Source organism: Armigeres subalbatus, chromosome 2 (genome assembly GCF_024139115.2).
Source record: "Armigeres subalbatus isolate Guangzhou_Male chromosome 2, GZ_Asu_2, whole genome shotgun sequence".
NCBI classification, from domain to species: Eukaryota; Metazoa; Arthropoda; class Insecta; order Diptera; family Culicidae; genus Armigeres; species Armigeres subalbatus.
Genome location: NC_085140.1, coordinates 165,380,185 through 165,441,132, shown reverse-complemented (window position 1 = coordinate 165,441,132; position 60,948 = coordinate 165,380,185). Strand labels below are relative to the sequence as shown.

Sequence of the window (60,948 nt, the reverse complement as noted above, 5' to 3'; positions counted from 1 at the left end):
TTCAATTTAAATCCCGTTTCTTTTTTACTTTTCTTGCGTTGAAGAAATGATGCCGCGGGCGCCTCATCCGAAATTCAAATGAACAATCGCTTATTTTTAGCGATTGATTGTTTATTCTCGCGAAGGATAAACAATTGAACAAATCAAGAAAATGCTAATACTGTAGTATAGAAGTTGCATAGTCACATCACTTTTCATGGTGAATCCCGATCTATGTTACTGATTACCCCACCCAACTAACACAACTTCCTTCCCGTGGTAATTGTGGAGATGCAGAGGTATTCTCGGTCTCTAGTAGCAACAATAACCACACACTAACATTCCCTCCCTTCCCCAACTGACTGTAAGGACTTGGCCGGCGCCGTTATTGATCAACATTTGAGAGCTGCTGAAACGTGCACTTCGAGAATAGATGATAAACCCCAACCACTATTCACTTGGATCGTAGTGCAATTTGCACCAGTTCTGATCAATCACGGAGTAGCAACCATTGATATGTACAGTCAGTCTAAGCTAAGCTAAGCTAAAGCTATTGTGGGAAATTAAAATTGTAAATATACTCGTAAAATTGAGAATGAACACAGCTTGCTGTTTTGACAGTACACTAGTTATTTCTAATGTAGAATGTACATTTAGCTTTGAGAGGAAAATGTTGTTTGGAAAGTTTGGTACACATTTAGTTTTGAGAGAAATATGTTATTTTGAGAGTTCGGCTCTTGTTAAAGCTCCTGCATAAGTGACACTTTTGCAATTGTGGATTCAACAGTCTTATACTTTCTACTGAAAATCACTAGCTCATTTTATCAATTTTACCAACGTTTCTTTTAATTTTACCAACGATTTTTTTTTTGTGTGTACTCATGCGAAAGCGGGCATAGAAAAACTTTCAATTAATACCTAAGGAAATGCTAATAAAATACTAAGTTGAGCGCAGCTAGCCCAGTTCTAGTTGAAAGAAGAGCCATTGAAAAAGAAGATGACTACTTTTAGCAACGTTCGGTGAGAACTCAATATGTTTATGAGTTTATGAGTATCCAGGTTTCCACGCTCGGTAATGGCGACTTGTTGGTGTGTAAAAATCAATCGGTCACTGTACTTTTTGACACTAGCCGGAGGAAAAACTCACTGGCGAAAAGGTCTTTTTTCCCTTCCCCTCACCCAGGAACGCCAGTGGGCTTTCCTCCAGCTAGTGCCAAACAGTACAGTGACCGATTGATTTTTACACACCGACAAGCCGCTATTACAGAGCGTGGAAAGCTGGATAAGTATTTTCGAATGGTTTTGCCATAACATATAAGGTTATTTTTTTACGTGAATGCTGAAGAAAATAATGATTATATTTTAAATGATCGTTTTCTCAATTTGTTCTGTTTTCATATGGGACTGATATGCGGTTATCCAGCTTTCCACGCTCGGTAATGGCGGCTTGTCGGTGTGCGAAAATCAATCGGTCGCTGTACTGTTTGTCACTAGCTGGAGGAAAACTCACTGCCGAAAAGGCCTTTTTTCCCCTCCCCTCACCCAGAAACGCCAGTGGGCTTTCCTCCAGCTAGTGTCAAACAGTACAGTGACCAATTGATTTTTGCACTCCGACAAGCCGCCATTACCGAGCGTGGAAAGCTGGATAGGGAGTATACTTCGAATGTGTATTTGTTATCGGCATCCATTGATATGCACATCATATTATGGTGAAACAAGTATGGAATACTACATAAACATTGACATATGAAATGAGTTTGAGAAGAACATGTCAGCGATGTGAAGTACACCAAACTTGATGCACGCACAGCTGAAAGTATGCTCTTTTCGGCAGAAATACACTCTTTTGCGGGAGAGTGGGACTACCCACAAAAGGTGTAAAATTTGATGCATAAAAAGGATAAGTTTTACACACTTTTCCTGTTTATATGCATAAATGTTAATCATTTGTGAATAAAGATAGTCATAATTGTGCATAATATTCATTCCTTTGTGTGTGTAGTCCCATTCTCCCACGAAAGAGCTTACTTTGAAGTCATAATTGAATACTTCATAGTCAAAAGAGCATACTTCAAAGTCTTTTGTGTGTAAACTTTTTAGCAGTGTGGTGTAAGCCGATTGAAAATATCCATATTCCGAAAAACATGAATCGAACGTGTATTTTTTTATCAGTGCGGTGTCAGTGTCACATGAAAAGGCCTATTAATTATTAAGTTTTAGTTACACTTTTGTCGACCTAATAGTACGTTCAGATTATGAGCTATATCACTTGATATAGCGAATCTTGACATGAGATGCCATATGCATTATTTACAGTGAAAACTAGATCTACAAACACTGATGTCAAGATGCTCTATATCAAGTGATATAGCTCATAATCTGAACGTAGTCTAATGACAAGTTGAACTAAAACGGCGGTTTACGAAGTTTACGAAGCAAAAAGAAAACGAAAGCAAATTGACACTTCTTGAAGAAATGCAGTAAAAAGAGTAAAAATTTTCAAGTGGAAGTTGCGGTGACTGTGAAGAAAATTTTGCAAATATTTTCATTACGATTGTGTACTAGAAATGTCATTAAATAGTAATTCAGTTCAACAATAACAGTTTGGACAAGAAAGCGTAAAGACTCAAGGACACAACATGGATAACGACAAAGAATCAGGAAAGCTTTCCAACGGTAAGTTTGTTGTGTTGATTCGAAGGCCAAAAGTGGTGAAGGTTATAAAACAAGAGATCCAAACACTATGTTTTGCAGATGCTGAGGACATTGAAAATATATTAAGCATAAGGAACTTGTCCATAAACAACGGTGATTATTGCATTTTGTAACATAGTATTACTTAACCAACCACAAATGCATTTACAGAGAACCAATTTAGTAAAAAGACAAACAACACTAAACGCCCGAGGCCCAGAGTTTTTTCCACAGAGCTGACAGACTGTCTGGCGCTAGATTGCGAGTTCGTCGGTACGGGAACGGACGGTAAAGAGCATATGCTAGCAAGGGTGTCGATAGTAAACGAAAGAGGAGAGGTGGTGCTGGACAGCTACGTGAAACCACAGAAAGCGGTTAAGGACTACCGAACAGAAATTAGCGGCATCCGACCGGAACTGATGGAGCTGGGGCAAGAGTTCAGTTCGGTCAGAGAAACTGTTAAGCTGCTAATTCACGGGCGAGTGCTCGTTGGCCATGCATTGAAGAACGACATGTTAGTGCTGAACCTGCGGCACCCGCGGAAGTAAGGATATTCTGATATGTCTATGGGAAATGTGATGCGAATCTTTGTTTACTTTTGCAGTATGACTAGAGATACGGCCCGATACAATCCCATTGCGCGAAAAATACGAGCTCTTGGCACGCCAAGTTTGAAGAATCTTGCCAGGCTTATATTGGGAGAGGAAATCCAGAACGGCATTCACGACTCGGTTCAGGATGCCACTGCCACGATGAAGATTTATCAGATTTTCAAAGATGAATGGGAGAAGTCGCAGAGAAAAACTGGACGCATTTGTAGATGACAGAAGCGAAGAACAAGGAGGAAAAAATGAATGAACCGTAATGTTATTGTTAATAGAATGTAGATTGATTTTGAATGTGAATTTATAGCCTGTTCAGATTACTTGCTTTATGCTCCAGCTTAAGAGTATCTTGATGTTAAAGTTCTCTCATCTTATTTTCATTTCATATGATATCATATTAAAATCTCGTAATCTGAATAGACTATTAGACTCTAATTTTTCGAGTTAAACTTAAAAGTGTTCAATAATTTAGTCGCTATGCTTTCCAATAAAACATTCATCGTGCAGAAGTTCCAAAATTATTAAACAATCACATTTAAGCTTAATTCGATAATTGTGACTATGTCTTAATTGTATATAAGTCCTATATTTAAGTACTAGAAACAGTAAAAAAATAAGAGCTTTGTCTATTATTGTATTGAATGATTCTATCACATCCACATATGGTCGGGGTTCAGCCAAATCGCACCAAGCGTCAATGAAAAATGACCCATTTTCTTGCACAAATTTTCGCGTAGCAGATTCAATTGATCACAACCCGTATCGGATATTCTTCCACCTTATAACTGTGGATATCCAACAACACATCTACGGATGAATTGATATAATTGCATTTCCGTTTTCATTCAACGAACAAAATATCATAAGTCAATCAAAAAGGCGCTTGGTGCGGTTTTGCTGAACCCCGGCCATATAGCATAGAATTAGTTATGCAATAATAATGTGTAATAGCTACCTACATGTTATTAGTGCCGATGTTGAGTTATATGCAGATTAACTGCCGTAATTGTTTGTTCTGTAAAACAGCTCGACGAGTACTACTCGCTAACACTTTAGTGATGAACTCTATAGATATTAGGAAAAATCACTTTTGCTTTTATTAATTAAAACGTTTTCTAAATATTGAAGCAAACTGAAAATAACCAATATCGCAAAATTGTAGGTTACTTAATCCATCCAACAGATATTAATTTTAAAATTTATTAATTATTAAGCTTACATCACTTCGTATAACATATCGTAATTTAAAAGAGTTTGTTTTATAATATAATACTAGTCTTCCACAGTTTCTTCTTCCATAGGTTCTTCATTCTCCGTTTTGTCGCCCTTTTTGTCCTTTTTGTTTTTCATAGTTTTGCGATAATCTGAAAATGTACAAAAAATAATGAGGTTGAAACAAATCAAATATAAATAATTTTACGGAATCACACTACCTACAATGACTTGCTAAAAATAGAGATATATAATTTAAAACTTAATTTAAACTTGATAAAAATAGAGATATTGGTGCCATAAGACGAGTGTGTAATTCGTCAAAAAATGAAAGGCCAAAATCTTCACCTTTTATTGATCGCCAGTACAATTATGTTTTTTTAATAGGTATGAATTCTGTTCAACATCCAAATCATGGCTAGGTGTCCAGGCCGGTTGAGGCATTTTGTAATGCTTAACGATAGTTTACACAACTTTTACTTATATCGAGGAAGTTCGAAAGGAATTTCACAATGATTTTTTTTTACTTCCCTTGTTATAAAAACATTATTGTCCTCACTATCCCGGTTTCCCTGACCTATAATATAGAGTATGTAAACCTACTGGCTGTGGTAAACCAACACAAAAAAGGTACTTGACCTTGCTTTTTGATAACACTATGAAAGTGCCTCATGAAAACCAAGCTGCAAGGCAGCAGTGTTCCAGTTGGATTGAATTACAATCCGTCATTTCATTTACAGTTAAAGTTATGGGCCAGCATTTTTTCAGCATCGCATCTTAATACGTGCTAGTGATGAACTTACTTTCCAGATCTTTTTTTAGCGGATCTACGAAGCTGTCGAATTCGATTTCTTCCAAGCCGGCCAAAACGTGATCCACGGTGAGGCATTTCTGTTTTTTCTTGTCGGCCACAGCCGTTGCTGCCGACGTCAGATACAGCACAAAGACGGATGTGGCGCGCGTCAGAGCCGTCCTCGACTCGGAGGAAATCTTCACATCGCACGGCAGGGCGTCCTTCATCAAACGGGTCACAACCGCGTTCGGCAGATTCAGATCTTCGATTCTTTCAACCATTGTTCGCAAGCTATCGATTAAGTATTTAACAGCACTTAAAATATTAATTTCAAGAACAATCTGCAGAACAAAAATCCGCGGGGAAAACGTAAACTCTGTGCGCGTTTCTCTTGAATTTTGACAGTTTATGTCGATCTGGGACTGGGAGATCTCAGATGTCGATAGGGTCGATAGGCCTTTTCATGTGACACTGTACGGATCGTTAAAAAATTACGTCCTTCGTTTTTCGGCATTTTAAACCCCCTCCCTCACTGTTGTCACAATCTGTCACAAATTAGTGATCCCCCTCCCCCCTGTACGTACAACAGACCAGTGCATGATGACGTAGGTTGACAGTTCACAGAGCTTTTTCACCGGGACTTAGCCTCTGGCGAAGCTTCCGATTAAATTATTTCGTCATTTTATTCGCATGGTGATGTCTTTTGCAATTGATTTCATGCTGAATGCAAAGTATCATTGAAATATTTGGATCACAGCAATTTTAAACTAAAAATATGAATTTTAATTTTCTCATGATTGATTTTTCTTCTAACACCTTGTAAACAAGCTCTGTGAACTGTCAAAATAAGTGAGGTTAAGTTAGAGTTTGCATTGGTCTACTGCACTAATAAAAATCCACACATTTTTATTGGCAAAAATCCGCAAAAATCTAAAGAAATTTACAAATAAATGTTATGTGTGCGTTAATAACCACCCGCTATAGAAGAATCCATGGTGCATATAAAGGTTATTAATTAATAATGGTTACAAGGCTCTCTTGGCAGTTTTAAGTTCTCCTAATTCCCGAGTGTACCAGAACGGATGAGAGCTATTCTTGTGTACTTTTTTGGGAACATGTCGGTCAATAACGTATGCCAAGATATGCGAGAAAGTCGACGCAGCATTTTCGACATTATCGGCAAGTATAGCGTCCCAAAGGCATATCAGATAGTACGTCGAAAATGCTTTGATGATCGGCCATGTTTCACGTCTGGCCGGAGCTCACACCGAATTCCACACTTTTCAGCCGGGTACCGTAACCGGATAAAATAAAAATCGAAACCGTTTAATTCTGCACATCTTCCGCCGTAACTGTGATCTGTGATATCGGATTATTTAAATGAAAACACTGCACTCGATACTTTATGAACCGCACCGGCCACCAAGGGACTATCTTTATTCAATCACGACTCTGATTCAACTGAACTCAATACGCTCTCTGTTACACACACTCTACACTGTTTGTCCACTCTCCACAGTAGGGTACGAACCCCAATAGTTCGTCGATGCCACACTCCCCCTTTACTTATTCTTAGATTCTATAGTTTCAATATAGTCTCGGAGGTACAATGGCGCTTTCGAAATTCGGCGAGGTCGTCGAACTGGTGACTTCTGAGATGAGTCGATTTCCTCAGCATTCACTGACTCTGGTTGGTCACAATTCCTAGTGATTTCTTTGAGATGTGAAGCGTTGCGATGAAATATCTTCTGAGTGTCCAATGATCGTAGTTCAACATCCGATCCTTCACGTCCAATGACTTGAATTGTTCTGGTCCGAAATTACTTGATAATTTATGGTCTTTTGACATTCTTTTAGCTACCACTCTATCTCCAACCTCCAGCGTGCTAGGTGTGGCTTTCCTTTTCTTGTCATTAATTTCCGCTTGGCGAAGCTTTCTCTCCCAATCTTTATCCTGGACACTTTCTGTCAGCTTACCCGTTGACTGTTGAACCGACGGCAGCTTATCTCTCATCACCCTTCCAAACATGAGAGCTGACGGTGCTATTCCTGTAGTACTGTGCGGAGTGGAGTTGTACATCAGCAGAAAACTCCTAAGATCCCACTTCCACCCATCTTTATTTGTCTCCTGGCTTATACGAAGTCGCTTCAGTATTGTATTGTTCATTCGCTCTACTTCTCCATTGGCCTGTGGCCAATACGGAGTAGTCTTCTGTTGCGTGATGCCAAACTCCTTGCAAAATGACTTGAAACATTCGCTTATAAATTGAGGTCCATTATCGGATCGCAATACTTCCGGAACTCCGAAACGAGTGAATGTTTCATATAAAGCTTCTGTTGTTAACTCAGCAGTTGTCTTTCGCATAATCATGACCTCTACGAATCGGCTGTAGTAGTCGATAATAACCAAAAGGTAGTGTCCGCTAGGCAGAGGTCCAAGGAAATCCACTGCCACATCTGTCCACGCTTTATCCGGCATTTTTGTTCTCAGCATCGGTTCCGGTGGCCCAACGGAAGATACTAAGGTGCAAGCATTACATTGTTTCACATATTTTTCACACTGGTCGTCCATTTTAGGCCACCAAGTCTTTTGCCTAAGCCTTCGCTTCATAGTACTCATTCCAGGATGACCCTCGTGTGCACAATTCAGAACCTGTTTTCGAAGCGTTTCCGGGATTACCAACCTATCACCTCTCATCACGACACCTTCAGCTCCATGCAGTTCCGATTTGAAAGGCTTATAGACTTTAATATTTTCGGTCCATAAGTCGGTGTTCATTGCATTTACCAACTCTTGCAGAATCAAATCCTTTTGCGTTTCTTCGATTACTTTCTGGAGGGTCACAGCTTCAGGAACAGTACTTTCCACCACTTGATGAATGTAGATTTCAGTTGGATCATCAAAGGTTCCACATCCGTAATAGACAAACGTGACAAAGCATCAGCCAGATTCATAACTCCTGGAACATGAATTACTTCATAATCGTACGACTGAAGACGCAGCACCCAGCGTTCTATTCTCGGGCACGGCTTAGAACGGGAACTGAACAAAACTTGAGAGCCTTGCAATTTGTGATCAGTTGGAATCTAGTACCCAGCAAATACAATTGAAACTTTTCGACCGCCCATACCAATGCCAGCGCTTCTCGTTCAGTCTGGAAATATTTCTTTTCCAGATATGTTAAAGCTTTGCTTGCAAATGAAATAATTCTTGTGACTCCAGCCCTATTCTCTTGGAGTAATACAGCACCGAGACCTTCCGGGCTAGCATCGGCAATGAGTTTTGTCTTGTCCTCTCTGCTGAAAAATCCCAAATAACCTACGTTGCAACCGGCTTCCTTGATATCGTCAAAAGCCTTCTGATGAACTTTATTCCACTGGAAACTGCTTCCTTGTCTCAAGAGTTGCCTGAGTGAATCCGTTTTAGAGGCTAGGTTTGGAATAAAACGACCAATATAGGTAATCAAACCTAAGAAACTCCTTAGCTCCGGAACATTTCTCGGTTCTCTAAAGTTCTTAATCGCCATTAACCTATGCTCTGTAGGACGAATTCCATTTCGGTCCAGCACATGCCCTAAGAAATCCAACTGCTCAACACCGTAAATGCACTTTTGCTCATTAAGAAGTACATTGTATTCATTCAGACGTTCTTGTAGAAGCGACAATCTCTTATCGTGTTCAGCTCGATTTGCTCCATAGACCATCACATCGTCAAGGTAAACCACTACACCGTCGAGACCAGCTAGTAATGATTCCATGGTTTTCTGGAATATCTCAGGTGCACAGCTAACGCCGAACATAAGTCTTTTAAATCTATTCAATGGCAGGGATTAACAAAGAAAAGAAGTAAAACATCATAATGGTTTTATTATTTTTATTTCAATTCAAAATCAAATTATGCCTTTATGTGTTCAATGCTGCAATAAATATCCAAATTAAATAAAGAAATTACCTGAACATTCCGTTCTTCGTGATAAATGTTGTGATTGTTCGAGATTTCTCCGAGATTTCCAGTTGATGATAAGCGTCCTTAACATCCAATTTGGAAAAGATCGTTGCTCCGCTCACTGAACCGAACAATTCGTCTATGGTAGGCAAAGGATGTGTCTCACGAACAATCGCCTGATTTGCACGATGCATGTCAATGCACAACCTGATCTCGCCAGAATCCTTCAGCACCGGTACCATACACTCACGTAAAAAACCTTCCGAAGTTTATTAGTTTACCTTATGAAAATTAGCCACAAGGAATCGGTTTGGAATTCATAAGGTAGCCTTATGAATCAGCATGAACTTCGGATGAACCAGGTTCATAATAAACATATATGTTTATGTTATGTTTGCCTTACTAATTTCATTAATCAACCTTATGAAATTTCATAAGCTTGATTTATGAAATTCTTACGATATCAATATAATTTTATCCACTTTTAAATATGATTTTTCCCAGTAAAAAATAAAATTATTTCGTGAATGTGTAATTATAAAGTTTCATTTTGGAAGTTTCAATAGATTCCCAACTTTATTAATATCACAAAATACAAATACATTTCAGTGTCCTATATAATATTCCAGGTCCAACTCAGGAACTAAATCAGTAAAAAAAACGTTGATTAGCAGGCCAATCTTCACTGGCAGTATCGGCCGAGGAATCTAGCTATCCATCTCCAATTCTTCCAAGATAAGTAAACCAGGTGCTATAAAAATAATTGGGATTTATTATTAATCAAAAAAATTACAATTAATATATTGGGATAATTTATTCGAGCATACTCACTTGTTTCCTTGTAAACTGCTCAAACCGCCTCGATAAAGCAGTGCAATGCATGTATTTAGCTGTCGTTCCAGAAGCACAGAAATCAGTAAAATCGTGTCCCATATTTGTGTCGATAGCGGGCATCTTTCACTGATTCAGGCGAGATTGTTAACTAGTAGAACCAGCACCGTCGCTTAAAGACCATGGTAGTATCTACATGTTCTTTACATAACTTCATTTCCGACAAGTTATTTTGAAGAGCAGTTTTTAGTGTCGTGACGGGCATCCTCGTTCCGTGCTTCATTTTCGCGAATAGCACCACTTTCGATGGCTCGACGCTCCAACCAACAGAGAGTGCTGGCTTATTGTCAGAGCGGAGGACTCATCCATGGATTCAGGACTCATGGTGAAGAAGGAATTGCGGAAGAAACCCAGAAAGTATAAAACTTAAAGAGTTCTTTTGATATGTGTCATCTTGTGCTACCATCCACCCGGAAGAAGTAAAGCAAGCATATCGTTGATGAAGTTGCGAAACTCGACAAAGGCAACTGCAAAAGAAAGGTCGCTGGAGAAGTGGAAGCTGGAATTCCACCCTCATGGAACAAGAGTCGGGTATGCGTTCGCTGGAAGCGGCAAATGACGTATTGTAGAACAATGAGGATGATGACGACGTTATTACTGCGTTATTATACCATTAGCCCACTTCCACGGACGTGTGAAAAAGTTTGGTGCCAATTATGCACACTTCTCCTATCGATCGAATGTTTCAATTCGAAGAGCTAGGAAACGCCCATCGAATTTCTTGGTGATAATGGTAAGAAAACGCGCCATGAGTGAGAGAATTCCTGTCCTGAAGAATGCTGTCCGACTGGTAAAAATCTTAGCTACTTTGCTCTATTGTGACTATTGTGTGTGATATACATTTTAAATGATTTACTGTAGTGTGTACAATTCCCTCTAGCATATTTTCAGATGGGAAACATTCTCGGCTATCTGGGCACAAGATGCATGGTATTCAAGCAGTTGACGGCAATAAAAAAGCTTTCATTTAATGACTGTGGAAAAGCTTATAGAACACTAAGTTGGAAAGCTGGTCAAGTTCCAGTTGGTATGTAGTCATTGAAGGTGAAAAAGACTTCTCGCTTAACTTTTCAAAAGTACCTAACCAACATTTTTTCATGAATTACATAATTTGAATATTACAACCAACAGACCAACATGAAAGCTTTTGATTGAAGTACTCAAATTAATTCATGGAAAAAATGTTACTTAGGTTCTTTTGAAAAGTTAAGCGAGACTTCAGTGTGTCCAACTTGTTTAGGATAAAAATAGTTCTATTAAAAAAGAATTCACAAAAGTAAAACACGACTCATATTCCATTCAATTCCACCATTTGATTATAACTTTTCAGATTCATGAAAAGCATGGCCATCTTCGGTCTTTCGCAGTTAATTCAACCTCGTATAAAACAACTTAAGTCTTAAATTCAAAGTCAAAATAAACTACATCAATAAAATAATGAATAAAATCTTTACAATATAGATGCAACCATTGATTCTAAATTGCTTTTACACAGAACCAGAATGGATTAAACAACAACATACCTGGCTGCATAAATTCTCTTAATAAACCATTGCAAAGCTATCTCAATCAGGTCCCGGTCCATTGAATTTGAAAGCGGAGTGGGTGGAGGTATAGCTGGCGTTTTTGATGGTTGTGGCCCAGAACTCCATCTGCACAGCCATCAAACCTGCTGCTGCGTATGATTGTCCAGTAGATCCAAATGCATGTCCAAGCGGGATATTTGAATCATCAAATACTCATTCAATTATTAGCACCGCAGATCCTTTTCTTGTTCAATCTTGTTAAATTTTTTACTTAGTTCTCCGTTTCCGAATTTTAGCCACTAAAAGTTACGCAGATTATTTTACAATGAGCTGATTGTTCTTAAAATATGTAATAAAATATCGATGATTCCGTTAATAAAGCAACCAATTGGTGGATTGCAGAAACCACAAAAAGTAAAATTGAACAAACATTCTGGAGCGTCGAGTCATCTCTGGTGGAGAATTGTGAGTCCTGAAACCTGGAGAAGTGTTCCCAACGACATCGAGCCAATTGGTGACAAAGGTCTCTGCTGGTCGGAGTGTCGAGCCATCGCTGGTGATGTTATTCACGACGATGAACTGCGGGACGAGGATACCCGGTCACGACAGTTAGATCATTCAGTTCACGATGGAAGCTATTTGCCAGGTGGTTGATGTTTCCAGAATGCTTGTTCAAGATTACTTTTTGTAGGTGATTGTTTCTGTAATCCATCTGTAATCCATTTGTTGCTTTATTATTGGAATCAACGACATTTGATTATTGGAAAATCAATCAGCTCATTGTAAATTATTCTGCGTGACATGTAGTTGCTAAAATTAGAAAATGCATAACCAAGTGAACAGCAAATGTAGTCATACTTAATACTCACCTCAATGTTATTCAGCATCTGGACCAAAAAAGGATATGTTGTGCTAATGATTGATTGAGGATCTGATGATTTGAATATCCCGCTTGGACAGGCATTTGGATCTGCTGGACAAACATACCCAGCCGCAGGTTGATGGCTGGACAGATTGAGTTCTGGGAAGCTCTACCACCAAAGAAAACGCCAGCTATACCTCCACCCACTCCGCTTTCAAATGGAATGGAGCGAGACCTGATTGAGATACAGCCAGGCATTTTGTTATTCAATCAATTCTGGTTGTGTGACCAGTGTGCCCAGGGAGCCAAGATTGTTTCCCATCCGAAAAATATGCTAGACGGATTGTATACACTACAGTGAATCATTTAAAATATGTATCTAGTTAAACCCTGAATAACAAATGCACAAACTTACCACACTATTGTCTTGAGCTTGACTTTCAAGTTGGTCACAATAGAGCAAAGCAGCTACAATTTTCACCAGTCGGACAGCACTCTCCAGGACAGGCATGCCCTCATGCTTTCTTACCACTTTCACCAAAAAAGCAAAACGATGTTGTGCATCATAGAGATTGGTTGTCAAATACATTGGAGCTTGTCTTTTCATCCACCTTCTCCTTCTTATTTCCGGCGATCCCAAATCGACAGTAATAACATCGTCATCATCCTCACTGTTCAACAATGCGTCATTCACTGCTTCCAGCGAACGCAAACTAGGATCTGGTTTCATGAGGGCCAAATTCCAGGACTTACACTTCTCCAGCAACCTTTCTTTTGCCGTTGCCTCAACGATATATTTGCTTTACTTCTTCCGGGTGGATAGTAACAAAACATAATTCATATCAGAAGAACTCGTAAAGCTCTATACTTTCTTCCGTGACTCCTTCACCACGCAGAATTCTTCAAATCCGAATTTATATATTTCTTCATAGGTTTCCGATTGCTTGATTTCCTTTCCACTACATATTACGCTGATGCCAAATTTGTCGACGTTGATCAACAGTTGCTGCTGGCAATACAGATTACACTCGTTCGGAGTGAATCATTTAATGATTTTTTTTCCGCTTGCTGTGCAATTTATGATGAATGACAAGGCAAAAAGTTTAACGATGGTCTTTTGCTGGGAGTCTTTCGCATTTCAGGATCCATGTCTGGTGATAAATGTGGAAGCATACATTTAGTCACATTCAGATTCAGTAATAGTAAATTCAACATTAAACTCACCGTTCCAGGAATAGCCGCCAGAAGAATCTAGTGTTAGTCATCTGTCATTGAAACACCAGCAGCAGATCAACAAACACATGTTCCAGGACTGCTTCCATTGAGCATTCGGGCCGAGATTCCGGAATCGAACTCCTAATATCTTGAGACCGGTACAATCGATTTTCTCATATGGGAGAACAACCTTGGGATCGGGTTTACTGACGGTATGTAGCTAGAGATACGAGATGGGATTATTTGATGTGACAGGAAAACAACAATTCAGCAGCTTCCAACCTCTGGTTGTTGCCGCATTCGAACGGATTTGCTGGGAGAATCACAATTATGGTTAATGATAAGAAGACTGTTTTTATGCTGAACCAATCAGTGAACCACATCTGAATTCAATCCCAGCATTTCTTGACTATAATCTTACCTGTATCCGATACCAGAAATTCGATTTAAGACGTTGCTGATTAGCTAAATTATTTGAATAAAATATGATCAGTCGGGAATGAAAATTAATGACAATTGACAATAATATTTTCCCGTGGATGAACACTTGAAATCACATGCTGCTCCATAAGACTACCTTATGATTTTGATTCATAAGGATAAACATTGGAATTCATAAGGCATATCTATGCAATCAATACCAATGATTATGATTTTCATAGTAGCCTTATGAAGCGACTATGAAATGAACTTCTGGTGTTTCATAAGGCATAACTTATGCAAATCCATATTTTATTTCCACCAGTGTAGGTGAAACCCACCGTGATGATCCGCGTACTCGTTCAATTATTCCCTGTGCCAACATTGCTCGTATTTTCTCCTCTACTTTCTCCTCGAGAGCAAACGGCACCCGCCGGTAGGGCTGCTGGACAGGCTGCACGTTGTCGTCAATAGGTATTTCGACAACTACCCCCTTGAACTTTGTGAACTCCTGTTGCTCGATATTACAGATGTTGAAACCAACCTTTAATACGTTCAACTCTTTAGCTGTTCGGTCCCCTAACAGACATTGTCGACCTTCCTTCGCTACACAGAAAGAAAAACCATTGTTAAAATTAAAAAAACCATTGGTAAAAATAAAAAGTTGCGTTGGTTCTTTTTCGTAGAGAGTTCTAAGTATTCAAAATAAAAGTACGTTAACTGTTACGGCAACCATAGTTTAAAAGCTGCAAGCTGTTCTAAAATTAAAAGTTTGAACTTTTTAAATAAATTGTCGAACTGTCATATAGAAAAAAAGTTCACTGTGAAAAATAAAAGTGAAATATTTTTATTCCAAATGATGATATCATCGCTATTAGTAGCTTTTCTCAAAACAATCAAGAAGAACCAGTTTTATAGACATATTTTATTATACAATAATGGATGTTATTTAACTACACGTTGATTTTCCAGGTGCTTTTGCTCTCGACAGCCCTATAACTGTGATCTTCCGATCCAACACTGATGACTCTCGAACCATGTTTATTCGTCAGCAACAATACTGACGTCGATTCCGCTAAAACAAACAAGAATAAAAATTAGCACAAATTGATTTTATTTTCTAGAGTTAATTATTTAGTGGCAAAATGCAAAAATAGCACTGCCCGATTGATTTATGGTAAACAAATATGTATGTATGTTCCTACTTACTATCGATGGTATTTTATAGATCCGAAATTTGGCCAGCGTTGTTCCCCCGCGTCACACTCTCGGTCCTTTTGCATCGCTCTATCATTGTATGCTTTCCATTGCTCTATCATTGTACAGGTGATTCCAATTGACTGGAACGATCTGGGGAAGAGGAAGAGGAAAATATCTGAAGTCATTGTATAAATACTAGTCCCGTCCAATGGACAGGTTCAAGTCGTTAGAAATTTATATCTGGCTCTAATTTTTTTTTTCAACAAAGGAAGACGAGGAGGATGGGTGAAACTTCCAGCGAATTCAACCTGCTCATTGGACGGGACTAGTTCGAGTTTGGTTGAATGCTTACCTTCCGTTGCCTGTAGCCTAGAGCAACGTTTTCAGTTTGAGAGAATGCGATGCGAAGTTGTTTATCTCAGGGGAAAATCCGCAGACCGATGGAGCTAAATTCATCGCTTCACAGCGGCAACCTAAGAAAATATACAGAAAATATCCAATAATTTATTAACTATAAATCATGACTGAAATCTTTGTGACCTACCTTCCATTAATTATCCACTTTTCCGGATATTTATATTTAATCTAATTGAGAATAATTCTCCATTAAATAGGATGTCTGTACCGTCTGTACCTACTGCGTGCGGATTTCAAAATTTTGTTGTTTGGCAGATGGCTACGGGTGTTTTGCTTGGCGGCTTGACACTTTTAAAATACTCACACTGAAAGAAAACACTTTTTATTTTACATTAAAAACAGACTTTCAAATTAAAAATATCATTTTCACAGTAAAAAATAAACTTTTATTTTGATGAAATAAATACAATTTTTAAATGTAAAGGTCAAATTATTTAATTAAACAATTTTTGTTTTTTGTGTGTACGTAGAACACTGCTTCGGTTTTCCTTTCTCCTCCTTCAATCACTGCTGTGAAACTTCCAACCATTTCCATTGGCTTACTAGAAGCGTAAGCAGTGAAGTCTTTTTCCACCTCAGTGGTCATATTTGCAGTCTTGACACCCAACCCAAAGACTAACTAAGACGTCACTGTAGAGCTCATTCGAGGGACCACTTCTAGTACTGCATTTGGTCCCTCGGTACCCAAGTTTGACATTTCGATGAATATCTTCACTTTCACCGACCTTGCACTGCAGTAGTCTATGGCAACAAGCCAATTAAAGTTTGGTACGAGACAGTTGCGACTGTTTACGTAAATACGAACTGGGAAAATCCAGTATGGAAAACCAATGCGGAATAAACTCTTAGTTTTTAGCTATCAAGCTAACTGACCATTGTGATATGACGATACTTTAAAATCTTGAACAAAGTAGTGTAAGTATCTGATAACGTCTGGTCAGTGTTGGAATGAGCCACAGTTTGCTCAGCAGGATATGTTGGCTCTATTATGTACTGCCTGTCGGCAGAATGGCCTTCGTGTCGGTAGCGATCAACGTGAATTTTACTCGTTTAATTAGCAATGGAACAGAACGGCGATGGTACCGGTTAGATTTGACAGCTGGCCCAAATATTTTCTGTTAAATATTCCCACTATCGTCGCTATTCCGTTCCATTGCGTTTAGCGCTTAAAGGATGATGCGGATTTATACACGGTGTCTCTATGGGGAAATATTAATCTAAAAAAATCTGTTTCTACACCTTCAATCTGCGGAAGTGGAAATATCAATTGATGATCTTCTATATCATATTATAAACAACTTCAACATTGTTTCCTCGGCTATTTATTATACTTGATCTCCATGATGTCTTCGAAAAGCGAAAAGTTTACTACACATCTAATTTTAATAATTAACTACTACTATTTGACTTGAGGGAATGATCTGGAGGAAGATGAGGTGGAATACGAGTTATTAATCCGTGAATACTCAGTAGAGGATCCTATTGAAACATGTTATCAGTTTTTGAGGGTGGCCTTACGTCAACCCGAAAACGGAGGCACAGTGTTGAACACTGAGTACTCGCTGACCAATGATTTTGTTGTTGTTCCGATCAAGCTGGAAGAAATTGACTTGTGAATTACTATAAAAGATTGCGTCGTTATGTGCCAGAAACCGATACGCAGCGTGGAAACCAACTGCAACTCTTGGACGTACTTGAACGGATGGCACAAAGGGATTTCAACATAGACCTTCGAGCGGTTGCAGATCAGATTTCCGTCATTCTGGTGTTATTCCGACGCCTTCTTCTACAACGCCAACACATGTTCAACCAGACAGAAGTACTGCAGATGATACTCAGTCGTTGGTAAAGACACATGCTAAGGCTTATGTGGCGAAAGTGTGCCATCAGCCGCATAGGGAAGAGTTAATCAGTTTCAAGGTACGCCTAAAACAAGGGCGAATAAGGAGTTGATATTAGGAGCGATTCGAAAGCCATCATTCAACACAGAAGGTCGGCATGACGGCAATGGAAGCAGTGCTATCGGTAGTAGGTATAATGTTGCACAACCAAGATGAACCAGAAAGGGGCTCGCAGAAGGCTTTTTATCCATTGGAGAAGAAGGTAGAAGGTACTCAAACTGCTCAATTTCATGCTCGGAATATGTTTTCTCCTCTTCATCTTGAGTGTTTATGGGAGACTCCGGAATTTGAAAGTAATATTCCGAGCGCCATGCTCAAACCACAGCCAAAAAAAAACTTACAAGGCCGCAACGGTGCGTACAAATCCGTAATAAGACGCAATTCATTGTCGGAGTCAGTCTCGTAATCAGTATCACATGATCACTACATTTTCCGCTATTTCGCTACTTCCAGATCTAGAACAAAAGAAATTGTTAACCCTAAAGTTGATACAAATACAAACCGTCTTCCATTTTTTCCAATGTTTTGATTTACATAACAATTGTCAAGTCGCCTTAGCAACTCATGAAGAGGTACTGGTCACTTAGCTCAGTACTAGAATCAAGGTGATTTTAATCAATGGTTATGCAATTTTATGACCTAGTACTTCATGAGCACTGAAAAACAGAACAATTGTATGGGACATGAACGTCTTAATTAGTCTTTGCCCAACCGCTTCATGTCGTTCCAAATCTGCAAACTGATTATATTTGCAGCTGCCCCCGAGTCAATGACCATCGGTAACTCTACGCCACCGATCTTGAACAAGAACGTGTTTTGTCCCATAGCGTAAAAAATATAGCCATCGTTGTCATTTCCACGTTCCTCCACTTCGTGTACCGCTCTGACCCGTTTCACAGGAAGCGGTCCACGTTGATCACTGTTGGGTCTCTTCAGACACTGTCGAGCAAAATGTCCGAATCCTCGGCATTTCATGCATTGTGCTTTAGCAGCCGGACAGACTTCAGCCCCTTTAACATGTCCCTTTTTCCCACAAGCGAAACAGACGGGCTCTGAGCGAGGATAACTTCTACCGACATTTGAGGACGGAAAACGATTCCTCGACCATTGATACGATTTCTTGAAATCATCTGGTATTTTGGTAACTGCTGACTTTTGACTCTGATACGCTAATCTATTAATCGAACCAACCGGCGTTCTATTGAATTCACATAAATGCCTTTCGCTTTCTTCCAGGCTTGTTCCAAGCGCCTCTACCTCCTCTAAACACATATCCCTTTTCAAAAGCTTCTGTCGTAGTTTATTCGATGTACACTTCTCCACAACCTGATCGACAATCATTTCGTCCGGTTGGCTGTACTCACAACGTTTAACCTGTGTACGTAATCGTAGAATAAAATCGGAGAACCGCTCTGACGGTTTCTGAGAAATTTGTCGAAAATTATGACGCTCATATATGCGTCGTCGGAACGGCTCGAAATGGGCATCAAGCTTTGCAATTGCTGCGTCATAATACGGAGGATTCACGAGTACGTGAGACACTTTGTCAATGTCTGGCAGATTATCAAAAACATCTCTCAGATCAGGGCCACCCAAGTATAGCAACTTGGCCCTTTTCTCGTATTGAGAAACAATATTCTCCGCATCAAAATAGGATTCTAAATCCCTTTTCCACTTGCTCCATGCTACTGGTAGCTGAGATGACTCAATAGACGTTTGAAACGCTCTCACACGACAATCGTTACCAGCCCTGTTGGAATAATTTGATTGTAAAATACATTTTTTTCCTTTCACTTTACATAAGTTGATGCTAAATTTAATCATTCGGCACATCATTCATTCCCATTATCTTACAATCTATTACGAATATAGAAATTTGTTGAAGAAAATATATATGCTGATTTCGTTTAGTTTTGCGAACCCGCTAAGCTTTATTTATTAATTTATTTATTTTTGTTAAATCGGTAATAATTTTGTTTGCGATTCCGCACCTCAATGAAATAGAAGCGAATCCGCTCATTTTATTCGAAGCGATCCCGCTTGTTTCATTCGAAGCGATCCCGCTCGTTTTTATCAATAAAGCGAACCCGCTTATTCGAAATTCACATATTTCGCATGGATATCCATTCTCATAGCGATTCCGCTTTCCTGCTTAAATATTATATATTTAATATTATTTAGTTTATAGCGAACCCGCTAACTCTCCATGGTGTAGCGAACCCGCTAATTCTCCACGGCAAAGCGATTCCGATTAATTACACTATCAAAATATACTATATATAGTGAAAACATCGGTAATGGGATGTTTTTCTCAATGTAAAATCAATTCGATTCAAGCTCCAAAAAATATTAAACACTAATCACTTACCTTTTCATGTTGAATCGTATTTTGCTTTTATGTTCGTCTTCCTTTACCTTGGTGGTGTCCAATGTTTCTGATTTGGCCACAAATCCCAAAAAACATCAATGAGATCCATTTGAGCCACTGTGAACTGTTTCTTCTACGAAATCCCTTTTTTAGCTCTCTCTCTCTTTCTCTTATCACAATGTAAACAAACCAACAAACAAACCAAAAAAAAATCCAAGCAATGCTTCATTACGCTTTTTTTCCGCTAACGAAACGTTCAATTCTCATCTTCTTCCTCACAATTCGCCTTCTCAAACATTGAAATCAAAACGCACACATGTAAAGAAAAACAGATGAAATATTTGCTCGAGAGCATTTAACACCATGTGAAGAGTATTCCTTTTGTGTGGGACACTATATTACAGCGCTGCATTGATGATGGAAATGAAGACTGAAACAACACTCACACATAGGTCGACAACATAGTAGTTGTCAACCATGTTGCGCATGCGCAAGTTAACGTTGCTGCAGAGTTAGACCTGTGTGAGTACACACTACTGCTGATCGAGGCTTTATAATTCGTTCAACCGTAGGCACGGGCCTCTTTCTGCATCCAGCACTCATCGAGGTAGAATGCGTCCCCTGACACAGACGGTTGGGTGATTCCGCTTGAGAACGGTGTTAGCCAGTTTGCACAATGGCGATCCTGTCAGGTATAATATCATCGATGATATTATATAAAAAACAAATTCCGAGGTGTGTAAGCGAGAATCACTCAACTGGATGTTAAACAGTTGGACGACATTTCTTGTGTGTATTTCGTGATATTGCGAAAACGAAACCGCATTTCGCTAGTTTGTGGGACGCAAGTTAGCAGAAACTGTACGGGTTGGTAATTCGGGACGAAAACTACCGCACAACTACCACTAGCGGGAAGCTTGATGGAATAAAACCGCCGGAAAAGGCGGTTCTTCTGTTAATTTGTGGGACGCAAATTAAAGGAGAAAAATATGTGCTTTAGTGTTTTCGGGACGAAAACAACTTTAGTGTTTTCGGGACGAAAACAAACGCACAATCATCGTCGGCAGGATGCGCGATGAGGAAAAGTGTCGGAACGACAGTTCTTTTGTTAATTTGTGGGACACAAATTGAAAAAGAAAATGTGTTCCTTTATGTTTTCGGGACGAAAACTAGCGTACGATCATCGTCAGCAATGAGAAGAAATGCCGGAACGGCAATGCTTCTGTTAATTTGTGGGACGCAAATTGAAGAAGACATTAGTATGATGAGAAGAAAGTGCCGATGGGCAATTCTTTTATTAATTTGTGGGACGCAAATCGAAAAAGAAAATGTGCGCAGAATTGTTTTCGGGACGAAAACTAGCGCACAATTATCGTCAGCGGGATTCTCAAAGAGAGGTAAATGCCGAAAAGCCAAATGTTTGTTACTTTCGTTAATTTGCGGGAAGCTCATTAAAAACGAAAATTTGTGCATCACAATGCTTTCGGGACAAATGCTAGTGCACAATGCTCACTAGTGCGATGCTCGATAAGAAGGAATACTAGAGAGACACACTAGTTTCACTTGTAGTTTGTGGGACGCAAATAAAAAAAAAAAAGAACGATAAGTGCAATCATGTTTATTTGAAAAGGAAATGTGAAATTTGTTTGAAAAATGTTGTTTGCTGTAATTACGCAGAAGAAAAAAAAAGCAATAAATTTTGCTTGCTTTGCTATTGTATGAAAAAAAGTGGAAAACGAATAGTCTAGTACTAGAATATTAGTGGTGCTGTAGTCATTTTTAATATTTTATCATATTTGACTTTAATAAGCTGAATTCAAATGATAAAAATGCACCACGTTGTAAGGAATGTTTCGTTTTATCAACAATATCGGTTTGACATTTACAGTACCAATATTTCGATGCAACCTAGATGTTGGTCATACGAGCAGGAGCGATATTTTTTGTTCTCCTTCCCGCATAAATCCAAACTGTAAAAAACGCACGCAAACGTATTCATTGTGTTTGTCCCATAAAGGTCGCTATTGGCCGTGGTAGTTTCCGCTGGTCCGATTTCAAGGATTTCGGGATGATGCGCTGCTTAGCTTGCCTACGTGTGCTCGCGATGACGATCGTACGGGAAAAGGGGTTGAGGATTGCTCTCGACGAATTCACGGCGATGCGAAGCAAGAGAAAGGTTAGAGTAGTCTCCCGCATTCGTGCTCAAAGGGGAATGGTGCTCGGGTTATACTGTACGGCTTACGTGTCCTTTCCAGGGGCACATCAATACCGCATACAAACGATTACGTTCCACGTTGAATCATAATGGTAACTGGAGCAAGTACTCGACCATAATCGTACTGTAGTCTGATAACGTATCGACCATAGTGGCTGCGGTTTTCGTAGACCGGACTGTATAAGCAACGGGTTGTTAAGAATGTTGACCGTAAGAAAAGATTTCCTTCATTCATTTTTTGAGGAAAGATTTTTATCAGTAATATATTGATTATGGTTCGTAGGCTGTAGACCTGTAAACCTCATTGATTAAGGTTGAGGTAATTGTTTTACCATAGATATGTATTGTTCGAAGAACTTAATGTTGATAGGGAACGATATCAACTATGTCCATAAAGAGTATTTGTAACTGTTCGAAGAACAGTAAGTGATTAATGCGGGTTGTTGGGTATTTTAATAACTGCGATCATTCGTTAGATCTATTGTGATAAGTGAGGAGCGACTCTAGTAACTCTTTTACTTTGGCATCAGCTCGTTAATAAAATTGATGACGAACACGACATCATAACCGAATCCCTGGTCGAACATAGACACCAGTAAAAACAACAGTAGCTGAAAGATATGCCAGGATGCCGTTAAATCGATAGTCGAATAAAATGATGGGAACGGCAATTCATCGGTGACAGAATTAGAAACACCGATACCAGTGACTGAGTATTCTCACTAGAAAAAGGACTTGCGGAGCTACAGCGCCTCCTACTCAAATAACACGCTAGTGAAAAGCCTGTTGTAATCGATCAATCTAGGGCTGTACTAAGTCATCGGACCTTCATCAAGTGTGCGTATGGACCATATCCCACCATTCCTGAAGAATGTGCTATCAAACGGCATGTGGAAGGCTTTCAATAGGTTGCAAGAAAAGTTTGAGATAGCCTTAGCCATATATAACATCAAACTCGGTCAAAAAAAGCACAGTACATATCTATTTTCCGCATATCTTCAAAATATGCTGCATGGCTTAAAGCGGGCTTAAAGCGCAGTCTTCATAAGCCCGACCGAACACTTTTTTTTTGCTTGTTTTGTTTCTTTTTTTTTTTAGCTGAAGTGGGATGTGTGGGACACTATATTACAGCGCTGCATTGATGATGGAAATGAAGACTGAAACAACACTCACACATAGGTCGACAACATAGTAGTTGTCAACCATGTTGCGCATGCGCAAGTTAACGTTGCTGCAGAGTTAGACCTGTGTGAGTACACACTACTGCTGATCGAGGCTTTATAATTCGTTCAACCGTAGGCACGGGCCTCTTTCTGCATCCAGCACTCATCGAGGTAGAATGCGTCCCCTGACACAGACGGTTGGGTGATTCCGCTTGAGAACGGTGTTAGCCAGTTTGCACACCTTTATACCTCCCTGTCACTTTATTTTCTTCTCTGTTGCTCTCAGATACTGTAACACAACCACCACTTTAGGACTTGCAGCATGTTTTCTTCCAAACGCCGCCATTTTTCTTCACCCATGAATGATGTGCCGAATTCAATTTTACACAAGCCGAAATGTAAGCTTTTCTTTTTTTTCACAAAATACAATCGATTACTTACATAATTCACCGTCGTCGCCAAATGTGATATCGGATTATTTAAATGAAAACACTGCACTCGATACTTTATGAACCGCACCGGCCACCAAGGGACTATCTTTATTCAATCACGACTCTGATTCAACTGAACTCAATACGCTCTCTGTTACACACACTCTACACTGTTTGTCCACTCTCCACAGTAGGGTACGAACCCCAATAGTTCGTCGATGCCACAGTAACCATCAAACAATTGAGCGGTAACAGCCGCCACAAAATAATCCGGAGCACGAACGACATTTTTTTCACGCACTTTCTCATCCAATTTTCTTTATTGCATACTGAAGTAAAGTCGTTTGCGTCTTGCGCCCGCAGCCGACGCTTCGATCAAACGGTTGTTTTTTTTTATCGTCACTCACCAGGGACTAACGAATCCCTAACGCTAACATTTTCCGTCCTGGGAAGCCTGCCTTGTTTTTTTATATATGCCGTGGACAGGTGTCACTTGAAAAGGCCTATTCGCTCGACTCGAAGCTGCTGTTTCATTTTCATTCCTTTCTTTCCCATTCGTAATCCGTTATTGTTATCATCCTCTTTTATTTTCCCATTGAACATTGAACAGTATTCAAAGAAGCCTCAAGTTTTTGACGAAATAATCAAAACAAAAAATCTAATGGAGACTGTAGGACTGGAAAAACATGAGGTACGTCCATAATACACTATTTTAATTACATTTTCTAATCCACATTCGTCTCAGCTCCCTCCCACGAATCAAAAACGAATGGTTGCATTCATTAACCATTTTGTGCTAAGTACCGTTAACTTTCTCAACAAGTTTGCTTCGGATTGTGAGAGTAAGTTTATCCGTTATGAACATAAAATACAAAGCCTAGAAGCTTCCATATCGATCGTGGAAGCAAAGCTGTCCTCAATAGACGCATTACGCAAGGAGGCCGACGTGTCCGCTATGAATCAAATTCCAACAGAGGGAAATACACCAACCGACATTGAAGAGCGCACAGCAGAGGATGTATCTTTGCCGGAACAACCCGCTGATGAACTGGAGGTAACCAAAAGAGATCCAACGTATGATAAATATTTCAAAATGATTCAAGTTGGTGTGCCCATCCCCGCGGTGAAAAGTAAGATCGGATCCGAGGGTTTAGATCCCAGTTATATAGATGCGTTTTTATGAGCTTTTACGGATAAAGTATTTTTTATTAGGATAGCATTATTTTTATATTTTATTTATTAAAATCCTGATTTTGGTAGTTGATATACACCGCCAGCATAGACCAGCTTATGTTCTCGAACTTTCCTCTGCAGTATATTTTTCAACTCGTCCGGGGTGAAATCAACCTGTGAGGCGAACATCTTCAACATCTGATGGATCCGTTCCAACGGCAACGAATCCAAGTTTGTGAGCATCGCCTCGATATAAGACCAAAATACCTGCAGTTCCTCTTCTCGTTGGTCGCTGGCGGATTCCATAGCGCTTTCCGCCTCTTCGTCCTCGCACATTTCCGGTTGCTGCGTTTGTAGTTCTTCCGCTGCCTCCGGTTTGTTGTTTCGATCATTCAGAACGAAGTAATTCTCCTTAGTTTCTCGGATCATGCCTTGCGATTGCCAAAACACCATTCGCTTGCGTAGGATTGACGGCGGCATATTCATTTTCTGACCTAGCTTATCAAGATCCCATTCATTTTGTTCGCTGAAATGGATGGCAATTGTGGCTTGAGCTGGAGTGACTTGCATTTCCGTTGTTTTACCGTCTAGTTCCAGTTCGATAACTACTTTTCCGTTCAACGGAGTCCATTGGAGGGTGCGATTGTCTTTGAACGACTCAAATGCTTTTGTATACTGATTAAACATATCCTTAATGGTCGGAGGAAGTTCCATAGTTTCTTTTTTGAATGTAGGCCAAAACTGGGACGAAACGACCAAGGCCGAGAGTTCAAACGGTCGCTCTTGAACAAAACCTGACTCCTCTGAAAGTATGTGTGCATTGATTCTTTTTGAGTCATTCATGTCTTTCAACATAACTTCACAACTATGCAACATTGTTTCACCAAAGCGAAGTTTCAGGAGCTCCAAATTACGAATCTCCTTTTCTGGGTTAGAGTCGAGCTGGGACAGCAATCTTTCGGCAAGTAGATTACGATATTCATTAACAAACAATTCCTTGCTACCATAAATATCGACTACCATTGAAATTATATCCGAAGGCCGTCCACATCGAGCATCTTTCGCTATCACCACATCAGCGTTTACTGGATCCGGATTCCAATTTTCCCAATCAGTCAGTTCAAGCTTCTCGTTGGCGTTCTCTTTCATTTTGATATGATCGCTTCTTGCTAACTCTTCTGAAAGATCCGAGCAGCCTTCTTCCGTCAGTCCAGTGACCACACATCGAACCGTATCTGGCCGGCTCCTCAGATACTCTTTAACAGGCTCTGTTATAGTTTGCAGAAGCACTCCTGTTTGGTCCAGATGCCTCAGTGCTTTAATCGCTGCCACGTAACCGGTCAAAATATCTGGGGTGTCTACTCCTGGATGTAGGAGCTTGTTCTCTAAAGTGCTCTTCATAGTTTTCACCAAATGACTTTTTAAATCGATCTTTTCAAAACAGAGTCTCAAATCATCGATTGCCGCTTGCGACATAGGAAAGTCTATTATAATCACGAAGAATTGATCAATAATTGCATTTGCATAGGTCTCGTACAAATAGAAGCTCAACTTGGTTTGGAAGTTGCGGATCGCCTCCTGGATCTTACTGTTGCCTGGCTCAATGGTCAGCGATCCTCTATTGTAGATCCTTGTTAGCCATTGCAACACCACCGTATTTAGCCATCTCTCCAACGAATCCACGTGTGAAACAGAAAAATTTTCTTTCGTTTCCCCGATCTTGGCGTCTATTCGATCCTGGATCAAGGTCGTCAAAGTGAATCCGGCAATCTTATCCAGCAGTCCCATTGTTGCAAGTTGTTGATTTGTACTTGTGAAAGCATTTGCCAAGCTTTGACATTGACATGAGGCCGCTTCTGAGCCACATGCGGTGCATTGATACGCATCCGGAATATCCATACAATCATCTGTAAGTTGTTAGAAAATCAATAAGAACAGTTCGTCTTGCAGGAATAAAACGTAAGAAAAATCAATCATGTTCCTAAAAAGCTGATAGGTTCCGTTTTACCTCAATGCATCGCTATGTTATAATGTAATTTTTATCAGATTAAATTTTAAATAAACTAAATTTCTGAATGAAAAAACATGAGGGAATTGCATTTGTGAAATGTTGAAAGTTTAAACACTCGTACTCACCACCTTCCGCATGCGTCAAGGCAAATACCTTGAACGCGATGCTGTAGAACTCATAAACCAAATCATTGAAGTCGTTAGGAAGCTGTGCCAATAGAGCGCAACGAAACAATCGAGTGAATTCACTCAAATCACTGGGCTTTTTGGCCACATCAACCGGCAGCACTATCCCTTGCTTCAGTTTATTCAATCGCTTCAATTGAAGGTAATACCGGCCAAAGTCTTGATACAAATCCTGAACGGCACGTTGGAAGCGAAAAAAATGTCGATTATAAGTGCTTTGTGTTGACTCCGGTCTTTCGAAATTACGCCAGAATTTGGGCACAGTTTCACTGCGAAGGAGTTGATCAATTTTGAAGAAAACAGTTTCGTATATCGTTGGCAGGTTCCGCAGTCTTTCGAGTTGTAACGAAAGATGTGAAATTTGTTCGTCGCTGACATGTACGATAGCGAGCTGGGGGAGAACAAAAATCAAGTGATAGATTCTTTACTATTGATGTGTAAATTAGACGACCTACCTTATTTTGTAGTACAGGAAAAACGTTGTACAAAGTGATGCAAATATTTTCATTTAACATGATGGAATGAAATTTTCTATTTCGTAATGATATAACATGAACAATGTTAACTTTTATACAGGAGACTGTTTCAAAACTTTTCCTAAAAAACACTAATTTTAAATCCAACTTCGTTCTTGGGTTCTTTTGTTTTCTCTTTGTTGATGTGGCACAGACCTGTTGTCCTTTTGACAAAATCGGTTCACGTCGGTAAGATCGACCAATTATGGATCCGACAATTTTGTAAATACGTTATCCATCATTGACCTACACGTAAAAAAAATTTAATGTTGTTTATTATTAATATTTCTAATACTTTTTTGCCAAAGCAGGCGCTTAACGACATGTATAAGAAAAAACTTATACATCGCATTAGTCACATACATTCGGAAACTTATAGTTTTCATTAACTTATGATTGCTATTCGCTTTTTGATATGGGTTCATTCATTAGGTGGCATAATGAACAGTACACAGAGAAAAAAAAAGTTGGGATTCCAACATTTTCTAATTTTATTTTAAGAACACGAGAAATTTGGTATTTTTAAGAGCTAAAACTTTTCAGTGAATTGCAAAATTGATTGATTTGAAAGTTTTTTTCCAGTTCAAAGTTCTGATTTTAACAGTCAAACTTCTCAGAACAAAATGTTGTAGAATAATCAAATCAACCTCAACATTTCACATTTTTGGCAACACTGACAGAATAAAACAATGCAACTGGCAGCTCACGACTATCTGTCAGTGACAGTTGCAAAAAGAAAAGATAATTTCCAACATCACAATCATGGTAAGTTTAATTTTATTCATTAATTTTTCGATATATTGGCGATATAAAACTATTTTGCAGGTCACGAAAGGAAAGGGCATTGTTGCTGCCACGGACGGGCACGGGGTATGCGTGTGTTTCAAATCCGCGTGTGTTGTGCGAGTGAGTAGAGGGTTTATATATTTTCGGTCCAGAACTTCTGGGTGTTTTTCATTCTAAATAAGTTCATCCCTTAGATAGTGGTTTCGTCGTCGGTCGGATTGCAATGTGCTGCTGCTGGTTCTCACAGACAACGACAGGTACCCTCAGTTCGGCAAAGCTCGGTTTCCAGTGCAACGCGCTTGGGGGATTCCTATGGAACAACAGAACCAACCAGCTGCTATTATGAATAACATTCTATCAAATGTATGTAAAACGGGCTTAAATAAAGAAAATAATATGAATTTAGAATATATAAATCTTTTGGTAAAGTAAAATTGAAGAAAATCCCAATTGTTGCATTAAAAGCACACTCCACTTGTTGTATTGACAGCTCATTAGTTGATTCTAATGTAAAACACACATTTAGTTTTGAGAGGAAAATGTTATTTTGAAAAGTCGGGTCTTGTTGACGTTGTTATCGGAGTGACAATTTTTTTATTGGTAGATTTAACAATCCTATACTTTCTACTGAAAATCACTAACTGTTTTTCTCAATTTTACCAACGTTTCTTTTAATTTTACCAACGATTTTTTTTTGTGTGTATAAGTATTGCCGATTTCACCAATTTGAAGAGTTAGGGTAAAGTGCCCAATAGTGGACCCCCAACCAATAGTGGACCCTCCAGCCATTTTTGCATTATTACAGCACAATGTAAACATTTTGCTATGAAATTCCATCGGGAGAACCTACTTTACAGTCCTATGATTTGATGACATGCATTGGAAATGCAACGGAAAGCAAAATTGAATGATTTTTTACAAATCTTTTGAAAATAAACACGAAAGTGTCCATTATAGGAATATTTTGGGGGGTCCATAATAGGGAAGAAGAACGTCCCGAAACGAAACATGAAAATCAAATGAAGTGTCGACTATAGGGGAGCAATTTCCTATTATGGACCCCCAGGGGGTCTACTATAGGGCGAATTCAGTCAGACTTTAAAATGTTAATTTCAACGAATAACGTCGTGTATTTGAGTGTTTTATGTACGTATCGTGAAGAGGAGATGCAGAACTTGTTATTAGATATCAAGCAGAATTGATATGTTGAAAATGTCTACTCCTTATGACAGGAAGTGCAAAATTCCGCTACTAGGGGGTCCACTATTGGGCATTTTACCCTATGTGTAGATTGTGATTTGCCCGCTTCTTTTTCTCACACTCACTCTCATTTCGGGTTGATCGATTTTTGTTACTGAAATTTACCCAATTATAACCCATTACTCGTTAGTCATATGTAAGCGTGTACACTAAATCGATTCCCGCCATGATTTGACGTCTATTTGTTTTCAGATGGAGCACTCACACACAAATAGTATACACGGAAAATCAAACTTTTTTGAGTGTATTGAGCAGGCCTATGCTAAGAGCTCATGTTTAGCGTAGCCAACACCAACACCAACGCCGAGCAACGTACGTCAAATCTAAAAAAGCCTAACATCATAAAACATCCAAATTCAGCTTTCTTCAATATGCAACTTTAATCGGGAATATTCATTAAATATGACTAATGAGTTTAATATAGGCGGATTCGAGAAGGATCCAGTGGTAGAGTGCGCTGCAAGAGTTTGGGAGAAAAGTCGTCAGAAGCGATTATTTACATTCAAAATCAAATTTTCTCCATCAAATTTACTTCACTTTTTGGTATATAGTCTCATGTTTTCCACTGGCAATGGCTTCTTAAAGTCTTTAAGCAGCTATTGAAAAGAAATCCCACCCAAATAAGCCGCGAATTAAAAATCCGGGAATTCATAACCAAGATTGTGCGGTGGAGGCACTGCAAGAGATGTGCTGTTTAATCGGAAAAATCATATGCAAGCACACACTGGATGGAAGCTCATCCCAAAGAAAACAAAATTTTCTTCCAATTTGCGACTATTTCAGCTTTCATAAATGATTGGATTAATCAGAAAACGCGAAAACCGTACTCTCTCCGTATGCTGCCAATGCACTTTTTTGGCCAACGACACTTTTTTCGTGGTTCTTGTGACGACCACCAGATGTCGAAATGATCGATGAGCTTTACTCAAATCCGCCTATTGATTCAAAACGTATTCTACATGATCCATTTTGATTTTACTTACATGGAGATCAACAATTTGTCTTTTATTTCACCGTGAAAACCTTGAGCAGAATTTAAAAATAAATCCTGCTCTTTTATTGTTCTGGATATTTTTAATTATCAAGCTACAATCATTGGTGTTGTTGACGATTGTTGACATCTCATGCAACTGACAGCGGTCTATCTGCACACTGTGCCCGGGACATGGTGGATATTTTTAAGCTAAGGGAGTTAGATAGGGATGTCTATAGCCTGGTATTGAGTGTGAGAAAAAGATGACTGTGAGAAAAAAAAATCTCGCAGAACTCTTATAAAGTGCAAAAAGCGCAATCCAGCTTTCCACGCTCGGTAATGGCTGCTTGTCGGTGTGTACAAATCAATCGGTCACTGTACTTTTTGACACTAGCTGGAGGAAAACTCACTGGCGAAAAGGCCTTTTTTCCCTTCCCCTCACCCAGGAACGCCAATGAGCTTTCCTCCAGCTAGTGTCAAACAGTACAGTGACCGATTGATTTTTTCACACCGACGAGCCGCCATTACCAAGCGTGGAAAGCTGGATATTTTTGAATGTTTTTTTGCCATAACATACACGGACAGATAAATCAACCCAAACTTTGAGTTCAATATACGCACTGTTGAGAATATCGCAGAAAAAAATTATCCATATTTGGGTAGTTTTCCCTTTCTTTCCCATGATTGTTGCCAAAACTAGAGCAAGATGTAAACACCTCACCGGGGCTGCTCAGCCCAATAACCCAAATTTGAGTAAATTCAATATTCTCAATTTTGAGTTGATCAAGGCCCGCTTTGGATAAATTAAACTCAGCTTTGGGTAAATTGTTTACATGCACTCAGCCAAGAATACTAATGATAATCATACGAATATCTTATATTTTTTTGCTATAACAATTTCTTATAAACTTTATACAAAATTCTTATGAGCTGCACTGCAAATAATATTCACGTACACTCAACTTATCTTGCATGTAAATTTTACCGGATAATTCAGGTAAACAATAAAAATTGCTTATCTGATTCTTTTTACATGTTGTTGGTAGATATTATAGATATGCAGGTAAACCCTACCTGATGTTCAGGTTGATATTACGTGAATTTTGGGTGAATTTTATAGGAGAGCATGTAAGAAAAGTTTAGTGTTTCGTGTCGTTCGTTAAAGGTGACATCGAGCAAATGAGTTTAGTGAAAATAGTATTAACCACGAAGGAAAGCAAACGTAAGTTTTTGTTTGTTCCTATAAGAGGAAAAATAATAATGGCCTCATTTTACTCACTTTACTTTACTATTCTTACTTACTTACTTTACTTTACTATTCTTCAACAGGAATCATCAATCATGGATTTGATAATATTTAAATAACATACCGTGTTTATCGAACTGGAAGTTGAGCTGGCAGTTGATGCAGCGGGTGCCATACCGGGCCTGGCCATACTCCACTAGAAGAGTAATGGACGACTAATATCGCTTTAATTCTACGGGTAGCCGTCTTTGGATGAAGGATTCAGTTTCGTTACAACAATGAGAGACACATGGTCGGGGTTCTGCCAAATCGTATCAAGCGTTTTGGTTTAAAATTATTTCCGTTTGCATTTTACCAACATAATATTACAATTCAGCCAAAAGCCGTTTGGTGCGGTTTGGCTGACCCCGCCCATATATGTGATATCCAAATTTGTTTATGAATGTAGCATTTGATAAAAATACATCATCTGAAGCAAATCTAGAATGACTAATCTTTGTATTTTCAATTTTCAATGAGAAATATCTATATTCTATATAAGGTTTAAAAAATAGATTCACCCAAAAATCCAATAAAATTCATATGAAAATCACGTAAATTCTACGTTAATCGTGAACGGTAAATGTTACGTGAATATCAGGTACATTTCACCTGAATCAGATGAATCGATTTTGACATTTTGATTCACGTAGAGTTCACCTGAAAAAACAGGTGGAAAATATCTACGTGTCTTTTCAAATAAATGCTACGTGAATATTATTTGCAGTGTAGCATTTTACCTGAAAGGACGTAAAAACCTGTTTTCAGGTAATAAATTTAAAATCACATGAAACTAGATTATCAGTGAATAACACCAACAATGTAACAAGTACATGCAAATAAGACAAATGTGTATTTGACCGAGGATGATTTTCATAAGATGTCTTATGAAAATATTATGTTTTTCCAAAGAATATATAGAAAGTCATAAGTGAATCTTATAAATATCTATCATTCTTGCATACGAGGATCATAATATTTTAAACACAATGTTTATATGTGCTGTACTCTCTCATATGCAAAAAAAAGAAAGGAAATACAAAAAAATATTCCAAATAATTGTATAACATAGCAAATAGCAATCATATTTTATTTTTATCTTCTTCTATTCTTCAATATCTAATAAACGGATTTCTACATAATATATGTTAGTCATAAACAGCCTTGCCCGCCTCCTGGCCTTCATGTTTGATGGTGTTTGCAAATTGAGCTGCTGCATTTTCCGTCAAAATCATTAGTGGCCCACTCGGCTGAATCGATTGTCGTTTCGTTGAGAGTTATTTCGTTTTCCGGTACAAATTGTAGGGTGCTGGAAGCGAATGAGCTGGTATTCTGCTGGACTACTGAGACAGCAACAAGATTCTGCAAAATGTATCACATTGAAAGATTATTGAACGTCATATAAACCTAATTTCGGGGTACTGATAAACAAAGCACAAAATACTCACATTTCTGATCCTCCAAATCGGTTCTACTACGCCTGTTGCTGCTTCAACTCAGGCGGTAATGTTTTTTTGATCCTAAAAATTCGCAACGTATTCATCCGATTGGTATTGCCTGATTTTCTCAAAATTGCACGCGGCGAACCTTTCATGAAAGGTACCGCCGCGCTTTCTGCACCCCGTTTACTTGATTCTTATGGGTGAATAGCATTGCGGTGTATCGTTTGGCGCGGCCGTACCTTTCGACAGTCATTCGCCGCGTGAAGTTTTGTGCAAGTACCCATTTGGGAACATTACAAACGCCGCGCAGTGTATCATATCCAGAAAATCTGACAATATTCAGTCTAGATGTTCTATCGCAGACTCGAGAGTTGTCTAACCTTTCGGTTTCTTGCGTTATTAATTCCACCATGTTGACTTCTGATTTTATAAGATTTGTCTTATGACTTTTTCACATTAAGAGTAATGATGAAAATCATAAGACAAATCTCATGTTTTATTTTTTCTATAGATACCTCCTATGAACTTCATAATAGGGTAACTAATTATCATAAGAAACTCAATGAAAATGGAAATCGATAATTTTCTCACGTTTCATAAGATGATGCTTATGATGCTTATAATATAGTTTAGTTGAGTGTGGGATTAAAGGCAAACTACCTAGTGCCAGAAAAGTAATTTTACTCAAATTTGGGTTATTGGCCCAAACTACGGTTTTGAGTGCAAACAACCCACTTTTGGGTAGTTTTGGTTTTCAGTGTATAAGGTTATTTTTCACGTGTATACGTACACTAATAAAAATCCACACATTTTTATCCAGCTTTCCACGCTTGGTATTTAATGGCGGCTTGTCGGTGCGTAAAAACGAAGACGGCTAATAACAAGACACACAGCTGTCAAATTCTTGCATATACGGTGTAAACATCATATACACTTGCGCCCCCGAGCGACTTCCAGTAACATTAACATAATTGCGTGCGTGATCAACTCAAGCTACATCATATGTGTTCGTTTCCGTTTGATGCAAGAAGAAACGTTAAAGCCATTTCTTTTTGCATTAGGGTCTCGCCGAGGGTCTCGCCGACATTTCTCACAAACACGAACGCACGGTTCGTGGTTGCAAACAATCCCATTTGATTTTGCCGTGACAGCTACTCGTGGTTGCAAACAAACTGAGTAAAAGTGTGAGTGAAATGTGCGTGTGCGTACACGCTCGCAGAAAGCCTAATTGACCATTCCGAACCACAAGGGGTTTCTTTCCGGAAAAATATATTTTGCATGGATGGTAGCAAACGCTATTTGCGATGATTCGATGCAACGATAAATCGACGAAATTGAATGGCTGAAACCGACGCAACTATTCGGATGCGAACTTCATTAATTAGGAAAGGTACACCGTCCGGTATCGTAAAGTAAATTCAGAAAGGAACCTAGAAAAAAATGGAGTGCAATTGTCGCTGAAAATGCAAAGCAGTATTAACCAACTGATTTTGTCCCTATTTGATTTGCGTTCAATTATTTTCCGCAATTGGGTCCTAAAATGAAGAATCGATATTCGATTTTCTTTCAGGGAACGATGAAGGTAATCATCCTGAACGTGTCAGTTTTTCTTTCGGCTCAAAAAATCGAAAAGAACATTGTTTAATTTGAAATTGAAAAATAGATGAAAAATGCTTCCTCGACATTTTCGGTCTTGTTTGACGTACGGATTCAAACGCACTAGCAAAACACCACAGGGCACTTGACTCAACCTTTGACAGTTAATATATGGGGCTGACGTTTTGGGCTGATGGTTCATTCGTTCTGAAATGTTGCACAGCCCAAACTTTGCCTTAAAATGTCTTAAACGCAAAAATATTATTTTTACTGATTTAGAATTTTACCAGATTTTTTAAAACAACGGTTCGTGTATTCTTGACCGATGCACTATCGTTTGCAATCATAAACGAGGTAGGGCTTTAGGACCCAATTTACAAAAGAGGACAATGTATTCTGAGAATAATTCTCGCTTAACTTTTCAAAAGGACCTAAGTAACATTTTTTTTTTCATGAATTAATTTGAATACTGCAATCAATACACTGCCAAAAATATCTATTTAAGATATATGTGTCGCCGTTATAGATTTTTGCAATAGCGTCACCCTAATATAATCGATATAGAACCACACATAAATTAAATAATTGCTAATTCGAGACCACACATAAAGTTTATTTGGACATATATTTTATTAGTAGTTCGCGTGGAGAATGGTTATGTGTGCGCTGATATCCAGCTTTTTACGCGACGATGCCATAATGCTTTGAATCACCCCTTTTGACACTTGCCGTGTCCACTATAATTTCATTATAAATGGATCTTAGCAATCTGTGGCTGGTTTGAATTTTCTCAAAATATTGAAATGTCATAATTTTGTTATCAATTTGAAAGTTTACCTTCAAATTCCTATCAAGAATTTAGTATTTTCATTTTATAATACATTTAAAACTTCTTCTTTTTTAGATAAATATACAAATTCACCCTGGCATATGCTTTTTGGGCATTGAGAAGTGTGTTTGTATGGATCTCTCGGTGAATTTCAAATCACGAATGGCATGTTACAGTCTGGAGCTCCATTACCTCAACATTATTTGAGAATATATTAACTTGTTCAGGGAATACCAGTTACATTTATACGCTTACAGTCTACGGAAGGCTGGAATTCCCGGAACAAGGACAACTTATATTCGCGCAGCAAGAATTTTTAATAATTCCACCTAATAAGAAGCTACAGGTGAAGTCAAAGGCCTAAATGAAGGCAAAGTCGAAGCCATCTGGCTCCAGGACGAAGATAAATGATAAATTTATGAATAAAATCAGACAATCACATGGTTTTATGTTATATTGTCTTCCATAACAATTTGTGAAAAAATGATTATGCGTCCTTGACGAAAATTAATTGACGATTTTACAAAAATCGGTGTCTTACGAAACTGGACATATACTACTATTTACTATTAGAATACTATTAAAATTATTCTAAGCAATGAAACTACTCTAAGGCAAAAAATAGTAAAAATACAATTGTTTCGATTTTTTAATATTCGGAAGTGTCACATAGGGTCAAATGAACGTTTTTGAAAGAAAATCATTCAGCATTAGAAATTATTCAGACGTCATGAGGATTTCTAGAAATTTATCATTTTAAAAGTTTTCCGGATATTCCGAAAGACCTTTGAGATTGTGTTTCGTTTCATAAACACTGTTGTCATGAATATATTTCATTTTATTTCATTATTAGTTGCTTAGTAGTCTTACAGTAAGGGTAACATGGTAGAGAGAAGGATTTTCGACCATTTCTATAGGCTGGAGTTATTTTTGCATTTGAATGGAATGAAATCGTTTGAACTGATGGATGTCTGGAATGTAAACAATTGCATAACAATTTTCTCCAAATAAAATATATGCAGTTCTTTGCTGCTAGCGAGGCTGCTGGACTGCGTTGTTTCCATTTCCTAGAAATAGTTTTAAAATTAGTTCATTACTTTTTGAAATGATATCGTATTTTTGTATTCCTCTCGTATTCCAAATGATGTCCTAGGATATGATGTCCACCACGAAGTAAACAAATATGACAGAAATGTAGGAAGGTAATAATGCATGGCTACTAAGATGTAATTGGAAATTTTGTTCACAGCAAACGTCAAATTCTATTCACCCCTTGTTAAATTATGGCTAGCGTAAAAAGCTGGATACATCATAAGTTAAATCTACACTACTAAAAATCCACACATATTTATTGGCAAAAATCCATAGATTTAACTTATGATGTATATCAGCGCACACATAATCATTCTCCACGCGAACTACTAATAAAATATATATCCAAATAAACTTTATGTGTGGTCTCGAATTAGCAATTATTTAATTTATGTGTGGTTCTAAATCGATTATATTAGGGTGGAGCTATTGCAAAAATTTATAACGGCGACACATATATCTTATATAGATATTTTTGGCAGTGTATGGATTTTTGCCAATAAATATGTGTGGATTTTTAGTAGTATCATTGTACTTCGTTTCAGTTACGTATTGTATCACCTTAAGTTTGAAAATTTCAGCATTCTTTTATTTTCGTAAAATGTACAGCAATCAACAAAAATATATAATTTTAGTATTTTTGCACGAAAGGAACCAACAATACATAGGCTATTGGCCAGAGGGACACATTATACCGTCTTACGTTTGTCAAATCCATATCGGTCCGCAGTTTTCTTGTAAATGGCGCTGTCGGCAAGTACATCTGTACTGTCGTTTGTCGTTGATAAATTATTTGCGTGCAGAAATAAAGGTTAGTTCTGGATTGAGGGGGTCGGTTTCGAACCACCATTTTTGAGAATGTCGAAAACGTATACTTTCACTTTACCCACCCTGTATCTCCTACCTTTCCAGAGCCGCACACACAATAAAGCCCCGGAAATATAGAATAAGGTTTCATTACGATATAGAATTTCAAAACTTGGCCAGAAAATTTGCGCCCTCATGACCTCTGCCATTTAGGGGGTCGATTGGAGCCTTCTCCCCTATTCAAACACTCCATTGCGTTTGCGTTTTATATAGGCAAGGGTCTGCTGGACTGTATAAATCCTAATGATTTGGTTTTACCGATTCTATGTTGGTTCCAAACGCGTGCCAGATTGTTAAAGGCCATATAAGCTTCTTTTAATCGACAAACCATTCTTGCATCTTCACAAGCAATATCCTTTCCAGTTTGCCTCGTAAATGACTCTGATTGACCATTTAGGTATACCGTCTTGACGTCAACGTGCTTCCTTTCAAGATTCCGCTTGGGGCCACGGTGAGTAAGGTTCGGAACGTGACTTGTATTGCTACCGGGCGAAAACCTCACCGTAGTCTGTGCCGTACTTTTGCGTGAATACTTGTGCGACGATGTGTGCCTTATGTCTAACGATATTGCTGTTCTCATCAGGCTTCCTCTTGATTATTATTATTTATTTTCAGACTAAGGCCAGATGGCACTGCGTACGTCTGGAGTCTTCTCATTCAGCTCGGTCCGCTGGCTACGTCGCCAGCCCGCAGTCTACGGAGGTCCCAAGTCATCTTCCACCTGAAGTCAATCCGCTTGCCCCACTTGCCCTCCTTGTGCCCTATGTCGGATCGTTGTCGAAACGCATTTCACCGAGGCTTATTGTCCGACATTCTGGCTCGTGCCCGGCCATCCGATCGTCCGATTTCCTTTGGGTGTGAACGATGGTGGTTCTCCCAACCTCTGATGCAACTCGATTGGTTCATTCGCCTCCCTCACGGTAAGTCCGCCATCTGCCCACCATAGATGGTGCAGCACTCCTTTCAGAAACTCAAGTGCGCGTTGGTCCTCCACGAGCATCGTCCAGGTCTCGTGTCCATGAGGACTACCGGTCTAATAGTTTGAGTCGTTTAATTTGGGATTTTCCGATCACAGGAGAAAGTATGACGATTCCAGACTAACCTCGAATCTGCTGGTCATTTCAGCGATCACAGTGAACCCAATGCACAAATTCTTCTACCACCTCGTGTTCGTCACCACCGATGCAAACTTCAGCGGTGGGTGGCTCCTGATGTCTTCTCTAGAACCTCTTCTTATCATGTACTTTGCCTTCGACGTGTTATGACTAGTCCGATCGCATGGCTTCCCTCTTCCAGTCTGGTATGCTTCCTCATCTTCTCAAAGTTACGTGCCATTATATCCTATGCGCCATCGTGTGATTGGAGCAGCCAATCAATGCAAGGATGTGCAAGCTGAGGATTAAGGCCGTTTCTTCGCTATAGCATCATCAACGTACTTTCTTACGAAGGGGAGACCCGACGACGAGAAAAGAGCGTTCTACGCACAGCTGGACATACGATGGATGCACTGCGGGACGTCAAAACCTCATCGGTGACATGAACGCACAGGTACGGAAGGGAGGAAATGCTAGACCGGTCATCGAACCGGATAGTCTGCACACCGTATCGAATGGGAACGGCCAACGATGCATAAGCTTTGCAGCCTCCCGCGGAATATTGGTAGTCAAGCACCTTCTTTTCGCAAAAAATATCCACAAGGCCACGCCTGGAGATCACCTAGCTAAGAAACGGAAAACCAAAACGACCACGTTCTAATCGATGATGAAATTCTTCTCCCGACATCACGAACATCACTTTTTACTGCTGTACGAATATTGAATCGACCACTACCTCGTTGCGGTATGCTGCGCTCAAAACTCTCGACGGTGTACAACACGCGTCGAAGTCGAACACCATGACCTTACATTGGGCGGCTACAAGACGGTAGGCAACCCAGAATACGCGCAGCGGCTGGAGTTACACTCCCAACGGAAGAGCAGCTAGGCGCAGCGTCTCTTGAAGATGGCTGGAAGATATTCGATCCGCCATTGGCAGCACCACAACCGCTGCACTGGGCACGGTGCCCCGGATCAGGAGGACGAGGAAGTTTTGCCGCAGGTGGATGGAAGGTGGTGTGTCCCATCTACAAAAGGGCGATAAGCTGGATTGGCCAGCAACTACCAGCGCAATCACATTGCTGAACGCTGCCTACAAGGTACTCTCCCAAATTTACATGCCGTCATTAGCACCAATTGCAAAAGGTAGTTCGTGGGGCAATACCCGGGCAGGTAGTACCGCAGAAGTACCACAATACAACGTGCCCACACATCATCTATTCATCGACTTAAAGCCGCATATGATACAATCGATCAGGACCAGCTATGGCAGCTAATGCACGAACACGGATTTCCGGATAAACTGACACGGTTGATCAAAGCGACGATGGAACGGGTGATGTGCGTAGTTCAGTTTCAGGGGCATTCTCGGTCCTTCGAAACCCGCGGAGGTTACGGCAAGGTGATGGTCTTTCGTGTCTGCTATTCAACATCGCTTTTGAAGGTAATACGAAGAGCAGGGATTAACTTTTTACGAAGTGGTACAATTTTCAATAAGTCCGTCAGTTCGCCGAACCCTCTTAACAACCGCCTTAGCCGATCGCCCTTTTTTACCATATGTATGAAAGTAGCTCTACAATCTCCATGCATGTATTTCATTTCTCGATCAATGCTTGATACTCTTATCCATAGCGTTGCTACAAACTCGAATCTTAGCTGTTTAGTGCTTCGGTTACAGTACGAGGATCAGTTGTTGAACTTCCTTCATACTTTGCTTTCAACCCCTGGATGAATATGGTCCTCAGGTACGGTATTTTTTGCCTAGCTAATAGCGAACTTCTAGGAGTTGATTTTTGGTGTTCAACTGTAACTGTGATGCGGAAATCCTCTAGCTCAACATTTTCGACTTTCCGGAATAGGCTGCTAATTGCGCTTTGAGCGACACCTTGGTTACTTTGACGCAGGGCCTTCTTCTTCTTCTAATGGTGCTTTTTTTAAGCTTAATTTTCGTTATTTTCTTTTTTGCACATAAACCCACCTAACTGAACCGACATTGAAATCTGTCCTTAGAGACGTGTTGTTTTGTTTCTATTTACGTCTGTAGATTTAGCATTCTTTTATAATGCCATGTTGATTTTCCCTGTATTTAGGTCTGTGGAGGGGATGGAAATCAGACCCATGACCATCTGATTCAGTCAGACCTGTAGACAGCTTCTCTTCGTCTGGTTCAATGCATCATGCACTTGAATGTTCGCTGGATGAAGATGTGAAAGGGGAATCACCTACTCTTCTATTTGGCTTCGTCTAACGGTTGGCAAATATCCAAGATCTTTTTTTTTTTTTTTTTTGTGTCTTTATTAAAGAGACTTTCAACTTCCAGGCTGGCTCGTTTCGATATCAAGATCTTTGACTCACGACTATTTTCCTTCTTGGATCGAAAACGATACGCATTCGGAACATCACTGTATCAACGAACTTGTTGGGTTGCAGCTCGTTCTTCTCGAAAAAAAAAAAAAAAAAATCGTCAAGGCCGAAATGTGGGTTTTCCGTAATTCCCATTCTTGTCCAAATGTAATCGACAAATCGTTTTTACCTTTGCGTTTGTTGACGAGCTCAGGCATGTATAACACTTAATGGAGCCGGGACTTTGCAATATTGTAATCGATATCGTATTATCAACAGTGAGTAAGGAAAGGGTGAACCAAGATACTCGTGGCTACTCAGGTTGGTGCGTAATTTCAGGACGGACTAGGTTGGGGATTTGGGTTTGAGGTATTACGGCTGCTCATCCGGAGTACGGCGTCATCAACGGTATGGCGGCGTAGCGTCACTCTAGAATTGTTGTTGTAGCTGGAGTATCTTCCGGATGGCCAAGGCTTTGTACACACGGAACAATAAACAAACAAAAAACGAGAAAAAGAAAAAAGACATTAAACTTTTTGATTCAACACAAGAAAGGCATAGATGGCCTGCATATAATCCACATCGCGATCCCCCAATACCTCTTACTTCCCTGAAGGTTGTTTACCTCGAGGCAATAAGGTCGATAATTTCCTCGAGGCAATACCAAACTACGTGATCATGTACATCGTAACCGGCTCCGACCTACATAAGTTGCTATCGACAAGGTTTATTCTAGTAGGATGTGCGTTTAGTGAATAGTGATTGGACATAAGCCTCGACATCGACGAATGAAGCCTCGCAAGTCCTCATTTCTGAACCACGCTCGCGCAGAAACTAATCGACGATCTTGCGCATCACGGATACCTTCGTGATAAGTGTCTTCTTGACATTAAGTTTTGGGAGAGTTTTTCCCAGAAAGCAAAGCAGAATTTGGCACCAACTGATTGTCTTCCATGGCCAGTCCTATGATCGCCAGCGCTTGTTTCCTTTGTTTTCAGGCAGCGGTTTCCAGTTCAGGCCTTCGGCGGTCCAGATCCCTGCCTTGACCAGAAGAAGCTACTGAAACTCCAGTTGTCGTAATTTGGGTACGTTGGCTTCGCAAACGAACTCTTATTTCTCCAGCAGCTTGTTTGATTCGTCAGTAAAATGTCTTCAAATTTCACTGGTTTGATACGAATGGTGGGCCAACCTTAGCTTTTAAAGAAATTAATCCGTACCGTCTTGGTCTTCAACTGTGGTTTGATAGGAAATGGGTTATTAAGGCTTAAACATTAACTGACATTTGAGCATTGGTTGCTTTGATGCTTCTGCGTTGAGCTGCGTTGTCTAATAAAAAATATCCTTCACTGCTTTGACACCGCCACATACCCCACAACGCAGAAACACGGATCTGTTAATGCACGGAAAAAATGGAGCAGTGAAAAATGAACTCCAACTCCTTTGCACTAGACTCGGATACAAAGGTGTAAATGAAAACTTCAAAATTGAGACCATCACGCAATCATATAAGATTTAAGCATTAATGGAGTCCTTTATCTTTCAATGGATTTTAAAGATTTGCCTATCAATCGATTCATAGTCTCCCACCAATTTGCTAGTAGTATTGAAACTAAACTGTGAACATTTTAGTTTCTTTCATGCATCATGCATCTCCTATGCAGGGCGTTCCAATCTTTAATTGCCTATTTTGGGAGTATTGTCAATTTATTGAACGGGGGTGTATAGATAAGGGTGGCACAGAGTTGGGGAATGCTAAAGCTGGGTATTAGGGTAAAGTGCTTGACTGGTGGACCTCAGCTATTTTGCATTCAGCCAATGTAAAATTTTGCTATAATTCCTATCGGAGAACCTACTTACAGTCCTATAGATTTGATACATGCTGAAATGCAACGAAAAGAAAATTAATGATTTTTACAAATCTTTATAAAATAAAACCAGTGTCCATTATAGAATTTTTGGGGGTCCATAATAGGAAGAACGTCCACGAAACATGAAAATCAAATGAAGTGTCGACTATGAGACAATTTCTATATGGACCCCAGGGTCTACTATAGGCGAATTCAGTCAGACTTTAAATGTTAATCAACGAATAACGTCGTGTATTTGGGTTTTATATGTTATCGTGAAGAGGGATGCAGAACTTGTTTTAGATATCAAGCAGAATTAATATTTGAAAATGTTACTCCTTATAACAGGAGAGCAAAAATCAGGGCATTTTACCCTAGTGTAGTGTGGACGTTCCGCTTCTCTTCTACATGGGCAGAACAAATAATTAGTTCAGTGTAGGGTATGATGGGACAAGATGGGTCGCCTAAGGCAAACCCTGAGATATCTCAAAACAAGAAACATATTAATTCAACTTTCAACATGGATCTATAAAAATAGCTCATAATCTGTGGCTGGGGTATGAAGATAACTAAACCATCTTTTCCATTTCAGTCATTAAGGTAGAAGTCTATTTTCTGTACAATCCAAAAAATGGCGAGGGTAAGATAGGTCAACAGCGGGGCAAGATGGGTCACCTTTAAATACTGCAATTATGTTTTATTCCCAATATTGATTACACACAGATGAGGTAACTTTATTGCCGTATGGTTATATTGAATAAAATTAAGTTTAAACGCCTGGATGATGAAATGGCTCTACATTTAAAAATGTCTAAATTCTTATAATACAAGCGTAAATCTAAAGTATATAACTCTTAAAAACAAAAATAGACATTTCAATAAGCAAATTAACATCATTATGTCAAAAGCATAAATGATTAAACCAGCATGGAAATATGTTTGAATACGAACTATGCCCTTCAGTATCCTTACTCTATCTACCCATTTGTAAGTTCACGTTAGAATGTCTAATTTTTCGATCAAATTTATTTATTTCAACGCAGTTAGTTTAACATCACCTACATTACTTATAATACGTTCACTATGTTACTATATGTCACTATGTTACTAATGTTTAAATTTCACATTGCTCGACGAGATTACACATTTTGTAGAAAGTATGTTCGCATAGAAACAATGATGAAAATATTTTACCTTGCCATACTCTGCAAAATATTTTTTTTTTTTTTTTCCTTTATTTGAGAGATTTCAGCCTTGGGCTGGTTCATCTCTTAAAAGTGAAAAATGAGAATATTACACTTTCTTAAATTTGATTCATTAGTTCTGCATCTTGTAGGAATCTGAAGAAGGGCTGCAATGCGTGATGGGTCATCTGTCAGGGCATCCTGATACTCCCGGAGATTTCATGATGAATTCGCGATTCTTGGTAACGAGACGAGTTGCATATAGTATTCACGGTTTAATGCATTGCAGACATCACAGACGTTTCTAAAACTCGCAGCATTGCTCATGTTATGGGACTTTTTTGTGTGCCCTGTTCGTAATCGAGAAAGTATGATCTGCTGTCGATGCTGTGTGGAGATCTGCCCATATTCTGGTTTCCCCTTTGGTCGATCTAATGAAGTGCATTCTTGGTTGCAGCCATTCTATATTCCATCTATCTGAGTCCTTTCATGATCAGTTTTTTATATCTTGCGCTGGAGCTTCTCTGGTATAAAGTCTTGCTGATCTACCGACCCGGCAAGAGGAATTATCTGCGTTTTCGTTGCCTTTCACTCCGCAGTGTCTGGGATCCAAATAGCTGTTCCGCTAGGTGCCAACTGTCCTGGATCCGGGATGTTTGCTGTTTCAGAGAGTAGGCGGTCAGGACACTGGCAGGTCTAAGAAAAACTGCGTTGTTTATCGGTAGGTATGCAAGCTGCCACAAGAATAGCAGCTGCTTCGGCGGAAAAAATGGTACATGGAACTGGAAGTTGATAGGAAATACCCGATAATGCGTCGATACACCTATTCCCACGTTTCCTCCGCTCGAGATCCATCCGTATAGCGAATTTGGTGATTGACATATTTTGAATATTGTAACTCAGTACGGATCTTACTAGCGCCGAAGAGTTGGATCCGGCCTTGAACTTTTTTAATTGCCATGTCGACAAGTAGTCTGGGAATCCAGCTCCTACTACCGCACATAGACTGGCTACCGGCGGGGAGCTCTTGGTTGGCAGAGATTCTCAAGTCTGTTCGCCTCCTCCAGGAGAAACTCCTTCCAGTGATCAGTAGTTTTTCGACGAAGCTAACGGCTCTTTTTACGTACAATGGTGATAAACTTATCGAAGGTAGTCTTCCCTTTCTACGCAGGCTGCCATTCCGGAGTAAGGAAGCAGACCTGATGTGATTCTAATGGACTGAGTGGAAACAGGGAAAGCACCAGCTTGTCGGAGCTGAACAGGCCAATTCGATGCCATATGTTGGTCGAGATCGATCACCGCCTTGCTAACACGCATCGATCCGATCGATTCGTTGCATGTGTCTTCTGGCGAGCGTTCGTAGTAAGATTGAGTCTAGATTGGCATTTCTCCTTTACTTCGTTGGAAATGTTCGTTGAAGGATAGGTGTCGATCTGTCGTACCCCAGTACTCGAATCGATTTTCTAAAGGCGGATCCTACCATCGATGTGAATGGAGAATGAAGGACTCGATGATTGGACGGACATACGTGAGTGTAGCACATTTTCCACGCTCAGGGAGGAAGCCCACGGAGGTGGTCCACCGCAACACTGCATTCAAGGCTTATGAAGTTTCCTTCGAAGAGCTTTACGGTGCATCCCACAGAGCAGGACGATGTCATCCGCATATACAAATATATGTATTTCTTTTGGCGAGTTCGAAATACTCCGTTCATTCGAACGAGAAACGGGTGACGCTATGACCGACCCTGTAGCGCCCTATTTCTTCTCGGAAGTGATTCAGGCAGTTGTTTCCAATGCATGCCGGAAAGAACGATTCTGAAGAAAATTTTTGAGAAAGTGCATAATATGTCCTTGAGGCCCCATTCTTGCAGCTGGGCTAACATCGAGGCATCCAGGCTCGATTGTAAGCCTTGCTTTATCAACGTGGCAGAAGTTCTGCGTGTGTTCGCTTCATTGGCATCTCAGGTACTTGATTGAATAGCAAAATATGCTGTCCATGTCCGGGTCGGAGGCGTGCTGCCGATGGTCCAATATGATCGTTATTTTCAAGTAATGAATTAGCGGCGATTTACTATCCTCCATCACTTTGCGGATTACAATTCGTGAGCGAGATCGGCTAAAATCTTTGGTTTTCTCTACCGCATGTGCCATGTTTCTGGTTAGGACAACCAGGCTGTGTTTCCAACTGTTCGGGATACAGTTACTTTCCCATAAATCGTTAAGATGCCGCTAATGTAATCTTGCAACCGGTGGTAATTTTTTAGGAATTGGGTACCCTACATCGTCAGGACCGGTTGATCGTCCGTTAATTTGGCCAAAGCAATTCAGTTCTCGGAGGCGAAATGGCTGATTAATCTCTAAACACTCTACATCTTCCAATATTGTATATCATTCAGAGGTTGCGATCTTATTTAATACGACGAAAACGTTCATCATGTCCTTCTAGTGCTGAGAGAGATGCGAAGTATTCTCCCTGCATTAGCGATGGTGTCCGGATCCGTGTAATCGTTCCTTGCTTTATTGCCATTCCGCGGGATTTGCCTTACCACTCAAAGAATTGACTTTGTTCCAGAGGTCGCTGGTCGTTTTGATTGGCGTTAATGCTGTTCGAAAATTTTCCAGGCTTGCTTTTTAGCATCACGATTATTTGGCGACATTCGTTTCGCTTGGCTCTAAAGTCAGCGAGCGCTTGTTCCTTCATAGGATGGTCCATCGAAAGTCGTTTGCCTCCTCAAAGCCTTTCTTCTAGCCTTCACTGCCTTGGTATCGGTGACCACCACTAAGTGATTTAGTTCCCGGTTTTGAGCTGGTTTTGGGGATTGCGGATAGAGCTGCTCGGTGAAGGATTCTACGAGTCTGGATTTCGTTCCGTGCGGCGTTCAACAGGAGATCAGTAACAGACTCCTGGAAGAGAGTCCAATCGGCAGTTATATTTCCATTTGTGTTGCGTGATATTTCTAATGGCATCTTGTCTGAGGGAAATCAGCAGGGGTAGTGATCACTGCCCATGGTGTCATCCTCAGCGTTCCAGAGCAGTCTGTTGACCACATTTGCGCTGGCAGAAAGCCATCAACTGAAGTTCTCTTTGTCCACTGGTGTATGTAATTGACCCGTCGTTGAGGACAATGAAATTCAATGCCTCTACTTGCATTAAATTGGATCCTCTGGTGTTAACTTTGGGACTACCCAATGCGGATGGTGACCATTTGCATCCCCGAGGAAGGGGCCATTCAAGCCCTGAGAAGTTCTGGGTATCTTTCAGATGTGAATTTTGCCACGGGAATGGCGGATAAGACCGTTATTGGTGATGGATACTCTGTTTGACTGCCACGATGGGAGATCTGTGGGCAGCTGGATGGTAGTGAAAGGGGTGGTGTCAGGACTCTATGGCCGCCAGTGAAAAATATTTTCTTTGTGAGAACCCACTGGTATTGTCCTCCCATGTACGGTTTAGTCCGTTGATAGCTCAGTGGATTTCTTGAATTGCCAGAATAGTGGGTTTGTAGTTTTGCAGACGAATTCTCCAGATCTGGCGGATTATTATAGTAACCATAATATTCCACTACGCAAGGCAAAGGGGATCTTCTAGTTCTGAAAGCGGCAGGTTGTCTTGAGCGATACAGCGGGGGTCTGTATTTTGGTGGTGTGTGGAATACAGGGCTGGAGAAGGATGTTGCAGATTCATTTGACGCTATGGTGGCGGCATTTTGTGATGCTGGTTTGCGGTTGTTCACTCTTGTTTTTGTGATGACAAAGCCGGTATGAGAGGATGATGTTCGTTTGGTAGGACTGATATGGAGGCCATTCTGAGCTGCAAAAATGACCGATTCGTGGGGAGACCTGCAGTGCCCATGAGGGGCGGCAACGGTGTCCCAATGTGCGACCTTTCGCCTGCCATGAGTCCTATTCTGAGAATCCGTTGGGGCATCTGGTGGGATAGGGGTTTATGACCACCGAATGGTTGATTTGAATGGGATAGCATTGGTTAATAATCGTCTCCCAACTGCACTTACTGACGAACACCAGGGTTACCCTTCAGTTCAGTGGCTAGGGATATTCTGCTGGTATAACGGGTTTAATTGTTCCTGTCCATCGATGTCAACATGGGGGAGGTGAGGTTATCACGCGACCCATTTCATCACATGAATGTGTTTGACATTTCCTTCCTGGAAATCCGGTGGGGGAAGTGAGGTTATCACACGACCCATTTCGTTCATGGATGTGTTTGACATTATCTTCGAAATCCTTGTAGGGGAGTGAGAGTTATCCGCGACCCGATAAGCATTCATTAATTTTTATTTTGGATGCGGCTAACGGGAACTGATTAGAGATTCTTGATCCTGGCTGACTATGACCATCAGCTTTTTATCAGCTTCATCGGGTATATGAGCTCCGAATTCAATAGGTGACTGCTGCTGTTTTGTTGATTGCTATTGTTGAATCGTCTTCTTGATTTTGCTTGTTGAGTTTTTCGACTCAATGTGCTTTTGGGATACATTGTAGAAATGTAGAAGGGTTGGGAGTAAAGGAAAGCAGTGACTAGGACGATCATTTAAGACGCGTTCATTCTCCTCGCCGGACGGTTCGATTAGGCTGATCATAGTCATCGGAGGCGAACGTTCGTCCATTGTGTTGAAGGTGTCGGGGATGGTTGGGAGATGTAGTTGGTTTGGGAAAGATACATATCTTCTGTGTCGGAAATATACATAGCTGAGTTATCGGGCTTCGTCCGTTTCTTCTGACTCAAGGCTGTTTGTTACTGCAAGTTTCTTTCTCAGTTTTGGCTTGGCTCCTGTGTCTAATGTTCAGTAGATTGATTAATGCTCGGATTTACATTGCGGGAGTTTTCGGCAATGGAATCCGAAAATGTCTTCGTTGATACTGACGATGTATTTTGTTGGGCGAGGGATTGAGGATGCTTTCTCGGATTTTTGCTTTTCTTTTTGTTTTCGCTGGTGCAGGATGACTGGTTGGAGGAGCGTAAAGTTCTTAGCATCGTTCTCGTTCCTAAGGGCATGGATCTGCTCATCTTTCTTCGCCGCTGATGATTCAGTGAGGACACCCTAGCGACGAGGTCTTCGATGTGCCGTGCTTCCTCACGGTGTCATAATCTAGAGCTCTTTGGATGGTCTCTTCAGGATGAATCCTTTGATCTCGGCAATCTATTTGACTTCTCAGATCGGATATGAGACTTCTGAGACCCTGGAAGCTCATTGGTGATGTTCGAGATTGATCAGCCGCGATGAAGTTTGAAATGCCGAATCGTCGCATCTTTTTTCAGTCATTTGGCTAGAAATCAACTTGGGCTTTGGTCTGATATTGGTTTATCGCTTACCGAAAAACGCGCCAGCAGAGCGGACACCGGTATTTGCCTCAAGATCTTCCTTGCTTCGTGATATTGGATGTGGTCAACCCTTATGTGCTGGATAGCATCTTCCGATTGGTATGCAGGGCACCTTCTGCTTCCTATGCATGGCCGTCGGATTTGCAACGTAGCCAATAAAGTAGCATTGGTACCGCTCCCCATCGACGACTGTGTGTAGCTGACCACAATTACCACGTCATGTTTTCCTGCTTGCATCTTAGCTTGGTGTGACCGAATTGGTAACGATTGGTAGCACATCATTGGTGCGGGGTAGTAGGGCCGAGTCTTTATTCTCCTTATAACCGATATCTATGTGTTCGGGACGTGTGTTGTTCCACTGACGGTGTAGTATTACCAAGTGGGAGTTGAGTTCTCTCCCTCGTTGGTCTTCCGGGTAATACGTTTAACATCAATTATGTTTTGGTCTCAAGCATGCCAATATTTCTTCCTCTTCGTGGATCTTCAAAAGCGCCTGGCAACTTATTACAACGGGTGAGAATTCAGTCCTGGTGGAGGGTTACTTTAACCATTGTGCCGTCATTTAAGTGGGTCATGGAGAGCAGTTTATCGATATGCTGTTTACTCCTAATAACTTTGAGTGCGAAGAACGTCCCTGCGCTTCGGAAAAACCCCTCTATCCTACCGTTGATGAATTTTCGATTGATTGCCTTACCACGAAAGGATGATCAGGCATGCTAGATTAACTGATTCCATTTTTTCAATATAACTTCCCATGCTTGCCGAGCAGGTCCATATACGAAGCAAACATGCTCAGCGTATGTTCCGTCTATGTAGCTGGGAATCCCTCCTCAGGATCATTTATGAGGGTGGAAAACCCGCATCTACCGACATTGTATTGTGTGGACAATTGTCACTATGAAGATTACAAGCTTTCGAGCGCTAACCGTCAGTTCAAATGATATAACTTGCATTAAGGTGCCGAACAAGTATATGGCACTGATTTTGATTACTTCTGCGATGGAACAATGGCTCACTTTAATCTATTGTTATGCGAGTTGAAACGGGTAAAATGTGATATATTATTTCGACCGATAACTATGATTAAACGATTCGATACGCCGCGAATTTTGGACGATTCGGCGCGGTGGAATCAATAGTTATGTACGTTCGCTAACTAAGAAAGGTCGCGACGGTGTGAAAATAAATCCAGCGAAAGACACAACCGCATGTATCGAGTATCTCTGGATGACAGCTCTACCAAAAATAAAATTTTATCATCAATCAGTGATAATAGTAGAACCAAATTATTCCTCCTACAAAGTCATAATCACCACATTAAAATGTCACGATGCCTAAAACGGCCCCTGACCCATCTTACCCCGTGACCCATCTTGCCCCGCCTAACCCTACTATATTTGGTTTTACGTAGTTTACGTCGAGCAATCGTGTCTTGTATATAAACTCAATTTTTTTTTATTTTATTAAAGATCTTTAATAGTTATTCAAGCGACACTCAAATCTAGCTTTAGCAGCACCTCTCACTATGTGAGGGACCACACTGTTCAGCAGCTGGAGCCAGCCCATATATACACCATGCTCACCCGTGGTTAATAATGAGTAATTCCTGAAACTCACGATTATTGAACTCGTTAATGGGTGATACCAGAAAAGTAGACAATCAATAATGCTTAAATCGCGCTATGTAAGAGTTGAATTAACAGTATTGAATGGTTTAATAGTCTCCATGGAATTGGAATATTGCCGGTGAGTTTCCGAGTCGATTGATAAAAATCCCGAAATCACCGAAGATAAAAACTATTAGATAACGGTAAAAATCTTTCTAAGTTTGAGACGGTTTCGAATTTGGAAATTTTTGTTTTACACCCTGTCGAGCCTTCCCCGTATAGACGTTGAATGAAGTGAAGATACTACCCTTGATACTACCTTTTCCGTATTTAGCAAAACACCTTTTTGGTTCGAATGAGTTCAAAATCAGTTATGGATTACTATAAAAAATTGCTAATATTTTTCTTTTTTATTCCCACACGGTAGATGACAGTCTACAGGCAGGCTTCTTACTCACTAGTCTTTGATGGTTCTACACATAATGATGTATTCTTCTCCATTGGACTCGGTCACAGCTAATCACTTCCAATCTTGCAGAATCTAAAAATGTTTCATCATTCCAATGTCGTTACAGCGTTGCTGCGATCTGCTGGGTTGCACATTATGCGAAACGCTTGCAGGAACGCTCTTCGTTCATCGCTTCTCCCACGCTACAATGCCGTTAATCTCTTCAAAAACTGTGGATACTATTGGGCGTTTGCCGGTTACGTTGCGTATCGTGAACCACCCTCTCTTCACCAGACAAACACACGATTCTGTTACCGGGACTTGCAGGGATTCATTGTAAGTTGAGATCTCACCTCCTGTGAGTTATTTGATCATTACTACAATTGTATTTTCAGGTTAGTGAATTGGGCGAATTTCTCCATACATGTTGAAATCTAAAGACCAGCAGGTTCCACAGTTCGTAAAATTCCAAAACCAGATGGCAATCGCTGGACTCAACTGTTCAAGTAAGTTCAGCTGCACAACTTTTACGATTAGGTTTCGATGATGTAACTTTTATTATTATTACTTCCAGCTTCGTCTCCTGTCCAACTACACGTACAGTTTCTGTCCTGGTTATCGTTCTCGTGATGACTACCTGCGTTCCGGCGCCTGTTCACCGCCGGCATGTACCAGATGACGGTATGGGCCATCGGAAAGCACAAAGACTACAAGAAGATTTCAAGAAGTTATCCCAAAGAGGTCAGGCTATTCTACCTTTTGCCATCTAATTTTAGCGTCGACCGCGCGATGATTTATTATGATTGATTGAGCATTTCAATATATTTTTTGTTTTCGTTCTTCGATAATAAAGGTTAAGGTTTTCTAGTACTAGAACGAGATTAATGGCTTTAGATCTATTGGTAGCGGTACAAATTAAAATACGTTGTGAGGATATTGTAAAGACTTAATATCGGTGATTCAATCTTAACTTCATAAATGACGAAATTCGTCGTTAAGCTACCACCATTCCTAGCTAGTTGAATAATTTGTTCTTGATAGTAAAAAATCTATAAGCCACAAAAGATTATAAGACCTAAAGACATCACTATTGTTTAAAAAATAGTGAAGTACTAACTGTTCGACGTAGAAATTTGACATTTATTTTTAATAAGTCATTGTACTATGACGATGGCATGACTTGAAATATAATGTCTTCTTAAAACCAAATATATATGTTTCTTTGTTATTATGCAGAGGGGTCACATTCGTTTTGTCAATTGTTGACTTAGTTCTAAAATACAACAATAAACAAATTTTCAACCCAGAGATGATGATGCCTTTCTCGATTCTAACGTTTCGAAACGCAGAAAAACACGTAAAGAACAGATCAACACAATTTGGTGAGTCAGAGTTTCTAACACCTTGAGCATATAGCTGTTATGAATCAGATTCATAGGTGCATGGTGCATTAGTAATATTCCGAATCCAGTTCCCCATAATGTTATTGTCTATCCGGTAAAAATTAAGTGAACTTTTACTACCGAAGATGAATTTTCTCGAATACGGAAAATCTGCCAAAATCGGAAGTAGTTCGTCGATTTGCGTAAAGGTGCGCTTAACAACGCATCATTTAGTTTGAAATTAAAACTTCAGCAGTACGTTCGGTACGGAATTACCTCTTTCAATTCTAAATGGATTCTACCGTTACGTCGACAATACTTAAACCCTAACTTAGAGGGATGCGCTGTTCTCGTTCAGCGGAACACAGCGCACTACCTACCTGGTGCTACTTGGGGAGGGTCGTTAAGCCCTTGGACATAGTCCCTACTGCCCCAGTCGGACAATGTGCCTCCCAATTGTAAACAATATACATTCAAGATTAGTTAATTGACAACGGATGCTTAACTCTCGCCATGGAAGCATCCGAAGAGCAAAACAGACGAAGCGGTGTTGAACAATTAATTTTTTTAATATTGAAGGACCATCGAGTTGGAGGAGGTATCGCGATGGAAACACATTAATATTTTTTTTCAAAATATCAAACACTTCTCATACCTACCTGGATGCCTGGTTGGCTACAGCTTCGATACATCTATGCCTGGTGTATTGAAGGCTCCATAATCGTCGATCTTGGGCGATGTTCTCCAGTTTTCCCGATCGTTCAGGGTCCTCGGGTCGATTCACCGCGTGCAGCCAGCGTGTTCGTGGCCTTCACGAATCGCCGGCCCCTATCTGGTTCTCTGTTGAATGTTTTCGCTATTCTTTCTTCCGACATTCGCACTAAGTAATGCCCATGAAGTCTGTCGCATTTTAAACGATTCACAATATTTTCTTCTTTGTATCTTGATACAGCTCATGATTCATGCGTCTGCGTCACACACCATTTTCTAGTTTCCCTCCGAGCATTGTACTTTTCGCTCGAAAACCCCGAAAGCTGTCCATAAAGAGCCACTGTTAGAATCAGAGTTTTGTATAGAGCAAATTTCGTTTCCGTCACACCAGATCTCCAGAGCGCAGTGCATATCAACAATAAATTCGAAAGTGCATCATTCTTCTAATCCGTCTAAGGTCATAACGAGATTGATACTTCGTCTGCAATGAATCCTGATTTCAAGCCATCAGTGCTGTACGTATCAGTCTAATCAGTTTCGCCAGGAAAACCATGTTCGGACATTATCTGCCACAGCTCATTTCTCTTCACTGAATCGTACGCTGCTTTGAAATCAATGAACAGATGGTGAGTCTGCAAGTTGTACTCCCGGAATTTATCAAAGATCATTCGCAAATAAACATCTGATCCGTCGTTGATCGGCCCCACGAAAACCTGTCTGGTATTCGCCGATGAAGGACTCCTCAAGCGGACTCAGTCTGTTAAACAGGATACGCGACAGGATTTTGTACCGAGTTCAGAAGGGTGATCGGTCTGTAATTGGCACACTCTGGTCTGTGCCCTTTCTTATAGATTGGGCATATAAGGCCATCCAAACACTTCTCATATCATGTAGAAATATGGTGAAGAGTGAGATGTACGAAGTGAATGGCGAAAAGTGAGAACTAAGAAGTGAGGATTGAGATGTTCCAGTGAGTACAGAGTAGTGAAAAGTTAGTACTGCTAAACAGGTAATGTACAAACTAGATGATGTTTTTAGCAACAAATGAGAAGTGAGGAGTGAATGGTGAGAAGTGAGATGCGATAATTGCGAAGTAAAAAATAAAAAGAGTGGCAAAATATAATATAGAAAAAAGAAGCAAGAATAAAGAAGAAATGAGGAAGGAGGACGAAGGAAGAATTGAGAAGAACGAAGGAAAGAAGAAGAGAGATGGAAGAAAGAATATATAAGAAGGAAAAAGGAAGAAAGTAGGGGGAAAAGATAAGAGGTAAGGGTGAAGGAAAAGGAAGACGGGAGAAAGTAGCATGAAGAGGTAAGGAGGAACAAGAAAGAAGGCAAAAGATTAAGGAAGAAGAAAAGGAACAATAAAGAAAAAAGAAGGAATTTGGTAGGAATATAAATTAATTTCACAATTTTCAGCTCTTGTATCCCACTTTCCATTTGTCACATCTCACTTCTTACTTCTCATTTATCACTTTTCACTTCTCATTTCTCACTTCTCGCTACTCATTACTCACTTCCCACTTCTCAATTCTCCCTCCCTCCTTCACGCATCACTAGTTACTTCTCATTACTTACTTTTCACTACTAGTAATCTAAGTTTTTCCAAAAGACATTCGGTCAAATGGCCCGAAACAATGAATATCAACCATGAGAACTGTATCTGCCAAATTCGAGTTCTTCTTCTTCTTATTGGCATTACATACCCCCACTCTGGGACAGAGCCGCCTCGCACTTAGTGTTTAAGCACTTCACAGTTATTCACTGCGAGGGTTCTAAGCCATGCTGTCATCGTGTTAGCCTCATTCTCTGAATGCAAAATGGTAATCTGGCTTAGAAACCTCGCAGTTAAAACTGGGAAAGAAAAGAAAAGAGAAAGAAAAGAATGGAGTTAACTGTCAAAACGCGCCGCTGCACTCATCATTAATGGGCCTTACTCCCCCCTGGACCGGGCACGCTTCCGTTCATACTTCGATGATTGGAAACGGTTTGTTTTTCTTTTTTCTCCAGATGAGAATGCACCATAAACATAGGGCTGGTAGCGACCAGAAGCCACTCAAAATAGTGACTTTAGTGAAAGCTGACGAAAAAGGGACCAAATAGTGACTTTCAGTTGCAGAAAAGTGACCAAATAGTGACTTCAATTTCAATTGCAAGTTCGATGAGACGAAATCAAGCGTTCTTGGGTCGAGGGAAGATTATTTTTCGTAATTTGTGGAGACACCTTTCCTCACCACTCTTTTCTCTTAGAACGAACTCAGAGGAGAAACGAAAATCGTCTTGCTAACTTTTATCACTAGAGACTAAGTAAAATTGCCCTCTCTTTAACCCCACGGAAAATTTAATCAAAATCAGTAAAAAGCAGACAACTCAAAACTTTTTCAAGGAAATCAAATTTTACGCCAAGTGAGTGAGCGAAATATGGTTATCACTCTTAGGACACTCCTCACGGAATCAAAATTTGAAAGTATTCCGTTTTCAAGGGCACCACTCGATTAAGAAGCAACGCACAACTGTCATTTTATAATATCAGATTGGCTCGTCGCAGTATGCGTAAAATTATAAGCATCACAGTACTTCGAAATTTGGATTCCGTGAGTACAAACTGTTTTTTCCTGAAAATTATTTCTCGGCGAAAATCTGCGTGAATGAACATTCTCTTCTCGTGAATGGTGAAAATTACGATCATTGGATTAGCTGAACACCTACTTTAAGAAAGATGCAGAACTCTACGTTATCATGGGTTTCACGGATGTTTTGGAATTTTGATGAGACATAAACAACAGTAGGATCGTTTTGGTTGAAAACGATACCAAAATTATGAAGATTCATGTAGAATGAGCCTGGGTTTGAACGCTCGACCTCTTGCTTGTAATGAGGACCATGCTCTCAAACTTTTAAATATTTTACTCCAAAATATGCCGATTTTCCGACTTGCTGTCGTATTCTGAACGATTTTTGCTATAGAATTCAGACATGCAATCTTCAAAGTTGGGGAGACTTGATCGCATTTCTATGATATCTACTCAATAAATATATTTTTTCTTGAATTTTTAGGCAAATTTTTATATGGATGCCTAATGAGGCATAAAGTCTCCTCAAATCGAGGCAACAACTCAAAATCCAAATATCCTGAAATTGTGGTAGAATGATGGCATTTTTTCAGTGAAGATCATTTAGCATGTTTATGGATTGTGCTGTGAAAAATGATAGCATTTGGTCATTATTGGGAGGAATTGTTCTAATTTGCTTGGCCACTAAAACATCTTCAGGAGGAACAAAACACAGTAAATAATAGAGTAAATAAGGTTGTCAATTAAAAATAACTCCCACATAACGATAATTTATTTAGAGGATCTATTATAAAATACGCTTCAATACTACTTTACTGCCCACAGAAAACAAATGCTTACACAGGCATGAATAAAATCATGAAATCATGAATCAGGTCAGTTCATGAAACCATGATTATAATTCATGATTTCAGGAACATTATTCATGGTACTAGGCACCCGCATAATGAAAAACAACATGTTATATGGTCAGAATCATTATTACGATGTAAGATATAGCTTCACAGTTTACGTTGCGGTTATCGAATACCGATCGATTCAACCATAACTGCTCGACATCATCACTAAATGTTAACATATAACATGTTGTCTCAAAAATTTCTTTATTTCCTGCATTATATGTCAACATTTTATCATACTGTTGAGCGAAAATTTTGCGCGAAACAGACGATTTTTATGGTGACATAACTACAACCATTCAACATATTGTTATTTGTCAAATAACCTACCAAACTGTTAAAACTTTATATGACATTGTTCATTTACAGTTGTCAACAGTAAGGATACTGATTGTCGACCGCACAGGAAAATATCCATGTACAGTTTGTAACTATGCGGGCAATCCTCATCAGTCGACAGTATGCATAACCGGATTATATTCGAACACTTCATTCCCAAGAAGTGAGAACGACTGAGAGGTAGCACGCGGACTCTCGCTCAGTGTACTCGAGTTCAAATCCCTGTTGAACTTTTATTATTCTGTCGATCTAAACAAAATTGTAACGCATTGGTTTGCGTTACGGAAAATATATCATGAAATCATGATTTATATTCATGATGTGCATAGCATGAAAACACGACGGATTCATGGAATCATGAATTACTTTCTCATTTCTGGAAACGGATTTTACCCAAATATGTATTTTTGGTTGATTTTGTAAATCTTTGTCAATCCTCCCACAAACTCAATCATTTCAGCTTACCACAGATAAGCAAGACAGTAAAGCCTATTTTACTGTTGTGGGATTAGATGCATTTAATTGAGCTTTGTGAATGATTCACAGGCTTTTTACAAAATGAACAAAAATGCGAGTGTTACAAACATGTGATCATGGGCAATTTAGTTCTTCGTAAAACAGGGAGAATCAAGTCTCCCACCTTCCCCTACTGCATAATGTATGAGTTTAAAAAATTGGAAACCACAGGTCTCTTGCTTGCATAACTGTACATATACCAATTTATATTTAATTGTGACGTAAAACACTTCAATTAGCTACTGGTGAAAATGCCAATAAGAGCAGCGAGTTAAATGGCTGGCGATGTTTCAGAGTGATCATTTATCCAAGATCCGTAATTTTATTTCCACCATGAACAATGGATGGATACGATGGATACATAAAGCTTTATAAAAAAATCTTAGTCAATAGTTTTAAAATAGTTGAAAATAGTGACTTTTGCGAAAAAAGTGGCTTTAGTGACTTGAGGCCGAAAATCCGACTTAATCCACCTACAGTGAACGCAACCCTTCTTACACTTTTGAATGGTTGTGTGTGCTGATATTACAATTTCTTATATGACCTTCAATGAGTATAAAATATGATATCATCATGCATATCGATTTCATAAATAAAGGGATAAAAGGATATTTCTGGAAATTTAACAATTTTAAAAATACAAAAGACTGCAGATTTGATTTGCTGCCTTAAATGGCAATATTACAGCTTCTGTTTAAGCCCAAAGAGTTCAAATCGGGTCATAGACGGCTGAGATATTGGTGTAAATTCTTCTTAATCTGAAAATATGTCTCATATTCGTATTTCACGATATCTCTGAAACCGAATTTCCATGCAGAAAAAAATTAATGGGTCCAATGACAAAACATAGCTTCCGTTTAAATAAAATCGCACAAATCGTCCAAGGACGACTGAGATCTTGATGGGACATATTTACCAATGTGTGAAGTTGATACGTCTAATGCTTTATGTTCGTATTTCAGAGATATCTCCAGACCAATGTCTAATTGCAAAACAAAACACAATGGGTTCAATGCAAAGTCATAGCTTTCGTTTAAAGATAAAATCATCAAATTGGTTTACAGACGGCTGAGATATTTATATGACATTATTTTTGTTAGTTTTCTGAAATACACTTCATGTTCGTATTTCTCATATCTCTGGAACCAAATGTCCGATTACAAAAAAATGAACTTGACATACAAAGTCATAGCGTTCGTTTAGTGTTAAAATCGTGCAAATCGTCCACGGACGCTGAGATCTTGATGTGAGATTTTGTAACCACACACATACCACGCACACACACACACATACATACATGTGCTCAGTTCGTCACTGAGTTGATTAGTATATATACAACTTGGGTCTCGAGCCTCGGATAAAAGTCGTTTTTCAAGCGATCTTTATACCCTTCTTAGGGTGTAAGAAGGGTAAGAGACTTTAGTGACTAGCCGAAGAAAGTGACCAAGTACAAAAAGTGACCCGCTACCAGGCCTGAAAACAATTCAGCATCAAGAACGACATTGAACTTGTTTGAGTTTTCAAAAGAGACATCAAACGATGTTTTTTCGAATAATCAAAACCAATCTACACAGAGAAAAATTACCGGTAACACGTTTGTTGTATGAGTGTAAAAATACATCTTTCGAACATATGAGTTTGTTACGTTTTGGTATGAAACTGCGATTATTTTCACACGACCCAAACAGCGCAAAAATTATCGATATTTTCAACATCTTTAAGTCACAACCTTGTTTTTGATTGCACATTCACAAGACTAAACTTAAGTTCTAAGGATGTTTTCAATAACCGACTTTCAACATGGTTCTGTCAAATTGAACACCAAAACAATAATGCCAACACCAAAACAAATAAATTTTATACACAAAACGAATGAAACCAAGCATGCATGAAATGATGAACACCATTTTAATAAAAATTATAAATATATACAAACTGAAGAAATAAATCAGATTTGTTTCAGTCGTCAAAACATTATATGCGGCTCATGTTTCATTGGCTAACTTTTCATTTACTTCTCTAAATTCATGCGCCATTGATTGAAGAAAATATAACTATGCAAAGCATAATTTTGAAACTGATATGTAAACATATTCTCGAATCTGCTAAGGAAAAATAATATGGCGAGTTCTCGGTAAACAACATTGTCGATGAAGAACGTTTATTACATTGATCTTAAAGATGTTGATTACGTTCAAAATGCATCTTTTAGCTAAACTGCTATCATTAGGATATATATTCTTACAAAACAAATGTCAAAAATGAACATGTTCAGACCTTGTTCGTAAAATCTTCCTGTAGATATGTTTTATGTTGTGAAAATGTAAAACGAAACATCTCAAAAAACCAAACAAATGTCAAAAATCGACATGTTATCAGCAAGTTGTGAGAATGTAGTATGAAACTTCTTTTCTGAACAATTGCTATGTTTTTCAAAACATATCATAGCTTTCTGAACATAACATGTTTTGTATTTCATTTTCCCGACTTTTATTCAACATCATTATTAGATCTTCGTTAATAATGATGTTTTCAGTTACAGGTATAGTTTTCACTTAATTTGAAAAATAAATAAATAGAAAACATTTCAGATTCTAAATGTTCTCTAAATGACTCAATCTGGGGTAGCATCAAATGATGTACTAATAATGGTTAATTACATTTCTTTCATAACAACAAAATATGTGAGTTTTTAAATGCTTAGAGGCGATGGTGAACCCGAATGGTGAAAGAGCCGATTTGAAAAATCTCTATTATGTCCAGTTATCGTCAACTCTTACAAGTTAGATTTCGGACGACTTGCGAGA

General features: G+C 39.5%; 6 protein-coding genes, 2 long non-coding RNA genes and 1 pseudogene across 10 annotated transcripts; 4 read left to right on the top strand and 5 right to left on the bottom strand.

Annotated features, from left to right (window-relative positions):
- The first annotated feature begins 2,406 nt into the window (after positions 1-2,406).
- Positions 2,407-3,895, top strand: LOC134211126 (RNA exonuclease 4). The gene is made up of 4 exons (XM_062687757.1): positions 2,407-2,655; positions 2,734-2,787; positions 2,845-3,217; positions 3,278-3,895. The coding sequence occupies exons 1-4, from the start codon at positions 2,619-2,621 to the stop codon at positions 3,495-3,497; spliced, it is 684 nt and encodes a 227-aa protein (XP_062543741.1). The 5' UTR covers positions 2,407-2,618; the 3' UTR covers positions 3,498-3,895.
- A 569-nt stretch (positions 3,896-4,464) lies between these two features.
- LOC134211127 (DNA polymerase epsilon subunit 3) lies at positions 4,465-5,704 on the bottom strand. Its single transcript, XM_062687758.1, has 2 exons — positions 5,294-5,704; positions 4,465-4,642 (listed from the first exon to the last, which is right to left on the bottom strand). The coding sequence occupies exons 1-2, from the start codon at positions 5,562-5,564 to the stop codon at positions 4,551-4,553; spliced, it is 363 nt and encodes a 120-aa protein (XP_062543742.1). The 5' UTR covers positions 5,565-5,704; the 3' UTR covers positions 4,465-4,550.
- A 1,257-nt stretch (positions 5,705-6,961) lies between these two features.
- LOC134209355 (uncharacterized protein K02A2.6-like) lies at positions 6,962-7,855 on the bottom strand. The gene has a single exon (XM_062685340.1). It carries the CDS (start codon positions 7,853-7,855, stop codon positions 6,962-6,964), a length of 894 nt encoding a protein of 297 aa, XP_062541324.1.
- A 1,655-nt stretch (positions 7,856-9,510) lies between these two features.
- On the bottom strand, positions 9,511-13,986 carry LOC134215433 (uncharacterized). Its single transcript, XR_009980154.1, has 3 exons — positions 13,733-13,986; positions 10,061-13,659; positions 9,511-9,980 (listed from the first exon to the last, which is right to left on the bottom strand). It is a non-coding gene; the product is annotated as an uncharacterized LOC134215433 (long non-coding RNA).
- A 516-nt stretch (positions 13,987-14,502) lies between these two features.
- LOC134211124 (uncharacterized) lies at positions 14,503-23,961 on the bottom strand. Of its 3 annotated transcripts, none has more exons than XR_009978931.1 (5): positions 23,849-23,961; positions 15,888-16,065; positions 15,696-15,816; positions 15,353-15,493; positions 14,503-14,687 (listed from the first exon to the last, which is right to left on the bottom strand). It is a non-coding gene; the product is annotated as an uncharacterized LOC134211124 (long non-coding RNA). The 3 variants fall into 3 exon arrangements; XR_009978932.1 differs by lacking the exon at positions 14,503-14,687 and adding an exon at positions 14,732-14,749; XR_009978930.1 differs by lacking the exon at positions 14,503-14,687 and adding an exon at positions 15,069-15,218 and having other exon boundaries at positions 23,849-23,958.
- A 413-nt stretch (positions 23,962-24,374) lies between these two features.
- Positions 24,375-25,119, top strand: LOC134211123 (WASH complex subunit 3). Its single transcript, XM_062687756.1, has 2 exons — positions 24,375-24,529; positions 24,584-25,119. Exons 1-2 carry the CDS (start codon positions 24,500-24,502, stop codon positions 25,019-25,021), a joined length of 468 nt encoding a protein of 155 aa, XP_062543740.1. The 5' UTR covers positions 24,375-24,499; the 3' UTR covers positions 25,022-25,119.
- LOC134211122 (anaphase-promoting complex subunit 2) lies at positions 25,058-27,879 on the bottom strand. The gene is made up of 3 exons (XM_062687755.1): positions 27,663-27,879; positions 27,148-27,598; positions 25,058-26,918 (listed from the first exon to the last, which is right to left on the bottom strand). Exons 1-3 carry the CDS (start codon positions 27,720-27,722, stop codon positions 25,078-25,080), a joined length of 2,352 nt encoding a protein of 783 aa, XP_062543739.1. The 5' UTR covers positions 27,723-27,879; the 3' UTR covers positions 25,058-25,077.
- Positions 27,880-28,197: 318 nt separating this feature from the next.
- LOC134215432 (uncharacterized) lies at positions 28,198-28,886 on the top strand. Its single transcript, XM_062694629.1, has 3 exons — positions 28,198-28,487; positions 28,548-28,628; positions 28,703-28,886. The coding sequence occupies exons 1-3, from the start codon at positions 28,412-28,414 to the stop codon at positions 28,852-28,854; spliced, it is 309 nt and encodes a 102-aa protein (XP_062550613.1). The 5' UTR covers positions 28,198-28,411; the 3' UTR covers positions 28,855-28,886.
- A 22,506-nt stretch (positions 28,887-51,392) lies between these two features.
- LOC134209353 (probable very-long-chain enoyl-CoA reductase art-1) lies at positions 51,393-52,491 on the top strand (annotated as a pseudogene).
- Positions 52,492-60,948: the final 8,457 nt, after the last annotated feature.

What these genes read in the sequence shown, in the direction of transcription:
- LOC134209355 (XM_062685340.1), bottom strand. Translation starts at nt 7,855, where the DNA reads ATGGACGACCAGTGTGAAAAATATGTGAAACAATGTAATGCTTGCACC.
- LOC134211123 (XM_062687756.1), top strand. Translation starts at nt 24,500, where the DNA reads ATGGAGACTGTAGGACTGGAAAAACATGAG. An exon ending in TAGGACTGGAAAAACATGAG is followed by an intron (nt 24,530 to 24,583) that starts GTACGTCCATAA and finishes CATTCGTCTCAG; the next exon opens with CTCCCTCCCACGAATCAAAA.
- LOC134211122 (XM_062687755.1), bottom strand. Translation starts at nt 27,722, where the DNA reads ATGTTAAATGAAAATATTTGCATCACTTTGTACAACGTTTTTCCTGTA. An exon ending in TTCCTGTACTACAAAATAAG is followed by an intron (nt 27,599 to 27,662) that starts GTAGGTCGTCTA and finishes GTTCTCCCCCAG; the next exon opens with CTCGCTATCGTACATGTCAG. An exon ending in CTTGACGCATGCGGAAGGTG is followed by an intron (nt 26,919 to 27,147) that starts GTGAGTACGAGT and finishes AACAACTTACAG; the next exon opens with ATGATTGTATGGATATTCCG.
- LOC134215432 (XM_062694629.1), top strand. Translation starts at nt 28,412, where the DNA reads ATGCAACTGGCAGCTCACGACTATCTGTCAGTGACAGTTGCAAAAAGA. An exon ending in TTTCCAACATCACAATCATG is followed by an intron (nt 28,488 to 28,547) that starts GTAAGTTTAATT and finishes ACTATTTTGCAG; the next exon opens with GTCACGAAAGGAAAGGGCAT. An exon ending in AATCCGCGTGTGTTGTGCGA is followed by an intron (nt 28,629 to 28,702) that starts GTGAGTAGAGGG and finishes TTCATCCCTTAG; the next exon opens with ATAGTGGTTTCGTCGTCGGT.
- LOC134211126 (XM_062687757.1), top strand. Translation starts at nt 2,619, where the DNA reads ATGGATAACGACAAAGAATCAGGAAAGCTTTCCAACG. An exon ending in ATCAGGAAAGCTTTCCAACG is followed by an intron (nt 2,656 to 2,733) that starts GTAAGTTTGTTG and finishes TATGTTTTGCAG; the next exon opens with ATGCTGAGGACATTGAAAAT. An exon ending in GAACTTGTCCATAAACAACG is followed by an intron (nt 2,788 to 2,844) that starts GTGATTATTGCA and finishes ATGCATTTACAG; the next exon opens with AGAACCAATTTAGTAAAAAG.
- LOC134211127 (XM_062687758.1), bottom strand. Translation starts at nt 5,564, where the DNA reads ATGGTTGAAAGAATCGAAGATCTGAATCTGCCGAACGCGGTTGTGACC. An exon ending in GCTAAAAAAAGATCTGGAAA is followed by an intron (nt 4,643 to 5,293) that starts GTAAGTTCATCA and finishes GTACATTTTCAG; the next exon opens with ATTATCGCAAAACTATGAAA.